Source organism: Carassius carassius, chromosome 21, assembly GCF_963082965.1.
Source record: "Carassius carassius chromosome 21, fCarCar2.1, whole genome shotgun sequence".
Classification (NCBI taxonomy): domain Eukaryota; kingdom Metazoa; phylum Chordata; class Actinopteri; order Cypriniformes; family Cyprinidae; genus Carassius; species Carassius carassius.
Genome location: NC_081775.1, coordinates 18620354 through 18678733, shown reverse-complemented (window position 1 = coordinate 18678733; position 58380 = coordinate 18620354). Strand labels below are relative to the sequence as shown.

Sequence of the window (58380 nt, the reverse complement as noted above, 5' to 3'; positions counted from 1 at the left end):
CAACATACCTGTTGATCAAAAGTGCCTTTAGATTTTTTTTTATGTAGTTTTTTTTGGTTACCCTTTTGACTCACCACTTCTGTGAAAATGTTGTTGTCATAATTTTGACATGCTTTTTGGTAAATGATCAGCCTTGCCTGAACTACATCTACAAGGAAGCCTAATATGTATTCTATATAAGGTGAAGTTACTGAATTCGTTTCAGATGTGGTGTAGGCCTACTTATTTATGCTGTTTACTGTATGTGAAATGTCACAGCTTGCTAAAGTCACACAAGCCACTGCTAAATTATGTCATTTCTTAAACGCCTGGAACAAATTTAGTTAGTTTCATAATTTATCAGCATGCCTGAGGAATAATTATTTTTTAGTTTATTTTGTGTGTGTGTGTGATTTTTAATTCTTCACTTAAGTCTTTGAATGTTACATCACATCTTTCTGTTTTTTTCCAGCATCTCACACTATAAGTATGAAGTGTTTAAATCAAGAATCATTCCCTTTCAGCTGAGTTTGCCATGTCAGTAAATGGCATTTAATATACAGCATTTTGCAAGCCATCATGGCATAATAGACCCCTTAATCGCCTACGTCACTGTGACGTCACCGCTCTAGCTGGAGGCAAAACATAAGGCAAACCTAATTGCAGGTGCGCTAAAAGTTTGAGGTTTTGACTTTAAAATGTCTTCTTGTTGGGTTTTTGGCTGCCAGAATAGAAGGAACAGCACTTTTGTTTCAAAACTAAAGTTTTAACGGATCCCGGCAGACATTCCTTCACAGAAATCAAGAAGACAATTTTGGTTGAATGCAGTACGGCGTACAGACTGGACGGAGATGATCATAGATAATGCTCGTGTTTGCAGTGCACACTTCATATCAGGTAAAATAATATATGCATCTGAACTGGTGTGTTGGTTTTATCTAGTAAATCAGCAAGTTTCTGTTTTATAGGTGAAAAGTCGTCAACCTTAAGCGCACTAGCTAGTTTAAATGTTAAACAAACATGCAGCGATAGATGTGTGTGCCATCATTTGAATGGTCTCTTAAAATAATACATATTGCTAATCATAGTTAGCCCAGCAATAGGTTACATTAGAAAATAAGCCTTGACAAAATTCCCCATACCACCCAAAAGTAATTAATATGGCCGTATCGCATACGGGTCAGGTAGCCTGCTTCCATCCGCGAGAGTTAATAAAAAAAAAAAAAAAAAAGCTGTCACGGTCCCGCAGAGTCAGGGACTGTTCATATTCGGACAGTTCCGAACCTTCTTCTGCATCCACGTTTAATAAACCCCTCCTAAAACGTGCTAGCTTACGCTTGTCAACATTGCGTCCGCGCCTCTTTTTGCCTCCAGCTAAGCCCCGCCCACCCGGAGACGTTGGAATGTTTACAAACTTTTAAGGGGTCTATATGTTCTTTATTTTAGATATGTATTTGATTTTTAACTTATGGTTTATCATGTAAGGTTTATAGCAGGTGTTAACAGTGATTAACAAGCATTAATTGTTAAGGGCAGGGTCGGGTGGGCTATAAACCACTCATAACCACCTCACCCAGTCACTGCCAGTCACACCACACTACACCACATATTAGAATTTATTAAGATTAACCCCTTGAGATGTATCATCTCGTTTTCGAGGGGGTCCTTACAATGAAACACAATTACAACTTAAAGAGCAACAAGATTACAATTAACAAAACATCAACAAACAGGCAAACAATAAATACCACCAAAAACACCGCCCAAAAAAATCAATCACGCTGTAGCGTGCGGTTCCACTGTTAGCATTTAGCTTAGCACCATTCGTTAGGATCTAAACAGGGATGAATTTAGAAGCCACCGAACACTTCCATGTTTTCCCTATTTAAAGACGTTACCTGAGTAAGTATGGTGACCCAGAATAAAACATGGCAATTTTCTAAGCGGATAAAAAAATTATAACTATATATGGTGGAAGAGCTGCACACACACACACACGGCAGAGGCGCTGGTGCTGATGTAAACGTTGACAGTCGCACTTATCACAAGGGCTCAGCAGACAGACGTTATGATTCATGAGTGACAGGTTTTTAGAGTGAGAAGTTATAACATATCTGATTTTGAATGACTGTATATTCAAGTAATTACAATGTCTAATTATAAGTTAAAAAGTGGGAGAGTTGCTCAACTCTCAAAACGTGAATAATTGTGGAGTGAGACAAGAAGGCTATCGCTGCAACTCCAAAATCAGAGCACATCAAAAAGTTAATCAAAAACATACTACATATCTTGGTTTATACGATCCTGTCTTTTATCTTTTAAACGGTCCACATTGATAAATCTTTGAAAACTGTTGGACTTGATAAGTTTTGACTGAGCAAAGTTCTGTATTGTTTTCTACAATATTAACTTAACAAGAGGCTTCCTCTAGTTCTGTGTAAAATTATAGAGCGACACAAAGGTAAGCGCATTATTGATTTTGTTTTAATAGTTGGATTATAGAATGAGTTTTGACTGTTGTTGTGCGTGCATGAACCAATGGGAAATACCTTCTACGTTGCTTTTTCCTATCACTTATATTGGGCACTTTTTGCATTTAAATTGGATTATTCTGACTGACATTAAAAATGAGGCATGTGTTTCGAGGGTATCGGTTAATTTCTTGATTAGATCAGAGCGGGCTTCTGAAAAACACACTGTTTACGTTTCATGATCTTCTTTCAGAGCCTTGTTTGTTGCCCGGCGTTTTTCGTTCGACATTTGCATAAAAGCGAGGAATGCTTAGTCTTTTTGACGCTCTCAGGGTCAAATACACCGCGCGAGCGCTTAAGCTCAACTTCCATATGAATTGAAAACTCGCTCTGCACCAGTGGAAACGCACCGTTACAGTATTCCCAGAATGTACTTAAAGCTGCAGTCCGTAACTTTTGACGCTCTAGCGGTTAATAAACAGAACTGCTTGCGTCTTGCGGAAGAACATTGTAGCCGGACCTACTTCTCTCTGTTTATGTCTATGAAGAATCACAAAGGTACCGGGTTACTCCGCCGCGGTACCCCCGAAGCAATCTAAAATAGTCCCAATATAAACACTTATTATAGATGTACCCTAGTGATTCAGGACAGGCTAAAAACATGGTTTGGAAAATGGATTCATGGTGTACTCGCTTATTATATACAATTTGTAAATCTTGAACACAAAAAAAGTTACGGACAGCAGCTCTGATTGGTTGTTTCTTACCGGGAGCGGTGAATTTCTGCAAATGGCAATAGGACCACTGGGAGGAGCCAGAGGAGATTGATTTTTTCACAGATTATCTGTCTTATATTCTACTGTCAGGACATAATGACAGGTTTCACAAATACATTTTTACAAAAGTTACCTACTTCAGCTTTAATGGGCTAGGTGCACAAGATGGCGCTGGTGAGCTTCAGCGACGCGAGTGTGTCCCAGTGTGCCGGTGTGTGCATAGATACAGACGGTTGGTCTGGGAACGCCCCCGGGAACGCCCCGTCACGTGATGTGAATTTAGCCCGTGGGGGAAAACATTGCCTTGGCGCCAATTGAAATACATGGGACAATCACGCCGAAGAGTTGCTGTGTCGTTTTCTGTACCTCCAATAAACTAACAAATTATGAATTGAAGTTCTACATCCTTCCTAATAAACATACAGAACCGGAAAGGATGACAAAATGGCTACAAGCAATAAGTTGTGAGGATGATCAAGGGAATTTGTGGAATCCCAAGACTAAGCATGTGTATGTGTGCAGTCGGCATTCATCACAGGCAGGCTATATTAACATCGTGTTCATTATTAACGTTATCAAAACTGTGTAAGGTTGTTTCAGAAAGTGGAATGCATATATAATTAGCCTTATCATTCTACCTTAAGCAAAACTATGTAACGTAAGCCTAGTGTCGAACATAAACCCACTTAAAAAAGCGTGTGGACACGTAACAACTTAGTTTTGTGTCAGAACTTTTACACTTTCATTCATAAATTCACCCCGTCTGTGTTTGCGAAGCGATTGAATCGCAGAATCCAGTCAAAAATAGAACTTGCTGTATAAAGCAAGTCTTTGACGTATTTTTCGTTTAATAATGCGCCAAATGTTCTCTATAGGTGAAAGATCTGGACTGCAGGCAGGCCAGGTTAGCACCCGGACTCTTCTACGACAAAGCCATGCTGTTGTTATAGCTGCAGTATGTGGTTTTGCATTGTCCTGCTGAAATAAACAAGGCCTTCCCTGAAATAGACGTTGTTTGGAGGGAAGCATATGTTGCTCTAAAACCTTTATATACCTTTCAGCATTCACAGAGCCTTCCAAAACATGCAAGCTGCCCATACCGTATGCACTTATGCACCCCCATACCATCAGAGATGCTGGCTTTTGAACTGAACGCTGTTAACATGCTGGAAGGTCTCCCTCCTCTTTAGCCCGGAGGACACGGCGTCCGTGATTTCCAACAAGAATGTCAAATTTGGACTCGTCTGACCATTAAACACTATTCCACTTTGAAATAGTCCATTTTAAATGAGCCTTGGCCCACAGGACACGACGGCGCTTCTGGACCATGTTCACATATGGCTTCCTTTTTGCATGATAGAGCTTTAGTTGGCATCTGCTGATGGCACGGCGGATTGTGTTTACCGACAGTGGTTTCTGAAAGTATTCCTGGGCCCATTTAGTAATGTCATTGACACAATCATGCCGATGAGTGATGCAGTGTCATCTGAGAGCCCGAAGACCACGGGCATCCAATAAAGGTCTCCGGCCTTGTCCCTTACGCACAGAGATTTCTCCAGTTTCTCTGAATTTTTTGATGATGTTATGCACTGTAGATGATGAGATTTGCAAAGCCTTTGCAATTTGACGTTGAGGAACATTGTTTTTAAAGTTTTCCACAATTTTTTTACGCATTCTTTCACAGATTGGAGAGCCTCTGCCCATCTTTACTTCTGAGAGACTCTGCTTCTCTAAGACAAAGCTTTTATAGCTAATCATATTACAGACCTGATATCATTTAACTTAATTAATCACTAGATGTTCTCCCAGCTGAATCTTTTCAAAACTGCTTGCTTTTTTAGCCATTTGTTGCCCCCGTGCCAACTTTTTTGAGACCTGTAGCAGGCATTACATTTTAAATGAGCTAATTAAGTGGATAAAAGTGTAAAATTTCTCAGTTTAAACATTTGCTACGTTATCTATGTTCTATTGTGAATAAAATATTGGCTCATGTGATTTGAAATTCCTTTAGTTTTCATTTTATTAAAATTTAAAAAACGTCCCAACTTTTCCGGAATTCGGGTTGTACTATAAGGGAAACTTACATCTGAAATTGGCTAGATGGATATAATTAATGTTTTTCAAATTTAACAGCGAATAGTGGTATATCAAAGACACGAGGAAACATCCTCCCCACATTTTTGCGTACCTCTGTGAGGAAATTCATCAAGATACAACGCGGAGATTGCTTTATTCTTCTGTTGATTATGCGGATCAGCGTCAGCATCAGGTTAATCAGTCCACAGGGATTTTTTCAAACACAAACCACTCAAATATGCTATACTTTACATTTTCGGAGAGCTGATTTTGTTCTGACTGTTATCTATAAGATCATAAGGTTTCTGACTGTCAGACGAGACAGACAAATATTTCTGATAAAGTATGTATGTTTTATTAACTTTATTTGATAACAGTTTATAACTGTGTACAATTTAACGTAATGCTATAATGATAGGTTTGCATTAATTAAAAGATCGCTGTTTGCATTCATGTGTGTTTTTAGCAATGTTTATCTGTTTTGTAAAATATCTGCATCATAAATAATTTTGTCTATAAGAAGCGCATGTATTTTGTTTACGAATTCTTCAGATAAAACAAATATTAAAATTAGTTATGTATTGTTTTATTTTACAGCCATTTTTTTCATTTCAAAATGTTTGATGCAAAGTTGACTGTCAAATAATAAAATAGGTTGTGAAAATGATGATGAAACAAACTAATGTATGTTCACAATTGAGAAATGTGAAGATAAATCACAGCCCATGTCTCACAAGGTGAACATTTCATTAAACAAAAAAATAATAATCAATGTAATACAAACATTTTCGAGAAATAAATAATTTTTACATTTACATAATTGGTAAGGTAAAAATAAATTATGTATCTGTGTGTACACACCATGAGTTAAATTTTCATTTCGTGAACAGTAGGGAACATTATTTAATTCATTCTCCGGACCCAAACATACACAGTTTCAAATGCACTGGCTCAGTTAACATTTATGGAATAGTAATAATAGCAGTGTAAATCTTATTTGCATTTGAAGTGATATTATAAATACTGTAAACATATATAGAAGGTAATATTTGGATTTCTCCGGTTCTCTGCACTGACGTTTAGCACAACCGGAAGTATCAAAGCACACACTCGCAAGATCGGAAAGCCAAGATGGCGGAGATATGCAACTGGCCCATTATGTGCAGGGGGGCAGGGTTTTCATATTTTTTTGAAGCACCCCTGGGCGCCGCCATTGGCTAGCGGACCCCCACCTGCTGTTAGCATTCCATTGACTCCAAAATGTGCTCCTGTTCACGCTCGCCTTCTCTGCAAGATTCGGTGGGTGATTCAGATTTCTCTTGGCACAGCGATTACAAGGCTTACAGGTTGCTCACGTGACATCTACGTCATCAAGCTCAGTTTGAGTCTGCGCAGTACGCCCGACCCCCAGGAAGTGCGTGCTTCTAATTGACTTCATTTTTCTCCGTTGAATCCAGGGGGGCAGGGTTTTATATTTTTTTGAAGCACCCCTGGGCGCCGCCATTGGCTAGCGGACCCCCACCTGCTGTTAGCATTCCATTGACTCCCATTCATTTTGGCGTCACTTTGACAGCGAAATAACTTTACATCTGAGGCGTTTAAAGACTCCATTTGTCCATTAATTATTTCTAAAGAAACACAGAAATGTATAAAAGGCTCCATTACCTTGTATCTTATGTTATGGTCCCGTATAAGCAGTTTTTGTAAAAAATAGGCTAACGATTGCGTCATAACCATAGACTGTATAAAAAATATGGACGTAGTGTCCGTGACGTCACCCGTAGACTACTGAAGAGAGTTTTTGAAGCCTAAAGTGTGTAGAGCGGGCCGTCGCCATCTTGGCAGCGCGTCACCGCGCGACTCTCCCGGACAATCAAAAATGGGCAAAAAGGCGAGAGCTAGTTGGTGTAGCAACGCCCACCTAGCGCGACGGCAGTGTCAGCAGCGCCAATCTCCCTGTCACTCAAGTGGCCACGCCCTTAATTATGCAGAACTTTAAGTCTTAATATAATTTATACGGATGAGTTATAAAAAAATTCACCCCCCTCACAGTTGTCATGAAGGGCAAAATTCGCTATCTAGACCAAAATCATTTTTTGAACCAGGCTGTAAACGTTTTTTTCCTGCTGTAAAGTTGGGCATTTTAACATGGGGAGTCTATGGGACTGACTCCCTTTTGCAGCCAGCCTCAAGCGGCAAGTCGATGAATTGCAGTTTTAGTCACTTCCTTATTGGCCTCACGAGAGAGAGCGGGAGGTTGGCGCTCGGTCATAACCAGCGACTCTCTGTCGCACAGTAGAGAAATTACCGTATGGACAGGAGGAGAAGCTCGCAGGCAATCTTTTACTGTCTATGAGGCTATCGGGGGGACGTTGAGGCATAAAGTCAAGGGAGATAATTAATCAGAATACTTACCAAAATTTGCTCCTGTTCATGCTCGCCTTCTCTGCAAGATTCGGTGGGTGATTCAGATTTCTCTTGGCACAGCGATTAGAAGACTTACAGGTTGCTCACGTGACATCTATGTCATCAAGCTCAGTTTGAGTCTGCGCAGTACGTCCGACCCCCAGGAAGTGCGTGCTTCTAATTGACTTCATTTTTCTCTGTTGAATCCAATGGGGTCAATGTGTCCATTTCTTTTACTGTCTATGGTTGAATCCAATGGGGTCGCTGTGTCCATTTCTTTTACTGTCTATGATTATGTGCTTATGTAGGCTAGTGTAAGAGCTGAGTTTGCCCAGTAGGCGGCAGTAAGTCGACTCGCGCTGTTCGGTCTGCTTCAGTCGAAGAAGAGGGAGATTCAAAAGACAGCTGCTGTGACAGCGATTAAGTTTTCAGCATGTAGGTATCACAGATAAGAACTTATATAAAATAAATCCAAAATAAACTGCATGTGTGTCTTACACGTATTTGAAGGGGAGCTGCTTGCTCTGTTTGTTCGTTTATCTGACCACTTCTTTGTCTTGCGTTGTGTCGTGTCGTGCTCGAGTGTTGCTGCACACACACTAAAGTTAATCTTTAGTAATTCGTTTTATAAAAATGATATGATAGTTCGTAAGCTATTACTATATTAAGAAATGTTGAATTAGACTTTTCAGTACCCGTTAGAGAGTGGCGTGGTCTTTAAAACGAAATAAAATGGCCATTAAATCCAGTAATCCCATGAAGAAGTTAACGTTACATGACGGTGCTCTGAATAGCTTTAAATGTGTCTCTCCATATTAGGGCCTGCAAATATTTATATATCGCAACCTTCTTAAAAACCCACACACTTCCCATCAGCATTTCACACTTGGCTTGGTCAAGTCATGAAAGCGGTTTCCTCTCATCACACATTTTAGAGAACCAGCCTGTCCACACCAAAATAACTGTAATACAAGGGAATGGGCTAAACTGAACCCAGGCCAGTGTTAAATGACGCTTACAAAGAACACTTAAAAGTCTCATGTTTCCTGATTTTGACCCTCAGTTGCATGACACACAATTTTGAAACATTAACTGGCCGTCTGTCTCTGTGAGTGCTTCAGGTGAGGCTGGTCATTTTATTTGCAATTTTGCTACTTTTTTTACTATTTACAATTTGGTAGATTTGTGTTTTTAATTTATAACAGGTTATGGTTTATGTTGGCACACTAAATCTGGGTTTGCATCCTTTAGTCCAGCCATGGTTCTGTGTTTGATTTTTATCAAAGAAACTATCATTATATACTTTTTATGTTTATGCATTTAGCAAATAATTTTATTTAAAATGATTTACAAAAGAGGAAGCCAACAATATTCAGTTACAGGGTTTATTATAAAACTATATTAGAAAGCAAGCTAGAGAAGTGGAGAGATGCATGATATTTTTATACGTGTGGTTCTGTTCATAATTAAAGTGTCTTAACCACTGATAAATCACTATATTGATAACCTTGTCCACTTTGTCAACTACAATTGCTTCCTTTTGTTTACTAATCTTTTATTTTAGCATACTAACCATTGCCCATCTTGCTCTATAGGTGCATACATTATTTTTTTTTTTTTACATATCAGATGAGTACTAGACTTAAATGGATGTTTCAACCAAAAATTACAATTCTGTCATAATTTACATGTGATTCCAAACCTCTGTGACTTTCTTTCTCCTGTGGGACATAAAATAAGATATTTGGCAAAATAGTTTCCCATAGAATGTATACATTGCATACAAAATATGTTCCTTTAAGTTTTACAGAAGTAAAAGACATAAGCTTGAAGCAACATGGGGGTGATTATTTGATGATGGATTTTGTTCATTTTTGTTCGAACTATCTCTTTAAGGTTCCTGCTCCATTCACTTGCATTAACACACACACAGGAAATGCGAAGTAAATGCAAATGTGTTTTAAGCATGTCTAATCTGAACTTGTCTTGTGTATATATATTTTTATATTTGTGTCTTGGGTCACCTTATTTTCTAAAATACATTTCACATCAGCAAGTCCATGTGGTATAGCAGGAATCCCACATTCACACCACAGCTTCCTCTGCTATTAAACTTTAACAGATAAAAAAAAAAGTTTTATATATCATATGTGCTATGAAAAGATAACTACTAGTGAAAGGCTGTTGCTGTATTTTTTGCATGTGTTTGTTGCTTCAGTGGTGTGAATTACAGTTGCAGTCTACTTTTTTTTTTTTATCAAGCTAGGTTTTGCCTGTGAAAATGACGTGGAAGTGATGGTGATGAAAACTGTTAAGTGTTGAAAACAAGTGACAACTGTTGCAGCACATTTTTCAGCAGTAGGCTGACTGTTAAAAGTGTACATTTTTATTAGTCGCTTAAAAGGGAAAATTCTGTCATGATTTACTCACTCACACTTTGTTTCAAACCTGTATAAAGTTTATTCTGTGCAATACAAAAGAAGAACTTTTTTCAGTACAATGAAAGTCACTGGGGTCCAAAACAACATTTTATTATAGTCAAAAAATATCTTCGTTCTTCCACAGAAGTAAAAAATCATACAGGTTTGGAACAATATGAGGGTGAATAAATAATAAACTATCCCAAATGAATGAAGTACGTCACACTAATGACTTCTGAGCTGTTCAGTCATTTACTGCCCCCTGTTGACCCGTGCCATTGGCATGTGTGCAGGTACAATGGGGACATCAGCTGCACAGTCGTTCGAATCGAACCACTTCACGAGCGCTGGGACCTCGTGGAGGTGTGTGCGGAATTACTCAATGCCCAATGGCAGCGCAGCACAGGGGCACGTATCCACTCGCTCCGTCAGTCAAGTCACAGCTATCCGGTGTGTCTCTTGCTGCTGAGTGGAGAGAGGCGGAGTCAGGATGAGAAGCTAATAGGCCACGCCCGCTTGTCCCGTGTTCTGGGAAGCCGTAGTCTGTTTGTGGAATCGGTCGTGGTGTGTAGCACATTACGAGGAAAGGGTAATGGCCGTGTCCTGATGGAGGGGGTTGAACGGTATGCCAAAGGACGGGGCTGCACCCGATTGTGCCTAACCACCCATGATAAACAACACTTCTACGCCCATCTGGGGTTTGTGTTATCCAAACCTGTCCAAAATGTCGGGACGTTAGCCTCTTTCATGCCCATGGAGTTGCTGCACAAGTTCTGTAGAAGCGCAGAGAACGAGGAGGAAGGAAGGAAGAGTGTCAAGTTTAACAATCCTGCACCATCTACACCTTCCATATTACCTCCTCCACCACCTCCTCCTTCACTCTTCGGTCCACCTCCTCCCCTTATTTCTGCTCCTCCACCTCCTCCTTGTCCTCCGTCATCTTTGGCTCCAGTTAATCAGACTCTGGAGCAAACACCGTACACCGACAACAGAGGGCTGCTCGTCTTCTGGATGCACAAGGACATCTGAGACTCATGCTACACTCCTGTCTGCTTTATTCAGGGATACACAAACACAGTGTTTACAGGACAAGAAGAATCTTGTAAACCTGAACTGTACTGACTCAAATACTGTGACAATCTGAATGTGCCTCAATACTAAAGTTTACTTTGTGTTTTAGGTACTGTTTGATTGATTAAAAAAAAAAAGTAAAATCATTAAAAGGTAAATCTTTGTCACCCCAAAGGTTGCTGCTGAGATTATCTGCTGCTTTTAAAGGGTTTTCATCAAAATAAAAACGTTCTAAATCTATTGAAGTGTTGTGCTTATCATTTAATAAGATCAGATTTCAGGTTGGGTATTTATACTGTTTCCATGGACTTTTTCTTTGTATCAGCTTTAGATGTTTCTTACTGGTGTGTATATATATATATATATATACACACACACACACACATACACTGTTCAAACGTCTACTACTGTTGGGGTCAATCATTTTAATGCTTGTGAAAAAAAGTCTCATTCAGCAAGGCATTTCAGTAAACACTTTATAAATATAATATTGTGAAATGTTATACTGAACAAAATTATAAACGCAACACACTTGTTTTTTCCCCCATTTTTCATGAGCTGAACTCAAAGATCTAAGACTTTCTCTATGTATACAGAAGGCCTATTTCTCTCAAATATTGTTCACAAATCGGTCTAAATCTGTGTTAGTGAGCACTTATCCTTTGCCGAGATAATTCATCCACCTCATAGGTGTGGCATATGAAGATGATTAGACAGCATGATTATTGCACAGGTGTGCAGGAATTGTAGACAAATGTCTGCCATTTAACCATGTCTACTGGTATATTGCCTATACTGATCAGGCAACCATAAGTTTATTTCAAACCAGTTTTAGAATGGACATCCTCTCAACTCCCCCAGTATAAACCGAATATTAGGACACTTACATATGAAACTAAAAAGTATACTTATTTCTACATTGTTTTTTTTTTAAATCAAATATGAATGACACTAATTGGTGTGTTTATTTCATAGGAATGCTTCTGAGATCCTCTATTCCCCATCCAATCCTCATCTTATCCCTGTCAGTCATTTTGTCTCCCATCCACCCTGTTCAGAATATGGTTGAGGGGGTGGAGTCTGTTATCGGGAGGCGTGGCTTTTCAGTGATCTGGAATATACCTACAGCTCGGTGTCAGCGTCAATATGGAGTCTCCTTGCCGCTGCGCCAGTTTAACATCATTCATAACTCACAGGAGAGATTTCAGGGTCAAAATATGAGCATTTTTTATCAGCGCCGTCTGGGTCTTTACCCCTACATCAACCGTCAAGGCTCTATGGTCAATGGTGGCCTGCCTCAACAAGGATCCTTGATGGCTCACCTCTCATTGGCTGAGGCGCAGATCAGTGAAGTGTTGAGACACACTTTCAGTGGATTAGCCGTGCTAGATTGGGAAGCATGGCAGCCCATATGGATGTGGAACTTCGGGAAAAGAATTGTATATAGGAAAATGTCCAAAATGCTGGTTAGGTGGAAATATCCACATATGTCAGAGGAGGAAGTGAAATCCAAAGCGAAGGCAGAATTTGAATTGGGAGCAAGAATATTTATGGAAGAGACCCTGCGTCTTGGTGTTCGCCTCCGCCCAGAGGGATTATGGGGGTTTTATGGGTTTCCCAGTTGCTATAACAATAATGGCCAAGGCCAGAGCGGATACACAGGGCAGTGCCACAGTGGAACAGAGATTCTGAACGACAGACTGGCATTTCTATGGCAACACTCTACTGCCTTGTATCCCAGCATTTATTTGTGGCATAAACTGGCCGGACACCCACACGCTCAACTCATGGTGAGACACCGTGTACTCGAGGCCCTCCGAGTGGCATCCCAGCATTCACCTGGCACTGAAAAACTTCCTGTATTTCCCTATGCCAGACTGGCGTTCTCACACACATTGGCATTTCTGAACCAGGTACCCCTTGACAATTTCCACATGGTGTTTTTTACATTGTGTTTGTTCTGAGTTCCAGGCTCATCATGCATTAGTGTGTTTTTCACCTCCGCCCAGAATAGATCTAGAAAGAGGAGGGGTTTAGCTCTGAGCTTGTGCCCAGAACAGTCACTTCATCTTCATCTTTAAGCAGATTATTAAAATACCACTGTTATTTTTAATTATTAGCAAATTTCTATATTTTTATACTGTAAATTAATTAATTTTTAATTTAATTTAATTTTTTAATTTAATTTAAATTATAATGTTCAACATAAATTCAACAGCATAATTTAAAGTAATATTTTTTTTTTAAACAGTGTTATTTATTTAAAATATTTTATAATTTTAATTTTGGACCATTATAATTCTGGTAATCAGCCACAACATTAAAATTATCAGTTATCATTAATGTCAAGAACATAATATCATAGAATCCTTAGTTCTGAACAGTGTTATTTTATGTACTTTTATAGTTTATATTAATATTTTTAATTAGCTCTAATTTCTTTTCTTTTTTTCATTTTAGTTTTAGTTTAATATTTTTTTTTTATAATGTGATCATTTTTATTTAATGTCATGTTTATTGGTTTACATTTCCAAATAAGAGTTTTTACAAAGGTTTAAATCATATTAATTTCATAGTAATTTTTGTACTTCAAATTAAATTTATTTCAGTTAGTTGGCAAGGCATCATTTCTCATTTTTAAGTTTTCATATGATATTCATATTATTTTATTTCCTTTTAATTAAGATAATGTTTTTTAAGTTTTAGTTTTATTTCTGTAATTTTAGTAAACATATTTCACTTAGTTGCCAAGGCAACATTTCAAAAAATTTTTAGTTTAAGTTCTTCATCTAATATTTGTGTTTGATTTTAACAAAAATCAAATATAAATATTAATTTAACAGAATTGTTTACATTTAATCTGACAAAAACAACAGTATGCTGTGACCTTCAGAAACATTCAGTTTCTTTAATTGATTATGTTTCAAGCTTAGAGTGTCTTAATTCAGGCTGATCTGTCTTTTAAAACTACATTCTTCTGTGAAACTGTATCATAATATATGTGTATCTTTTCAGACGGACTTGGAACACACATTGGGTGAGAGTGCTGCTTTAGGGGCCTCTGGAGTCGTGTTATGGGGCGAGCTGAGTTTTGCAAAGTCTAAGGTCAGTAGGCCTAACTGTATGTGAGGATTTATAGTCCGGATTTATCATTGTGTGATAACCTAATGCTCACGATAAGTCTAAACGCTGTCAGTACACAAACTTAAAATGCATAATTTTCAATATTAGATTTAGTTAGCACATATCTTGTTACTCAATGCTGCAGTTATAATATACATTTCTGTCATTCTTCAGCTGCAGTGTGCTCTCTTGCGTGATTACATCAGCTCAGTATTAGGAGAGTATGTCGACGCCCTGCAGGCCGGTGTGAGGACTTGCAGTAAAAGAATGTGTAACAGCCAGGGACGCTGTGCTCGACGGGACCCTCACTCAGGTTACATGATCCCTCTACATGGTACCCATGAAGATCTTCCTTTTAATGACATGAGGTCAAAGTTCAAGTGTGTCTGTTATGAAGGATGGAGAGGAGAACACTGCGGGCAAAGATTGTCCTAAGAACAGATGTGCTTTTCTGATTTACATTCATTTTCACTGTGGGGATTTTTAAAACATCTTTGTTGAAAAAGTTGTAAGCTATTAACCAAACCCACCCCAGCTACTTACTGTGTTGGTTTGGTGAATCACAAGCCTTTGAAAATCGGACAAAGACCATGCTCGAGTGTACAAAATAGAAATTCAAGATTCAAGATTTTATTTGTCAAGTACAAGTTATATGACATACAACAAGTAGTGAAATCTAGGTCTGGCATACAAGAGAGTGTTTCTGGGTAGTGTAAGTGTATGAAGCCTGTTATTTAAGTTGGATTGCTTTATGGGAGTGTATGATCATTAAAGTCCTTTATCATGATTGGCTTTTGATTCTCTGATTGGTGGAGATTTCTTTGCAGAATCGTGAGTAACGTAATTTTCCTGTTGGAAAATGAATAGGAATTTTACTTCCAGAACCAGACTGTTACAATATAACCCCACAGTGGAAAAGGTAAAGTAATTAAAGGAAGCCAGTTGTTGTATTTTTGATGAAAGATTACATATATATATATAGTTTTTTTGTTTTGTTTTTTTAATAGTGTGCACATGTAAATCTTTCACAATAAAACAAAATGGAAGAACATTTTCTTTTATATTTATTTTTTATTCTTATTTTTAAATTATTTTTGTCTTATTAAATATAATAGTCTACATAATTATTTACAATCATTCAGCAATAACTAAAAAAAAAAAGCTCACCTTAGTGAATGTTCTATAGCTCATTCACAATGTTTTAGCAATTCACAATTTGTTGGAGTGATAACAAGGTATTAAAATATAAGTATGATTATTCACATTCTTTCCATATTTCTTAGTGTTGTTTTGTATTGTCATTTGCTTTATTGAAACTAATATATCATGTTGACAAATAGTGTGTGACTATATTAAGTGTACAAAACAATACTGGTGAAAAGTCCATTAATTAATACATTATTTTCCAGTTAAACCGTGAATGTTTTTGAGCAAGATATTAGATTCCACTGAAGCAATAGTAGCCTTTAAGACATAGAATCACACGTTGCTGTGAAGTAATCGGTGCTCTTCTCTCAGTGTTGTCACAATGCAGTAATGTTTCTCCTGTGGGTCTGTGTTATGGTCACTGCTCTGTCAGGTTGATGTGCAGTTTTTGCAGCTCTTGTAAGAGTTGGGAGATTTCTTCAGCTGTTTCCTTTTTTTGTTTCACAATCTCCAAAAGTGTGTTGAGAGCACTGCTCTGCTGGACTGGAGGTTTAATAACAGAAAACAAGTTATTTGATAAAACAACAATTTAGCAGACCCTCCAAATGAATGTTTTGGAATCAATATGTTAGAAAAGCTCAGTTGACCGCATCAGTGGACTAATGATGATTACCACAGCAAGTGGAAACGATCACGTCAACAAGAACTGCAGTTAAAGTAAGGCACACAAATTCATATAAATGTATTCAAGCTTTAAAAACTACAATTTAGACAACCATACGGAGGACCCTCTGTTACTTTTGCGACAAGCATGCAAAGTTTCACGGCAGGACACTTTTGCAAGGGAACTCCAAATTAACACAAAATTTTGTTGGGGGACTGCTTTGCAAAAGAACGTCTGGGAATGTGACATAATTGCAAGAGAAGGCACAAAGATTGAAATCAAGATTATGCCACAAAAAGAGACCATTGACCATGACTTGTATTGAAGCCAAAACATTTCTGTCAGTTTAGCCTTAAAACATTACTTTCATAATTTCAGCTTTAGCAAACAGATGGTCTTGTTGGAGCTCACCTAAAAAACTGAAGATAAGAATGAGAGTAATGAGGAATGCAATAATGGCTGCACATGCCAAAAAATAGTGCCGCCTAGTGGAGGTGCACATGTCATTCAGTCTGCTCACACAGGGCCTTCTCACTGGTTGACCTGTTTGATAGACAACTCCTCGATCTTGCATCTGAAGATTCCCATTGGAGGTAGGAGGAGGTGGACGGGGTGGCTGAACAACTGCTGTGAGAAGTGGGTTTGAGTGCTATAGAAACCAATGAGTTTTAAACATACATATAGTCTCTGACATGATGGAATACCTTTGCTGTGCTGTTCAGAGTGTGTGCGGTGCAGGTCATTGATGGAGTCGACGGAATGGAGCTCAATCTCTGTCAGGTCATGCTCGCTGACACGAACAAACACTGGAGGAGGAGGAGGAGGAGAAGGAGTGGACTTCATGATCACTCCCTCCACTGACAAACAGACAGAGAAAGCAAACCGGAGTCAAAGCTTAAAAAAAAAAAAAATTATATATACAGTACAGACCAAAAGTTTGGAAATATTTATATTTTTAATGTTTTTGAAAGAGATTTCTTCTGCTCATCAAGCCTGCATTTATTTGATAAAAATACAGAAAAAACTGTAATATTGTGAAATATTATTACAACTTAAAATAATAGTTTTCTATTAGAATATACTTAAAATAAATAATTTTTTCCTGTGATGCAAAGCTGAATTTTCAACATCATTACTCCAGCCTTCAGTGTCACATGTAACATCCAGTCTATCACATGATCATTTAGAAATCATTCTAATATTCTGATTTATTATGAGTGTCGGAAACAGTTCTGCTGTCTAATATGATGTCATTTGATGAATAAAAGGTTAAAAAGAACTGCATTTATTCAAAATAAAAATTCTAATAATATATTTTCTAATAATATATTTTCTTTACTATCACTTTTTATCAATTTAACACATCCTTGCTGAATAAAAGTATTGATTTTATTTAAAAAAAATAAAAAAAAATACTGACCCCAAATTACTGACCAGTAGTGTATATTGTTATTACAAAATATTTATATTTTAAAAACATAGCTTCTTTTTTTTCTTTTTCTTTTTTTTTACTTTTTATTCATCAAAGTATCCTAAAAAAGTATCACATGTTCTGAAAAAATATTAAGCATGTGATAATGATCCTAAAAATTCAGCTTTGCATCACAGAAATAAATGATAATTTAAAGTATAATAAATTTTAAAACAATTATTTTAAATTGTAATAATATAATCACAATATTAAATTTTATTTTCTGTATTTTTGATCAAATAAATGCAGGCTTGATGAGCAGAGAAATACAAAAGAAGAAATTTTGCACTTATCTAACTTTTCCATGCAATTGCAATGAATGGAGACCAGAGCATTTAAGCTTAAAAAAATAAACTTATTAAAAGCACCATGAATGTGGTCCATGGTTCAAAAAAAAAAAAAAAAAAAGAGCAAAAGACATTTAGATATGTGATTAATTATTCCCATCTCCATCCCTTAATGACTGGATGCTAAATAAAGGACAAAACCATTGTATTTTACAGTTAAAAGCACAGCTTTATGTTAAATATGTTGCATAATAAGTGTGAGGCTATATTGCTGTTGCTTTTTAACAGCTATATTTATCTCAAGCATTTTGCCAAGTTTGATGCAAGAATGAAAACCAGTTGAAGTCTGGAAACAGCAGTTATGTTAAATGTCCAATGTTTGATATTAAATAAACATGGACATTTGTTTGTTTAGTTGGTTCTGTTCACCACTAAAAACACTTTGTAGCCCCTTACATATCTCAGATGAAGACAGTAAACAGTGCATTTCATGGATCAAACATCTCATCCCATTTAGAAACGGAAAACACAGAAACCATGTGATAAGTCCAAATTTGGCTGAACAGATAGATGTAAAATCAGAAGCAGGTGATCTCATTATCAACTGTTTGATGTCTCTACTATAACCCAAATACACACTAACTTAACTGAAAATGATTTCATTAGCTAACTGTTGATGCCTGTTCCCGTGTATAGGTAACTTACCCTCAGATTGTGCTAGTTATCTAACGCTAGTAGACGTCTTTGCGTCGTTGTGTTGTTGACAATCACCAGAGAAAACGCAGTGAAACCGCTGTGATTTGAATGGTCTTCTCTCACGGTCTGAAGCGACCTGTGTCCGTCTCGTCCGCCTGGCACCTCTCCTCCAAACAGCTCAAAATCCCCAGACCCAGAATAGCTGCTGCCTCATAGACGAGAAGGACTATTATTTATAGATTAGGGGCCAAACAATCATTCAGCTAACGTTACATGCAGTTTATGTGTATATTGTGATACAGGCAAACTTTTATATTTGCTTAATATGCAGCTCAATAGAAGGAATGTGTTCTTATATCCATTAGCTATTTCTTAACTTGTCTTAGGGTAATATAAAAAGTACGACATAAAATGTGCACTTTTTCTTACAAACTAAACGAATTTGTTTTGTAAACTGTAGCTAGCGTTGGGAAATGGGAACAGGTTATTTTTCAGATTATGTGTATGATCGATTTCTGAACGAATGACTCGTATGAATCGGTTCCTTTTGGTGGATTAAAGGTGCAATGTGTAATATTTACAACGATCGGTTTACAGAAATGCAATATAATATACATAACTATGTTTTCAGAGGTGTATAAAGACCTTACTTAATGAGCCGTTATGTTTTTATTACCTTAGATTGAGCAATTTATCTACATACCGCGGGTCCCCTTTCATGGAAGTCGCCACCATCTACAGTAGCCCTAAACAGACAAATTGCTTTACAAAGCGCATTTCGTAACTTTGTTGTTTTTGCGAATAAAACACTGACACCTGTGTCAGTCACCGTAGCTTCTCTAAAGGGAGGGGTTACTGTCTATGGGGGTGAGCCATAGACAGAAAAAGAAATGGACACAGCGACCATTGGAACGCAATTGAGACAAGTGAAGCCCATTTTTAGCGATTTTTAGCACTTCCGTTTCTGACGCGCAGACTCAAACTAAGCTTGATGACGTCAGCAACCTGTCTGACAGATGTAAATCTTCTAAGTGGCTGTGCGTGCAAACTGCCATCGTTAATCTTGCAGAGACGGCGAGCTTGAGTGGGGAGTTCTTTAGCGTGAGTGAGCAGGAGTAAGTATTCTGATTAATTATTTTGTATAGTATTTTAAAATTTAACGCCAGTACGCCATATTAAGTTAATTGCCTGCGAGCTTCTCCTCCTGTCTCTACGGTAATTTCTCTACTGTGCGACAGAGAGTCGAGTGGTTATGACGCAATCGTTAGCCTTTTTTTTTTTTACAAAAAAACTGTTTCTACGGGGCAATAATGTAACATAGAAGGTAATGGAGCCCTTTATACATTGTCGTGTATCTTTAGAAATAAATAACGGACAAATGGAGTCTTTAAACGCCTCAGATGTAAAGTTATTCGCTGTCAAAGTGACGCCAAAATGAATGCAAAGTCAATGGGATGCTAACGCAAGTGAAGTTCTGCTACAAGATGGCAGCTCGCGGCCGACTTCAACTTCCGGTCGACTTCCTTGCCGCCTGGGGTGAGCAGGGGACTGATCCGCTGGTTGCAATTCGGAACCTCACCGCTAGATGCCGCTAAAATTTACACCCTGCACCTTTAAAACTGAAATCCGATTCTCCAGCAAATTAAGGACATTTAAAAATTAGGCTCTTGACAAATCACACCGAAAAATGAACAAAGTGTTACTGTATGTTCATAAAAATTTAATTAGTGTAGGTTATGCTGACCTGATACGTGTTATATTAAATAACTAGTTAAGATTTTAGTTGTTGTGCTTAGTTTTTTCTATGAAATAATTCAAAATATAGTTTTTTTGTTTGTTTAGTTTGTGCTCTATAATATAAGGTCCAAGAATAATTCTACCCAAATATTTGTTTCTCGAAAGTACTAAAACAATTGTTATAGCTTATTCCTAACAAAACGCATCATTAATTTTTCTAATGATACGTTTCTAAAAGGAAAATGTCGTATGCGTCCTCGTTTATCGAACGAGTCATTTGGCTGCAGAGCTGCTCAACAGCATGTGCACGTTAGGAATTTCAACTACATTTCCCAGGATTCCTTGAATTTACTCTCCTTGTTTTGCAGGGAAACCAGAATTACGAGAGTGAGAGTCGAGTCCATCCGAGCTGTCAGTGCCTGCGCTGGGCTTTTTATTTTTTATAACAACTGTTGTGAAACTGATCGAAAGGCAGAATGTTTGCTCGGGCTTTTGCAAACGGACTCTGTAACCGACTTCCAAGAGAAACCTCGCGGACTGTCGGTCTGAGGGCAACGGGGCGGCAGGATAGGCAAGCTTCCACAGAGGTATGCAGGGAACTGGGATCATTAAAACATCATAAGCTGTGCAAACGTTAAACAACTTGAAATAAACCGTCTTTGCAAACCCGTGACAAAAAGCTAAAGATAATTTAAAAAAGTAAAAGTAAACTATTTACTTAGTGCATTTCAGTATAATGCCTTAATTGACTACTGAGATGATTGTGAATCTAGTGTCTGTTATGGTTCAAGGGTGTCGTTCATGCAGAACAAACAAGGGCATCTGCTGCGCTATAGAGTGTCCATCCGTACAGAGCCCTCGCGGCTTTGACTGTGTGTGAAGCACTGAAACACACAAGCAGCGGTCCGATTCATATTGTTCCTACGAGGTGTTCAATCATGCTTCCTAAACACTTGTGTAAAAGTTCACTTCTTCATTCGGAACACCCTGTAACGTCATCAAACATAGGCAACACCCGAGTCGCGCAGATAATGAGTAAATTGGTCAATTAGGTTCAGCAACTTATGACTTTTTCTTTGTTAGTTAATTTTCAATGGTCCCGTGGTGTGACAAATTAAAACTGATTGACAGATTCCATGTAATCTCTCACCTAATATGATAAAAAATGAAATAAATTAAAAGCATAATTATGTCAGTGATAGTGATAACATAATTAGACTCAATCGCTGGTAGTCCCAAGGCATTGACTTTCTAAACACACCAGTCTGAGTGTGTGAAACCTGGTGTAATAAAGATAAAGTCTCAAACACACTCTCTCAGTGGATCAGATCAGTGTTCTAGGCTTTCATTCAGAGTACTTAGTTGACTTTGGACTGGTTTCTAAATTGTAAAATAGCTAATGTGGCCTAATGTGAGGTAAAAGTGGGTGGACTCATAGGGAGGAGCCAGTCAAAGGTCACAGTGCCTTAAGCTAGCACATACAGAATCTTATTTAATGCAGAATCTAATCTTTAAACCCCCAATGATTCTGAACAACATATAAGATACTATAAAATAAAAAAATACAAAACTATACATTTGTACTATACTGTGTTACTATAATGTTTTATTATCATTAACTATGTTATTGACTGTATTACATAGATATTAACTTTATCCAACAGGTTTTATTTGAATTGATTTTTCAATGTATCTAGGTGGTGCTCAAGAAGACCCCGCTGTATGACTTCCACAGGGCTCAGGGTGGTAAGATGGTGGAGTTTGCAGGATGGAGTATGCCTGTGCAGTACAAAGACAGTCACATTAACTCACACATGCACACACGCCAGCACTGCTCCATCTTCGACGTCAGTCACATGCTGCAGGTCAGTGTGTAGACATTGTTGTCCATTTCATATGGTTTGTTTTGACCCAATACATGTTTTAAAAATTAAGTAAAACATCTGCTTAAAATGCCATATTTGACATACAATGTTGGCTGTTCATTGGCAGTATGATAAGTATGTCTAATTAATATTTGCTGTTTTCTCCTCATAGACTAAAGTCTGTGGCAGAGACAGAGTGAAGTTTATAGAGTCTCTAATTGTTGGAGACATAGCTGAACTAAAAGACAACCAGGTAAGACACACCCACACAGAGAGAGTTCTAATAACTGTCAACACTAGTAGAAAAAAACACATCAAAAATAACATTTATTGTTCTAGGGGACGCTCTCCCTCTTCACAAACACTAAAGGAGGCATCATGGATGATCTGATTGTGACCAAGACAGATTGCGGTTACCTGTATGTTGTCTCCAATGCTGGCTGTGCAGACAAAGATTCTGCTCATATGCAGGCCAGTGACAGTTAATGATCATTAAACATATTCATTAACTCTATTCTGACTGATCAGGTATTCAAATATATTTGTGTAATGACTGTGAAAATATTAACCCCTTTAAACACCACAAGGGGGCGACAGAAATTCCATTTTTTATTTTTCATTTTCAGTTTTTGTTAAATACTGTAGTCCTATTTCATATTTCTGGGTTTCTCAGCAGTGGAAGTCATCATAGTTGTTAACTTCGAGAGCAGTGAATAGGAGAGTACCACAAATATATTTTTGTATTCCCATTTGCTCAAATAGCAAAAGAAAAGAGACTTAGGTCTCTGCAGAGCAAAGGTGGGCGTTTATCACCTTGTGGGTGTTTTTAAACTGCTGGGTGTTTCTAAATCATGCAATCTAAATGATCCCCCTTACCCAACCCCACCTCTAAACCTAACGTCACTATGATGTCAACCAATCAGGTATCATGGTGTAAAAACACCCTGATCTGGTAACTCCCATTACTTTCCTGCAGAGACCTATACTTGAAAGAAAAAGATGGTGCATTAGAAACATCCTCACATTAGTGTTAACTAGTTTTTTTTAAATATTTTGATGCAAAGGTGATGTAATAAAAAGTATAGTGTTTAAATGCACATACTTAAAAAAAATCTAAATATAAAAAACTTTTGAGGATCTATGATGGATCTATGACCATTGAAACGCATCATCACAGTCTTGTGAAAAGGGTCCATTGTTTGAAAATCTTTTTTATTTTATTTTTATTTTGTTTTTATGCAGTCAGTCTGTTTATAATTTTAATTAGTATTTATTTATTTGCCTCCACACGTGTTTGCTCAAATGTTTGTATGTTTGTAGGCCAGACTGCAGGAGTTTAAAGCAGCAGGTCATGATGTAGATTTAGAGTTCATGGAAGAAAGCCTTATTGCCCTGCAGGGTAAGTCATGGGTCTGTGGTATACTTGCGTGGTTATACTGCCCACATTCCTGCTGCATATTTTTAGAATACATTGGTGGGTGTTTGTTACTTAAATGCATTATGTAAATTTTTGGGGCATTTGATTTGGCATTGATTATATTTATATTCATGTTGTATGCAGGCCCATCAATGACCCAGGTTCTGCAGACAGGTGTGGGTGATGACCTCAGGAAGCTGACCTTTATGACCAGTGTTTTGACCCCTGTGTTTGGCATCAAGGGCTGCAGGGTCACACGCTGTGGATATACAGGGGAGGATGGAGTTGAGGTGTGTGATCTCCATCTTTGTGACAAGTTACTATACTAAAACAGTTTTTATGAATACTGTTATTTAGCAAGGATGCACTCAATTGGACAAAAGTGTGAGTAAAGAAAGACATTATAATGTTACAAAATATTTCTATTTCAAATAAATGCTGTTTGTTTAAAGTTTATGTTCATCAAAGAAAAAAAATATATCATGGTTTCCACAAAAATATTAAACTCCTATAATATTTTCAACAATGATAATAAAAGTAGATGTTTCTTAAGCCCCAAATCAGTATATTAGATTGATTTCTGAAGGATCGTGTGATACTGAAGACTGGAGTAATAATTGCCATCACAGAAATGAATAGAAAACAATTATTTTAAATTGTAGTAAAAGTTTAAAATTTTACTGTTTTTACTGTACTTTGACCAAATAAATGCAGCCTTTGTGATTTATAAGAGGCTTATTTTAAAAACATTAAAATTCTCACAGACTCCAAACTTTTGTGTCTCATGATCATTATAAAATATTAGAGGAACAAATCTCGTGTTTATACAGTTTAGGAACTGTTAGATATTTACTATAGAAGAGTCTAATATCTAATAATAAAGTGAACTAGCTAGTTTTAAAAACTTTCTTGGGAGATTGGTTTGTGTGTGTGTACCTACCTAACCATATTTTGGGGAAATATTTGTACCCAAAAGTGAGCAAAAATGGACAAAATTGCCAAAAATCTCCATTTTGGGACGTTCTTATTTATAAAACTGGTGTAAAGATATAGTAAACTATTTTATTTTTTTTTTTTTTAAGTGTAAAAATGCAAAAAGTTTTCTGTGAGGGGTAGGGGTGAGTATAGTTTAAAAAGTGTATAACCGTCTGTATATAAAAGCTATGGAAGTCTATTTTAGATAGCTAAGTAAGTGTTTGTGTGTGTGTGTGTTTTGGCATGTCTGTAACATTTATGCTTTTCTATTTACATATGATTTATTCAGATCTCAGTACCAAGTGGAGATGTTGTCTCACTGACTGAAAAGTTGTTAGCCGATAGTGAGGTGAGACTCGCTGGACTCGGTGCCAGAGACAGTCTGAGGCTGGAGGCGGGACTTTGTCTCTACGGCAATGACATCGATGAGACTACCACACCTGTGGAAGCAAGTCTTGTTTGGACTATAGGTGCGCCAAGACTTATTATCACTTCCCATGCATGTATATTGAATGCTAATGTATTTTTGTATGTTAAGGTAAGCGTCGTCGACAGGCACGAGATTTCCCTGGTGCTGACGTCATTGTTCCACAAATAAAGGCAAAGACACAGAGAAAAAGAGTGGGACTGATCTCCACCGGACCACCTGTCAGACAGCACACACCAATCCTGTCATCCGACGGCAGGGTTATAGGTAACAAATGCATTTGTGTTAAACAGAATAATGAAAAAATTATAATTCACCCTCATGTCATTCCAGACTCTCTTGCACCCACTTTATTTTAGGTGAGGTCACCAGTGGATGCCCCTCCCCCTGCCTCAAACAAAATGTTGCCATGGGCTACATGGAAGCTGGCTTCAGTAAAGTGGGCACATCAATCCAGGTGGAAGTGAGGAAGAAAGCAATGCCAGCAGTGGTCAGCAAGATGCCATTCGTGCCCACCAAGTACTACATGGGCCAGTAGACCTACTGATCATAAAATCATCTGTGTTTATGAGAGGGTCTGTGGTAGATCTGTCTGGAAGTATTTAGCAGTGGAGGTCACTGCCACTTGATTCCCGCTGGAATGGAGAACAACATTAGAGATTATGTAAAGCCTGAGAGAGATGTCAATGTTGAGCATTCCATAATGTAAACACAAATGCAAACTTTAAACACAACAATAATTTACTTCCATTTAAATTACGTTCCAGGACATTCTGTTATAATTGCACAACATTTTGGCCACTTCACTAGAAATCCAAATCAAGTGGACTTTCACGATGTGGGAAAAGACCACTTGCTGTTTCTCTGCGTGTGTGTCTAACATAGAGCACTTAAAAAGTTAGTTTGGGTGTGGGAAGGTGACATCTGCTCTAAAGACTACTGACTAAGATTCCTTTAATAAGTTTGCCACATATCTGGTTCATTTTATGCCGATGTTTCAGTGTCATAACTTAATGATGTACGATGGTAAAATAATTAACAACGCTAATCTGAATGAGATAAAAACTACATTAGAAAAGTGCCTAATTTCTCTGGAGCAGATTGTCATGGTGTAGTATTACTAATGTCATTAACTTTAGACCACATCACTGTGAAGTCTTTCTGTCCGAAAGAACAATTCCATTTATGTTTATTTTTGGGATGTTATTAAATAATAAAATTTATTCTATATAATTTTATCAACTTTTACTTGATTGGTTGTTTCACAAAATTAGACGTTTAAAGTATATACTCTTTTACATTAGCAGTCAACAATTTGGTATGGTTTGTGTTTGTACTGTGGGCTATAATTTTAAATAAAGTCTTTAAGCCAAATATAACATTTTAGATTTTGATTATATTTGCAGAGAGTTAATTTGTCTATTATTAATAAGCGTTACAGATTGCGTGTAAAGTTTTATGGTGAGTAGTAATAGTTGATAAATAGTAAAATAGTTATTGTTATAGTGAATAATTAACGTTAAAGTGAATGGGTTTTATGACCGGTGTTGATAAACCTGACGACCACGTGTATCACACCGTCTCACATAACAGGAACATAAAATCATAAAAATCGCGGTATAATGAATGTTCAGTTAAGCATCCTTATTGTTTTAATACAGAAAAGTTTATAAAGCTGTAACTTTTGTTTGCAGACTGCAATCCAAACATTTCTGAATTGCTGATCATTGTGGGAGTTGTAGTTCTCGATTTTACTTCTCTCACAGAGGCCCTCAGACGGAATCATACAGCGAACTACATTACCCATAATTCTCTGCAGCGGTGTGAGCCGTAGAGGAGGAGCATGCCGGGTGTGCAAGCTGTTACCGATGGGAAGATGGTGGAATCTGAAGAAGCAACGTGCACGATACTCCGTCCCAAACATTTCAAAATACATTTACCATCACAACCTGGCATTAGATATCGGTTACCTGGGGACAACCATAGATAATAAATACGAAAACTAAGACTGAATTTGAAGTATTTTGATTTTGGTGCCAGACGCATCTTTCATTGGTAGAGCCTAAAGCGTGGAGCCAAACGGCACAGATCGCAGAATTTTGATACTCTGGAGAGGATTTCTTGGTTGATAAATTGTTGATTGTCTACCGCTCATTGTTCTGTATAATCTGTTTCTTTTGGGCCTGTTTTGGAGCGGCTGTCAGAATGCCACGAAACAAAAAGGGGAAACGCGGCGGGAACAGCTCCAGTAAGGGTGAGTTTAATGCTTCCTGCTGTCACACACTATATAAACATGGTCACACGACAAAATATCGCCAAGCAATAGTTTTGTCTTTTCTTCCAGTTACTTATCCTTAGAACAAGATCGGTGTACTTGCATAATTGCGAATAATTTATTTCATATAATTTATCGTTAACGTTACTTAAAGCTATTTATTAAACCATTGGTAAATTATTATTTTATTATAAGCATAAACCTCACTATATTATGGAATATTTATGCTTAAACCATAAAATAAAGTAACATTTAAATATAAGACTACATGCCATTGTTTGTGTGACACATTTTTGACCAGCTGGCAACTGATTTTTTGATTTAGATTTTTTCCTCTTTTAACTTAACGCTCTATTAACTTATGCGTTATAATTAGATTAACTTATGCGTTATAATGCGTTATAACAGTTATAAGAAATTATGCGTTACAGCTTTGATTTGGTCTTGCTGATGTTGCTGTAACAATTACATCACCATTTACAATTAGCCTAATTTCAAGCGCCAGTCATCTAAAATATTGAATGCATAATAAACAAAATATTTAACAATGATTATTTTAGAAAATGTTTGCCCTTTGCATTATCTGAATAGAAGCAAAATGATTGACTGTCAGGTTTAGTCTGCAGCATAACAGGTGAAGCTCGTGTAGGCTATATTTAGCCCAAGTGTCAGGGAGTCGCGAAAACCGGGCCTTGCCGGACTACTCACGCGAACAGAAAGATTAGTTATTTATTGAACTTTCAACTATTTGTCTCAATACGAAGACTGGATTTGCGTTTAAAAAAGAAAAATGTTTTTGATGAGTTCACGCGCACTGTCAAATCTTCTTTATGAATGTATGTTAATATCATTCTGAAAACAAAACAAACAGAAAAACAATGGTTTGCTGGTCGTAACTGGTTTCAGGTGGTTTCACAACTGCACTAGTGGACATTGATAGTGAGGAGTTGTCATAACGTACAGAGCCCCTCCCCTCGATATCACGGTATCTCGCGGGATCCTCACCCTCTCCGCCATGTTGGCAGGATTGTACCGGCAAAACATGATTGTTTACATGTGTTGTTAACTTGGTAGTATAGGACGTTCTCGCAATTCCACACTGTTTTACCATGCCTTGAAGTCACTGCTGCGTTAAAAACTGCTCCAGTACTTCACACGATACATAGGAACAATGGAATATAGTTTTTTAGGTTACCGAAATGGACACCGCATCAGGGAGAGCAAGTCTCTGACCTGGCGAGGAGACTTTGTCAATTTGTACAAGAAGTGTCTGCTAAATGCAGTGTAATTACAACACACTAAAACGCATGTGAAGAAAGTTATGAGTGAGTGAGTGACGTGACATACGGCCAAGTATGGTGACCCATACTCAGAATTCGTGCTCTGCTTTTAACCCATCCAAAGTGCGCACACAGCAGTGAACACTCACACACTGTGAACACACACCCGGAGCAGTGGGCAGCCATTTATGCTGCGGCGCCCGGGGAGCAGTTGGGGGTTCGATGCCTTGCTCAAGGGCACCTCAGTCGTGGTATTGAAGGTGGAGAAAGCACTCTACATGCACTCCCCCCACCTACAATTCCTGCCGGCCCGAGACTCGAACTCACAACCCTTCGATTGCGAGTCCGACTCTCTAACCATTAGGCCACGACTTCCCAAAAAGCCAGTACAACACTGTTGTACCTTAGTACAACGCTGTTTTCACCACCTGGAGGCTTGTAGATGGCCAAGTCCTGCACCCAGCCATAGCAGAAAGCCTTGTAACTTTCCAAAGACTTGTGGCTTTTAAACTCCTGCATTGTGTAGTAACTTACACCAAAAACAAGATAATTCACAATGTCCATATATGTGCATGGAGGTAAATGGTCCAGGTCTCTGTGCCATTCCGCTACAGGGAGCTCGTATGGGTCGATATTTTGGATGCCTGAGAGCTTCTCCAAATACCGCTGTTTTGTGCTTGGTGTGAGCTTGTTCCTGTATGGTCCCTTTTCTTTCGCCTTATCTTTTTGCATTGCTTTACTTACTTCCTTTTCTTTCTCGTATTCATAGATCAGTCTCTGTCCTGCCAAAATAATAAATGCGCAAAAATTAAAGAGCTCTGGAATGTTTAGTCACGCTTCTGTGAAGTTCTGAAAGCGTTGCCCCTGGCAACCGATAGCGTCTCCTACCGTCATGGCCGACCGGCTCAGTCCCTGCCCAAATCAATCCAAATTGGCACCTGACTCCTCACTCTTTAATATTGAATTCTCATTCTGGCATGTTGAAAAATGGACTGCTCCTGATTAAAAGCAGACCATTGTGTCCCGATTGGGACACCAAAACGCTTTCTTAGCAGGGTTGCATTTTTGAAAGAGTCATTTGATACAACTTGTGCAGAGTGCTTGAGTAGCATTTCGCCTTGTTCTACAGTTAAATGTTTGAATTGTCAGATTGATCTGATACAAGACCTGATTTAATCCATCTCTTCCTCCTGTTCACTGTGAGCAGGCTCACTTCGACAGGAAGTGCTTCAGCTGCAGTTGTCAAAGACAGCCGTATCACGTGCAGGTAGCGTGGCCTAAACTTGATTGTGACCTCATGCCTCTCACCCCCATTAATGTTTAATGAACTGCATGTGAATATCCATTCGTGTGTATTTGTTTTCATCATCTCTCATTTGTCTAATGCCTTTCATGACTTGAGAACCAAAAGGCCCCAGAAGCATCTATCACTTCTGCTTTCTTGTGAAAGCAGACTTCTAGATCAGGGTTTCATAACTTTTTTTTTTTTTGGTCCAAAGTACATTCACAGCCCCATCAGTAAAAGTTCAGCTTTATTGGTAAGAAACCATAAATGTGTTCATTTTAACTCCTTTTATACTGGAAATCATTAATCATTGTCATGATTAGAGGCTGTTATTGTCTCGCCAAGTAGCTTTTCACTAAGGCAGCTGAAGTTGTCTTCATTGTTCTTTGAGCAGTCATACTGGGATGTATAACAAAAGTAGTATTTTGACCTTTTTGTGGTGGAATTTAAATAATAATGTACCCCCTGCTGTTTGGGAATCACATGTGTCCAGTCTGTTGAGTGATGAGCCTTCTGGAAAAGATTGGAACTCAAGTCAAAATATTTTGACTAACTGTTTCTATCCACATTTTGACTCTACAAAGTCTGAGACTACTGTGGATTGTCTCTGATTTGTTTTTCATAAATTCCCGACCATTCCTCACCCCATCCTCCCAATCTCATTCCTGCTGATATGTCTTGTTATGCTGATGCATGTATTGTTACTGCCATTGATGAGCTCTTAGTTTGAGTCCTTTTTAGTTCTATAATGGTCTTCTGACGTTATTCTGAATTAATTTTAGCCTAAATCTGCAGATCAGTGAACCAGTTGATTGAAGCTTTGGAAAAAGGTTTTGAAACTTTAGTCTTTTTTTTGTTGTTGATTTATCAAGGATGTTTTAAATTGATCAAAATCGACAGTGGTGACTTATGTATTTTAAATAGAATTTAAAAAGAATGTGTCATGCTTTCCACAAAAATATTAAGCAACTACTTTTTACAAAATTGGATAATAAAAAAAAAAAGTTTCTTTAACACCAAATTAGTATATTAGAACGATTTCTGGAGGATCATGTGACACAGAAGACTGGAATAATGACTGCTGAAAATTCAGCTTTGCCATCACAGGAATATTAAATAAATAAAAAATTACAACAGAAAACTGACATTTTAAGTTGTTGTAACAATATTTTAGAGTATTGTTGTTTGTACTATATTTGTGATCAAATAAATGTGTGAACATAACAGACATTTAAAAATACAATCCAACTAATCTCAAACTTTTGAACAGCAGTGTATTAGATGTTTTAAGCAGACCAGCTCACAAATCAGTCACATCCTTACAAACTAATCAAGTTAAATCATGATTGAATCAAACTTATATCATTTTAGACAATATTTAGTAAGGCCGTTTGAAATACAAATAAATAATGCATAATAGTTTCAAAATGTTTGATTTGAATCTTTCAAAATGTATGAACTGCTCTTTCACAGAATAACCTGATCACTGAAGAGATCTGGTTCTGTAGATTCATGATCCTGAGTTGGATCAGTGCAGAGAGGATAAAGTCTCAAGAGGATATTTCTACACCTTAATCTGTCTTCCTGGTTTTAATGATTCAAATTGTTTTATTTTTTAAACATGCCATTTACAGATCCTCATGTTTCTATGACTGGCACTTTCATGTTAAACTAAAGGTCTGATGATAGTGGTACCTCAGGGGAAACAGGTGGACCTTTGTGTGTGTGTGTTTGAGAGCGACAGTGAACTTTGACCCAAATCAGAGCTCTGTTTCTGGCTTGAGAAGTGTAGTTATATGTTAGAGTAAATCAGGTTTTCATTAGTTTTTTTCTGCAGTCAGATTGTTCACACTTTAAGTTGAAGTTCAAGTCAATGGGACACTCTTCAGATTTTTAAAAGTACAGACTGGTTTTGCAATCCTACATATGTTTTCGTTTTCTCTGGGCACTGAAGTAAAACTTCTGGCTTTGTACAAGCAAAGGGTTTAGGTTCCGGTACATGAACTCTGTGGACAGTTAAAACACACATGATCACTCTGTGATCATTCCCATCCTTTATTTAATTAAACCATTAAACTAATGTTTTATCTCTTCATAACATCTCTCTCGCTCACTGTTTTAGGGAGAAATGGGATGAGAGGCGAGTCTGGTGTGAGTGATGATGATTTGGCGTCGGAGGTTCTCAGTCACTACAGCAGCGCAAGCGAGAGTGCATCAGTCATAGAGGAAGGCACAGGTACACAGACAATTTATAAAGATCATACATAAAACTTATCACAAATGTATAAAGCATGCAAGTACAAAAAAAAAAAAAACATCCACACACTGACTCTCTGTGCTGTGCAGGTGAGGTAGTAGATGAACAAACTGCTCAGGAAGAAACAGAAGACAAACTGAAGCAGTGCATCGACAATCTGATGGACAAAAGGTATCAATACACTGACATGCAACAGTGAGCAATGCAAGCACACACAGTTACTGAAAACTAAATGAGCTTTGCAGCTGTTTCACTCTTATCTTTTGTGTTTTTCAGTGCTAAGACCCGTCTGGCTGCACTAGAAAGTCTCCGCTTGGCGTTTTCTTCCAGAGTCCTGTATGAGTTTTTGTTAGAGAGACGTTTCACCATCAGTGACTGTCTGGAAAGGAGCTTGAAGAAAGGTGGGAATTAGGACTTCATTTTATTTGTCATGCATGTAAAGTTCAAGATAAAGTCAATGGGCAACTCTTTAGATCATTACAACTAAGGGCTCAGAGACTGGTTTTGCAGTCTTACATGTGTGTTTGTTTTCACTGAACCCTGAAGTGAAACTTCTGGGTTATATATATATTACATTGAACAAAATTATAACACAGCACTTTTGTTTTTGCCCCCCCACAAGACTTTTTCTATGTACACAGAAGGCAGATTTCTCTCAAATATTGTTCACAAATCTGTCTAAATCGGTGTTAGTGAGCACTTCTTCTTAGCCGAGATAATCCATCCACCTCACAGGTGTGGCATATCAAGATGCTGATTAGACAGCATGAGTATTGCACAGGTGTGCCTTAGGCTGGCCACAATAAAAGGCCACTCTAAAATGTGCAGTTTTATCACATAGCACCATGCCACAGATGTTGCAAGTGTTGAGGGAGCGTGAAATTGGCATGCTGACTGTGGGAATGTCCACCAGAGCTGTTGCCCATGAATTGAATGTTCATTTCTCTGCCATAAGCCGTCTCCAAAGGCGTTTTAGAGAATTTGGCAGTAGATCCAACCGCAGACCACGTTTAACCACACCAGCCCAGCACCTTCACATCCAGCATCTTCACCTCCAAGATAGTCTGAGACCAGACACTCGGACAGCTGCTGCAACAATTGGTTTGCATAACCAAAGAATTTCTGCACAAACTGTCAGAAACAGGCAAGCACATCTGCATGCTCGTCGTCCTCATCGGGGTCTCAACCTGACTGCAATTTGTCATCGTAACTGACTTGAGTGGGCAAATGCTCACATTCGATGGTGTCTGGCACTTTGGAGAGGTGTTCTCTTCATGGATGAATCCCGGTTTTCACTGTACAGGGCAGATGGCAGACAGCATGTATGGCATCGTGTGGGTGAGCGGTTTGATGTCAACGTTGTGGATTGAGTGGCCCATGGTGGTGGTGGGATTATGGTATGGGCAGGCATATGTTATGGACAGTGAACACAGGTTCATTTTATTGATGGCATTTTGAATGCACAGAGATACTGTGATGAGATCCTGAGGCTCATTGTTGTGCCATTCATCCACAACCATCACCTCATGTTGCAGCATCATAATGCACTGCCCCATGTTACACAGATCTGTATACAATTCCTGGAACCTGAAAAATCCCTGGTCTTGCATGGCCAGCATACTCACTGGACATGTCACACATTGAGCATGTTTGGGATGCTCTGGATCAGAGTATACGACAGTGTGTTCCAGTTCCTGCCAATATCCAGCAACTTTTCACAACCATTGAAGAGGAGTGGACCAACATTCCACAGGCCACAATCAACAACCTGATCAACTCTATGCGAAGGAGGTGTGTGAGGCAAATGGTGGTCACACCAGATATTGACTGGTTTTCAGGTTTCAGGTCACTTCAATGCTCTATATATATATATATATATATATATATATATATATATATATAATGGGCAAGTTAACACATTATCATGTTAACACATTAATTGATTAGTGCCAACAATTATTTTATCGCACGTTAATGCAGTTTTTTATTATTCTGAAAGTCCGTTGCTCTCTGAATACACATACAGACAAATCATGGGTCACAGGAGGGATGCTCCGGATCAAATTATTTAGGCTAAGCATCAACATTCACAGACCACTGTTATTTTTTTAACAGAAAATAATGCAACAAGCTCGTAATCATGACTTTATGAGTTGGAAATAGGACGTTTTCTAATAGCACATGAAGACAGCAGAGAAGCACTCCTCAACACAGTGGAGTGAATCGTTTTGTTAACTTGGTGGTTTATTATTTTGAGTCGTATGGGAAGCGGTAACACGCGTCTCACTATATATTGCTTTACAGATCAGAAATATTCACGCAATCATATAGCAAGTATCAGAAGATCTGCACTCCAACGAGGTTAGCGCTCACACTCACTTATCTATATATAATTGAACCGCGCTCTTGCCAACCTCTTCAAGCCGAACCAGGGACTGCTAAATGGAGCGATCACACTAGTCAAATGACCCAGGCTTTGGGGGTCAAACACACTGGCACGGTTAAGATTGCCTAGTGTGAGCACACTCTAATTATTCTCCCACATCCTTCACACATGAGTCTCTACCCTCCCATCAAGTGTTGTCCCACGCTGCACTCTGCTGCGATGGGTCCCGCAATCATGCAGGTCTCTACTCGGAAGATGTCTGTTATAATGTTATGATCGAGACTCTGGACTCTGAGCATAACTTGTTTTTCTATAACAAACTATAAAATATTTTCTATAAAAATGTCCTGGCAGTGACAAATAGCTTGTTTCATAATTAATATATTAACATTATAAACATAATATTAACATAATAAATTAACATTAATGTTATAAGTTGAGATTTATATTATATTTAGTTTGTAGCCTAATAAATATTTTAAGTGCTACTATGTAAAAGGAACACCGCTGTAAAAAGCACCTTTGCAAACCAAATGTTATTACACTTTTTTTTTCATATAGCAGTAGGTCTACTTTTAAATGAAAAAAAGAAGTGCACAATACACTTTGAATCTAGTTTTTTGAATGTATTAGTCATTAAATAAAATGTTACTCTGCACTAATATATATATATATATATATTAGGGGTGTAATGATACATGTATTCTTATTGAACCGTTCGGTATGAGGCTTTTGGTTCCGTACATGTTACAAACCGAACAATTCGATTCGTTGGACAAATCCTATTACATTTGGAAAATAAAACAACTTAAAGTGTGTGAAATATAATGTTCTCAGTGCCACTGTGCTCAACAAGGCAGCCCAAATGACGTTACAGACAATGTGCTGTATACCCAGTGGCATAATGTTAGCAGATGGGCACGCTCTGCGAAAGGCCCAGCGATAACTTCCTCTTCATGGGGTTCATCGAAAGACGAAGATCTAGTATCAACAATATCCAGAGATAGTCAATAACGTCAATTGATGGCAATATTAAGATACTTGGCATTTCGAATTAACGTAGGCCTGTTACATTCTTAGATTTATTAGGCCTGTTATTTTTACAATTTATTTTTCCTGCAATAATTACCAAATAACTGACTTACTGCGAAGATAACAAAAGATTAAGCTAAGTATGTAGTACTCCTCAAATAATGTTTTTAAAAAAGGTATTTTAAAATTAGTCTATTATACAATGAATTATAGGCTTATGTTTAAAATATTAACACTTCAGTCATCAATAAAAAGATTCTTTCATGCACCAGCTTTAAAAAAAAAACTTTTTAACAGAATGTTTATATTATTTATTTTATATTATTATATGAATGTAATATTAGAAATATTAAGGGAATAAATGAAAACCGTTAGATTAATACCGTTATCAGCATATGTTGCAGTAGATTCGTCTCTTGTCGCCTCTGAGAGAATATGCGCCATCAAATGCCGAAAGTGCCATCATAACTCCGTCATTTTGTTTTTACTTTCACTTTCTGCAGTGAATTGATTAATTGAGATTTACTTTCTGGCAGTGGACAAAGTAAATGTTGAATTATATCCAGTTACTTTATATTGAAATGTGTATATATATATATAAAAAAAAAAAATTTAATTACATGAAAATTCAAGGCTGTGGTTTCTCTTACTTTGCTGGGTTTACTGACTCGATAAAGTGGTGTTCTCTTTAGGTGGAGGAGAGGAGCAGGCCGCTGCTGCTACAGTGTGTGCTCTCTTGTGCGTGCAGCTTGGGGGAGGAGTTGAAGGCGAGGAGGGCTTTAAGATGCTCCGCCCCATCCTCAGCTCCATTTTGATTGACAGCTGTGCCAGCCTGTCAGCTCGACAGAGTGTGAGTTAATGCCTCAATATATGTCCATAAACCTTTATTTGTTTGATTCCATTAATACTTAAAATGGGATTTTTTACTTCCCTTATGTCAGTGCGCTCGAGCTCTGGGTATGTGCTGCTACGTGTCTGCCTCAGAAGATGCAGAGGTATGGTCAGACCTTTAAAAAACATATGAATATTTATAGATATGCATGTTTGTAGAAGTCTTTTTCCTTCTGTCTTTTTCAGGATCTGCTAAAATCTATTGGTCATTTGGAGAGTGTGTTTGTGGGTGCATATCCCCTGGGTGATGGCAGTCTGCCATCTGTCAAAGCCGGGATCCCTGCGCTCCACAGCGCCGCCCTTCAGTCTTGGGCTTTGCTCTGCACCCTTTGCCCTGCATCACGCATCAACACCATTCTGAACCAGTGAGTTTGAATCGCAAAAGAAAAACCTTCTTTGCACATTTAGTGATAAAATAGGGCACAAAAGTGATAAGGGTCAACGAAAAAGCAAATGCGAGATAAACAAAAATTTACTGAGGAATTGCAAACGTTTCTGCTACAGTGCTTGTTTTGATTATGTTTGGACCAACAAATCTACCCATATCTCCTTGCTAAACATCAGTAAACAAAGATCTTTAAAAAACACTACTTTTTCTATGCTCACTATTTCTTATATCCCTCCTTGTTCTAGCTTGTACTCTTATACTATAACTTTATATTGCTAGCACCTCTCATGTTATTGCTTCCTTAAGATGAATTGCTTTTTGTATTCCTCTTTTATAAGCCACTTTGGATGATTGTCTGCTAAATGAATAAATGTAAATTTGACCTGCCCTTTAGTAATTAGGCATTGAATGTGGTCTTGTTATGATCAAAATGGTTGACATTCCTCTGTGAAGCTGTGGTTATTAGTTCACGTTTTCTTTTTTTCTTGTATTTTCACCTTTATGGTAATCTTGTCAAAAGACCCGGTACTTCGGTACAAAGTCAGTACTAAAAAAAGGAAATGTTATGGTACCAGGTTTCTTTAAGTTAAGTTTTTTAACCTGGTTCTTGATGCATACAGCTTTATGATTTCCGCGAAGCAGAAAACGCAGACGGAAACTCAAAATCCAGTCATGAAAATGAAACTTACATTTTAATATGGACAGTCACGGAATTTGTCAAAGTTAGCATAAATTAATCAAATCAAATTTCCAAATGGACCAGTATCTGTAAATGTTAAGCCACAAAAGTTGGTTGAAATATGAATCCTGCATGTTCTGCGCATGTTCATGTTCTCTGTGTGAATGAATGAATGGCAGAGACTTGCGGGTTTGTTTACTACATAGACTGAAGCGTGTGACGCTTACAGTAATTTCAGGATCTGCCTTCTTGATGAGGATATAAATACATCACTTCACAAGCAATTTACCATTTCATTGGAGTAAAACCAGTGTCAATTTAAAGATATTCACGTCAACCCGTCAAAATAAGTTCATTTTTACATAAAGGCATTGTGCTAGAAATATTACTATTATTTAGTAGAATGTATGTGATACTGCTACTACTGCTGAAGAAATTAATAAAACTTTATTTTTTAAAGAAATAAATCACACAATATTTCTTGCATGTTTTAATTTTAATAGCAAATCCTCTTTTATTTACCAAAAAATAAAATGTTTAAATTTAATTAATTAAAAGACACATAAAATTTGGGTGAAACTTGTTTACTGTTTTTCATAATTGTATTACTTGTAAACACAATTGTAAATAAGTATGGTTTTATTTTTAGTGATAAAGTTTTTTTTTTATTTTATTTTTTTTAATTAGCATATTTTTGTGTTTTGCTTTGGTACCGAAATTGGTACCGAGAACCATGGATTTTCACTGGTATCGGTACCGAATACTGAAATTTTGGTACTGTGACAACACTATAGTGTATGGGCCTTTTTGTTGTTACAAATCCATGATCTAAAATGGTTTTGATATCTAAACCACAGTGAATACAAAATACATAATTTTTCATGTAATGCTTTGATCAGGGTGAGAAAAAAGCCATGTGATAACACCCCGATTGAATAGACAGACTTATTTGTCTGTAATATGATCTATCTCTTTGTCTGTCTTTTAGCCACATGCCACGTCTACACGCGTGTTTAGAAAGCAGTGAGGTGAACTTCAGGATTGCTGTGGGAGAGACCATTGCTCTGCTGTATGAACTGGGACGGGACATCGATCAGGTGTGTGTTGTGTAATGCTGAATAGGTTTGAGTGTCAGGATGATGGCAGTGTAAGTAATGTGTGTGGTGTTTCAGGAGTTTGAGTATGAGGACTGCGATGCATTGTGTGACAGTCTAAAGAACCTGGCAACTGATGGAAACAAACATCGTGCTAAAAATGACCGCAGGAAACAACGCTCAATCTTCAGAGAGGTGCTGCACTACATCGAGGTGAAAGGAGACCCACAACTCATGCCTTTTGTTTTTAAATAACATGTCAGTTACATCCAAATATTTAATGGCAAATTTGCATGCAGGGCTAATAAACCGAGTTGATCGAGGATGATTATGGTTTAAAAATTGACTGACATCAGAACAAACATTCCCTCCTATTTTCAGAATGAAGATTTCACAGAGGAGAAGATCCAGTTTGGGATTGAGGCCATCTACATTGATGGCTGGATGCGCCACAGGATTTATGATGCCTTTAAGGAAGTGCTTGAGTCTGGAGTCAGACACCACCTACAGGTGAGGAGGACCAATTGCAGCTCATCGCTGGCATAACACTGTGTAGAACTAGAGAAAGTTTTTTTTTTTTAATAATTCACAAATCAAATAATTAATATATGAATCTATACATGAGTAATGCACTGTAGAAATTGAAACATGCTTGTTCATGTTTAAATTAACATACAGATGCATCTCAATAAATTAGAATGTCATGGAAAAGTTCATTTATTTCGGTAATTCAACTCAAATTGTGAAACTTGTGTTTTGAATAAATTCAATGCACACATACTGAAGTAGTTTAAGTCTTAGGTTCTTTTAATTGAGATGATTTTGGGTCACATTTAACAAAAACCCACCAATTCACAATCTCAACAAATTAGAATATGGTGACATGCTAATCAACTCGACTGCTGATCTGACAGTTGTCAAGAAGACAATCATTGACCCCGTTCACAAGAAGGGTAAGCCACAAACATTCATTGCCAAAGAAGCTGGCGGTTCAGGAAGTGCTGTATCCAAGCATGTTAACAGAGAGTTGAGTGGAAGGAAAAGGTTTGGGTACAACCAACCGAGAGAACTGTAGCCTTATTGTCAAGCAAAATTGATTCAAGAATTTGAGTGACCTTCACAAGGAATGGACTGAGGTTAAGGCATCAAGAGCCACCACACACAGACGTGTCAAAGAATTTGCTGAACCACAGACAACGTCAGAAAAAAAACTGGACTGTTGCCCAGTGGTCCAAAGTCCTCTTTTCAGATGAGCAAGTTTTGCATTTCATTTGGAAACCAATGTCCTAGAGTCTGGAGTAAGGGTGGAGAAGCTCATAGCCCAAGTTATTTGAAGTCCAGTGTTAAGTTTCCAAGTCTGTGATGATTTGGGGAGCATTGTCATCTGCTGGTGTTGGTCCATTGTGTTTTTTTGAAAACCAAAATGCCAAAAGCACCAAAAGTTGCTTAAATGAACATGGTGTTGGTGTGCTTGACTGGCCAGCAAACTCACCAGACTTGGTGAACAATTCACTATTTTTTTATGAAGTATTCTAATTTGTTGAGACGGGTTTTTGTTACATGTGAGCCAAAATCATCACAATTAAAATAACCAAAGATTTAAACTATTTCAGTCTGTGTGCATTGAATTTATTTAATACACGAGTTTCACAATTTGAGCTGAATTACTGAAATCAACTTTTCCACAAAATTCTAATTTGAGATGCACCTGTATTTCTAAAAGTATCTATATTTAATTAAATCAAAATGCATATGCAAGCTTCTGGTTCCAATTAAAACAGATCATAAAATAATTTTTTTTGCTCTCAATTTCTACTCTAACACATTTTATATCTTGTCATTACTAGAAAAATGTATACTCTTTATAAAATACCTGTGGTATTTGAAGATTCTGTTAATTTACTTGACATTTCTAGTGATAGAAATCACATTTATTCATAATTATGCTACCTCATATATTTACTTTTTTTGTGGAACATTTGTAGAATTGCTAGTTATTGTTCCTTATTTTAATGCTTTTTTTGGGCTGTTTTATATAATTTTTAATTTATATCAAGTCATCTCGAGTCTCCGGCCTCATGTTTGAGAACCACTGTTCTGCAGTGTTTGTTTTAATGAGTTTTTGTGTCTTTTTTTTTTATAGTTTAATCCTTTGTTGAGGGATATTTTTGGACTTGGACCTCCTCTCATCCTGGATGCGTCTGTCAAAGCCAGCAGGATCTCCCGCACGGAGAGGGTAATCTAGAACCTTTCACTTATTAATGTAATAAATAACAAAAAGTGACACTGACATGAGGAGAAGTCTTATTTTGCAGCGTGAAGTCAGATTCAACTGATTTTGTAAACTATCTGCCACAAAAATGCTAATTAAATAAGCACTGTGTATATATATATAAATTTAGTTTGTCTCTTCACAGCATTTGTTTAACTCTGCTGCATTCAAAGCCCGGACTAAATTAAGGAACAAAGTGAGGGACAAACGTGCCGACGTAATGTGAGGATGAAGGCGACAGAGAGAAACACTACATCCTTAAAATCCCCACGGCTCACTTGAAATTATAGTTTTTGACATACTGCCAAGCCAGTGACTTGACAATGGACATGCGTGCGTGACAGTCTGTCTTGAGTGTGTGTGAGTGTGAAAGGCTGGATGTGTGTATGCGGTGTTGTGTTTTTATTTAACATCACAGTGTGAAAGCTAGGAATCCTTAAGTTAAACCAACATAAAATAAAGCAACCTCTTGTAAGGCTGAATTCAGCTTTTCTGTTGAAACCTGTTTTACCTCCGCAAGTGTTTTTGGGAAAAAAAAGAGAATTTTTATCAAAACTTAAAAAACTTTTTACAGCTCTGCAGCAAACAAAGAGGCCAAGAAAAATTTATTCTTTGTAGATTTTCTATATGCATTTTATAAGTAGACTATGCTGATGCACCAATGATCTGATGATGAACAAATGAAAATACATATCTGACTGCAGTTTACCAGAGTTAGTGTAGACCATTTTGTTAAACCTCTCTCACCACCACTAAATCAACCATGTTTCACGTCTTAATTCTACTCCGCTTTTGAAAAGGTTTTTGTTTTAGTTTTTACACTATTGTACCTTCACCCAAGCTCATGTATGCCCATTTAGATCATGCTTTTAACATTTCTTTTGAATTTCTTTCAAAAAAATCAAAAACCACCATGTCACAGATTTTCTTTGAAGCAAATGTACTGTATGCAGCAGAATAAATTATGTAACTATCATTTACTGAGTTGGAAGTCTTCTTGACAGCCATAATTGTATTTGTAGCAAAACATGGCTTTTATTAAAACAAATTATGAAAGTAAGTGTGTGATTACTAGAACTGCACTACAAATCTCATCCTGGATATTGATATTGATTTTATATTAAAATGTGTTTGCTACAGTCAGTTTAAACGTGTACATTTATCGTTCATTTGCCATTATATTTCATTTTAAGTATCATTAGGGTGATGCACGTTTTAACTCTTATTTTGAAAAGCTTATTACACGTCTCCTTTTATGGGTACTCTCGCGAGATTTTAGACCAAACGGACTCTTAACAAGTTTGGCTAAAATGTTCAGCCATACAAGTCAACATACACAGGTAAATTGCAACATTTATGCATACTTAACAATAAGGGAGGATCTATCAACTCACGTTGTGTCGCGAATGAATAAGCAAGTTTACCAAAATACAGAGCTTATAACGCTACAGGTGAGTGACTGATGTAACGTTAAGACGTGAGCAGCTGCAGGCCTGAAAATCGGCCCGTGGCTGGAGGAGTCCGTCGATGGATCAGCTGTCATTTCAGAGCGTTTGTGTTGTAAAGTAATGATTGATTGTCCCTCCCCCGTATTATATTTTGGGCCTGGCCCAACACTGACATTAATTTCGTTTTAAATTACATTGTAAGATTTTGACATCGAAATTCCTTTTTTAGAATGCAGATTCAGATAGATTTGGTGTCGACAAATGTAATTTTTTCATACTTTATCATAATGTCATAATTTATTACTTTTTTTTAAATCACACAATGAGGCAAGAAGTAAGATTTTCATGTACAAAGCACTTGTCTGAAATGCCTTTCATCAGGAGACACATTAAGGTGTTTTACAATGTTGACATTTACATCCTTTGTATTTCATAGCTACACAAAACTATTTTGCGAGGAGAGGAGCAGCCAACTCTTGTGAGATGTGAGGACTGCTGTTCCTTGTACCACTGTCCTTTCTGTGGGCCTGACATGTTCAAACCCACCATCCAAAGCAAATGTTTAAAACATTTGCAAGGTCACAGAAGAAGAGCGATACGGCACAAGGGCAAGTATTAAATAATAGACATTTCAAGCTTTTAGATGTATATATTTAACCTGAAAGTGTCCCAGGTAATGAAAGTCACAGGAATGAACGATTATTCTGTTCCATCGAGTATTAAAATTTACTAAAGCATAGAATTTTATAGAAGCATAACAAAATCTTAGTATTAAATAGATATCTAACATAATGACTTTTTTCATTTTTACTCTTTTTTTTTTTTTCTTCTTCTTTTTTCCTTCTTCTTCCACCAGAGTTCTTCATTTTTAAATGTCATTTAAAGTGCCGAACTGCTCCACACTTTCACTGCATTAGCTGCACATCCACTTTTATGAGGAAAGATGGTTTTCTAAAACACCTTGCCATGTGCGAGAGCAAAAAACCCAAAGTAACAGTTGTCGAGTTGAAATCAGACGAGAGTTTACCTGCACCAGATCTTCATCTGACAACATGTGAGTCTGGCAGTACTCAGGAGATGCCTGTCAGTGAAGGACACAAGAATCTGATCTCTGAAGATGCTCTGAAAATCAGGAGAAGTAAAGCATACTTTGAGCAACACTTGTGCCCTAAAAGGGTAAGTTTCTTTTTTTCTTTTTTCTTTTTTATGTATTTATATCTCTATTCACCCTGTGCTGTTGCAGGCTGTAAGTGAGGAGACAGTGAGCCAGAGGCTCAGTGATTCAGAGATGGCAGACCAAAACTCCAGAGGTGAGTCTCATTAAACAGAAAATATTCTGCATAATGCAATTGGCTTGACTTGACCTTTCATTTCCAGTGTGACAAATGACCTAAGTACTATCAAGCACAGATTTATATCAACCAAAAATGGTTGAAAAATGATGAATTAGTTTAGACTGTCATTCCATCCAGTCACAGGATTCAAATCTTGTTTGATAATTTGAGTCGATTTTAGAGAGCAGTGTTTTCAATTTTCATGCATGTTTCATTTGTTGCATTCACAGCGGCTTGAAAGTCTGGTCATTTGTGATCCTCAGTGGTTTATTGTATGATGTCCAGTTATTCTATGTAAACATACCAAGAATGTTGTTTTATAATCTGTTCAGAAATCTAAAAGCCATGCAGTGTGTTCCAGCCAAAAGTCGGATTCTCTGTCAGTCTGGCAGGCTGACAACAAGACTTTGAAATGCAGTCTTGTGCATATCCATGTCCTCTGATCAGAGTGTTTGATAGTCTTACTCTCTTTAATCTCAGGTGAAGGAGGGATTATGGAGGAGCATCTGAGAACAGATGACCCAACTATGTCCCCAGTGGATGAAGGAGATCCTTCAGTGGTAGATCTCTCTGTAGTGGATCATAATGTCACAGAGACCACTGTCTCAAATGCTGCTGCCAATCTTCATCCTATAGAGGCTGATGTAGCCATACAGACTTTGGTAAATGAGATGTTCTCTGGACACACATCTGTTGAAAGCACCATCCCCAAAAAAAGATCCAGATCTGATGTACAAGATCTGTGTCCGTTCTGTGGTTTAATGCTGCACAGGAAGAATCTGCAGGTGCATTTAAGAAGGAAGCACCCAGATCATGTGTCAAACCAGGAGAAATCTGCCTCTGCTCAGGTGAAAAACGCCAAACAACAGAGACTTGCTTTGCGACAACAACAGAAGGTGAGAGAAGTTCATCGTTTTAATCTTTAGAGCATTGAGATTTTTAGTTAAATTAAAACAAATACATATAAATTAAAGATAAAAATAAAAAAAACTTTTTTTTTTTTTTTTTTACCTACATTTCATGTGACCAGGCAGATACTGACATCAGAGGACTGGGAATGTGCAAATGTATTGTTAAATTATCAAGGGGTTTGTTTCACAGAAAGTTTCAGGAACCCCTGCTTTAATATACAGCCTTAAACTGACAGTTCACCCAAAATGAAAATTCTGTCATCATTTATTTTCTCTCATGTTATTCCAAACTGCATGACTATTTTATTCTGAAGAACACGAAAGCTGATATTTTGAAGAAAAGATTATACAGGACATTGTTAAAAGTTGTAATAATAATAATAATAATAATAAATAATTAAAGAAGCAACATAATAATAATTTCAATCTAAAGATAAATAGTAACCAACGTTGCAGACATTCTTTATACAGCACAAACGGAATCACAATATCTTAAAACTGACGGGAAACCAAAATACATTTTTACCTGATTTTACATGCAGCAAAACCCAATACTTTGTAATTGATACTATGTATTATATTATTATGCGTAAACACAAGATTACTTTAATGCTGGCGCAGGAAAAATAATGTTCATAGTGTCGAAAGTGTGCTGAATAAACCGAACCCCCCCCCCCCCCCCCCATCAGAGGACAGAATGGATGCGTCCGCAGCGAAAGCGCTTTGTCCGCGGTCGAAACATCGGCTCTCACTGTCACTCCAGCGATTTTCCGCGATCTCACTCTTCTGTCACGACTGTCCACTTCAATTCATTGGACCGTTGTGGATTATTGTTGGTGAAATGCGTTGCGGTGGCGTATGTGTTGTTGTTGTTTTAGCCAGATTTCGCTTGCGCCCAGCTGACCCACATCTATTTTAAGGTGCAAACGTAAACGGTGCTACTTTTTAACGTTTGGCCACTCTCTTTTATTAACGTGTTGCTTTATTATTGAAAGAATACATCTTTTTAATGAGATCACTGGAAGCGTAATATCGTTATCAAAGCGTTAAACACCAGTGAAATAAAAATAGGTTATTTTATATCGCAAAATGTTGGTTAAATGTGTAACTATAGCTATTTGTTAATTAGTTGCGTTGCATACACAAATAGTAAGTTTGAATCCTGCTGAGCATTATAGTAGGTGAGATAGAATGTACTTCAGTAGTTGATATGATTCATATGAGTGAGTGGACTCTAAAGTGACAAAAATTGGCTGTTTTACAGTGTGAGCCCACAAGAAAAGCAGGTTTATGTTTGTTTTCTGTTTATGATGACTCATAGTTTATATGTTTGTGGTCTCAGATTGCAATGGAGAGTGAAATCAGAGCTGTGTTCAGACACTGTATCAGCTTTCCAGTGCCCACTTCTGCCTCTGTGGTCGCTGATGAGCTGGTGGACACTGCCAGTGAAAAGCGTTGTGTCACCATATTGACCTGTAAGTACATTGGAGAGTTCTGTCATGTGGTTTTATTTATTTTCTCTATTTAATTAGTTATATGACTTCATGATGCTTGCATTTTTAACTGTTTTTTTGTTTTGTTTTTCTTCTGCAGGTTTGAGTCAGTGTGATTTGGAGAGAGGGGTGAAACTGCGTTTCTCTCAGAGATGGACTCTACTGTGTAAACATGACACAATCGAGCATGTGCTGCCGTCAGGAACAAGCTCACACCTAGAGAAGGAGTAGGAGATACATACATTATATTCAGATATTAATTTATATCAAGAGATATAAAGAAGGTCTACAAGTAAACAACACACTTAAACAACACATCATCAAAATGCATCGCTCACTTTCAGGTTGCTCAGCTGCCATTCTCCTTCTGGGACTCTTCAAGCTGTCATCCGGGAGGATGCAGGACATCAGTACCTGGAGGTAATGGCTATCTTTGATATTAAGATATTGAATTGTTAAAGGATGATTCTTAATCTTCTTTTTTTCATTTGGTAGGTTTGGGGGCAAAATGGTCTGGAGAAAAGTTTGGACCTTACAGCTCTAAATAAACATGGAAAAGTATATGAAGATGGTAAGAAACACTTGGTTGTCCATGTTATACACCAGGGCTTTCAAATCACCAACTGTCTTATAGAAATGAACCAAGAACTTGTACTGACTCTGAGCTCTACTTAAAGTTAATGGGACAAGGATTTATCAATAAAGTCATATATAATTTAACAAAAGATTTTTATTTCAAATAAATTCTGTTCTTTAGAACTTTATATTAATCCCAAAATCTTGAACAAATGTGTCACAGTTTACACAAGTATTAAGCAGATCAATTGTTTTCAAAATTGATAACAATAAGAAATGCTTCTAGAGCACCAGATCAGCATACAGTATTACAATGTTTTCTGAAATACACTGACACTGATGACTCTTGCTTTTTGGCATAGGCTGCTAAAAATTCAGCATTGCCATCACAAAATAACTTACATTTTGAAATTGAAAACCGTTATTTAAAATGGAAATAATGTTTCACAATATTATTGTTTTACTGTATATTTTATCAAATAAATGCAGCACTGTTACAGATCATAAACTTTTGAATGGTTGTGTAGTTGAAGATACACATTTATGCCTGTACTGTTTCTTTGTGTGTCATTAGCTCAGTTTGCATGTCTGGTCTGGTCACCATGTGAAAAAAAGTTGCTATATGTGGCTGAAAAAAAGAGGGTGGAGCCATCAGCGCATTCATCAGTTGCATCATCCAATGAGGATGGTGGGCTAGTGTTGCTTGAGGAACAGGTGAAAGGTCTTCTCCCATATATACTTTCATACAATAACCGTTATGGCTAGACATTTGAAGACATGCGTTCAAGGTTTTTGAAGAAGTCATGTGTGCATTTCTCAGGACAAGAACATCTATGTTGAAGACTGGGGTGAAGGTCTGGTGGGTAAGAGCTGTCCTGTCTTGTGTGTGGCTGATCTCAACAAAGGGGCAGTTATCGTATACGCTGGTGTCCCTCCACATATATCACCAGGACAAGTGAGTCAGATGTACATTACAATTTTCATTTGTCTAATTGATAATCAATTATGTTATGCCATACACAGAAAAAGTTATATCAGCAATCTCAGATTCAGTTGTTGTAAATGCTAACCAGAGGTGGGTAGTAACGAGTTACATTTACTTCGTTACATTTACTTGAGTAATTTTTTGGGGTAACTAATACTTTTCGGAGTATATTTAAAGATGGGTACTTTATACTCTTACTTGAGTAAATTTTTGGGGAAAAATCTGTACTTTTACTTCGTTACTTTGGGCGACGCTCCTCTCGTTACTTTATCTTAATGCAATAAATGTTATAATGCTTCAGTTTATTCCAAACGTGCCGTCTACATTTCTCTGGGCAATGAGCGATGCCCATTCGCGAATGATTCATTCTTTTGAGTCAATTCTGTTCAAAGGCTTGATCAAACCAATTAGCAAACGAGTGAATTGGTTCATGAATCAGTTTGAATGGTTCGTTCAGTTTCCTGCCGCACGCGCTGAGTGAGCGTCTCTGAGGCGGTTCACTCGGAGTTGTAACGTTTAACATCAGCAGCGTTGAAAACGTGGCTATGGAACTGCACTTAATTGAAAGCAAATCTGGAAAGGCTATTATTTGCTTGCGATGGAGATCCTTTTTAGATGAACACCGCGTGTGCTGTCTACTGTTTAACAGGTAATAACTTGGGCTACATTCGATTACAGTACACGATACCACTGTGACATTAGTTTGTTGTATGTGTGTGGCTTATAACAGGGGGGAGTAAAGTTGAATGCAGCTTCCAAAAGACAAAAAATAGCCGATTAAGATTTTATTAATTTTAATACAATCACACCGGTGCCAGTACGTTCAGCAAGTCATATCATCAGCTGCTAAATTCAGATCTGTGATCGCTTGCTGGCGCTGAGCCAGAGATAAATGTGTTTTTACAGCACTGCGCATTATAACCAATCACACATGATTCTTTTGAGCTTATTAAAGCATTGGCCAATCAGAGGTGTTCCGATGAGTCATCGCTAAAATGCCGGTGCTTCCTTCACTCGCTCACTGACTGAATACCTCTTTCTGGCGAATTCTCTCGCAGAAACAACAAAGTGCAGATGTGTGTACGAATCTTTAATTAAGATATTGATTTCACAGTGTTAACAGTTTCAGTGATTTTAATAGGAGTTTCTGAGAGTGATTGAAATCTAGACTGTAAGTGAAAATGATCTTTAATAATGTAAATGTTATTTGCTCTCTTTCTGAACAATGAAAGATTAGTAGCAATATTTATATCACATTAACTTTCAATGTTAAATTGAAACATTTGATATAAAGTCAGTCATATTAAAAATGTCATGGCATGACACCTATATCTGTTACTTAAGTAAACAGACAGGGGTTTATAATAAATGACATAAATTGGAGTAAAGGCTGATGAAATATATACATTTATACACGCACACATACATTACATACATTTTATCTATATTTCTAAATAAAAATAGGCTCAGTATATATGACCCAAAGTAACTAGTAACTAACTACTTGAGTAGATTTTTTATCCGATACTCTTTTACTCTTACTCAAGTAACTATTCAAGACTAGTAATTTTACTTTTACTTGAGTAAATATTTCTAGAAGTACTTTTACTTTTACTTGAGTACAGTTTTTGGGTACTCTACCCACCTCGGATGCTAACTGAATTATGAAATACTCCTTGTTCTCTCTTAAGGCTCTGTGGGCACCTAATGGAAGGGGCGTGGTGTTTGTGGGCCAATGGAATGAGCCATTCAGACTGGGCCTGAAATTCTGCTCTAATCGAAGGTGAGGGCTGAGTTAAAGATAGCTTCAACAGCTATCATTTTCCCTTAGAAATATTGATCCAGTAATAATCCCTCAAGTGCTAGTATTTATTAAGATGCTTATATGCTTTTTCCAGATCAGCTCTCTACTACCTGGATATGAAAGGAAACTGTGGTAAGTATCTTTATAGGAAGGTTTATGTGTAAGCACCTTTTTAAGTGCCTTTTCTTCACTCTTTGGGCTTTGACTTGTATACAAGTTTGTGAAATTAAAACTCTTGGTCTTGTAACTTCTGTTTGTCCAATATGACCTGTCTCTGCCAGAGTGCTTGTCAGCTGAAAGTGTGTCCGTTTCAAGCCCTCGAATGAGTCCAGACTCTTGCTGGATCGTATACTTGCAGGGACAGGTGTTTGGACCACATCGTCAGTGCCTGAGAATGATGCTGGTGAGAACTTTCAGTTCAATATACCATACATGAATTGCTTTATAATAAATGCTGTTCTTTTGAACTCTTTATTCATTAAGAATCTAGAAAAAAATGTAGCCTGGTTTTCCCCCAAGAATATTAAGAAGCACAACTTTTTTCAAAAGGGATAGTAATAAGAAATAGTATCAAGTATCTTGAGCACCAAATCAGCATGATTAAAATGATTTCTGAAGGACCATCGTTACACTAAAGATGGCCACTGAAAGTTTAGCTTTGCCATCACAGGAAAAAAAGAAATTTTGTTACTGTATTTTCCTTGGTTAACACAAGACACTCTGAATAAGATTATTCTTATTTAAATAAAATTAATTTTACTGACCCCAAATCAGACTCTTTTTTTTATGTCTTTTAGTATGATATGAAGAGCATAAGCACTTCAGTTTTAGTAGATGTGGTGAGGAGAGCAGAAAAAGGTACTTCAAAGAAAACGCATGCACACACATTTGAAAAGTGACAAAGTCAGTTTCATTTAAATAGTGCTTTCACAATGGACATAAGTGCGATATCATGTCCTTTCACAGGTCAGTTTGCTGGAATATATGAATCATTGCCATCTCAATGCTGGTCTGCAGACAATGAGAGAATCTTCTTTAGCAGTTCCTGTGAAAACAATAAGGTAAATAAAACAAATACACACACACAAAAAAATACCAGTACTTGACCTAAATAGTGAAGAAAAAAATTAGGGATGCACCGAATTTTCGGCCACCGAAACTTTTCGGCCGAAAATGGCATTTTCGGTTTTCGGCCGATAGACTTTTATCACCGAAACAACACGGCCGAAATGTTGTGATGACGCAAACAGAAACCATGACCTGCACGTGCACCTGCATAGCGCAGACCACGAGCTCCCCGCGACATTCACTTCACACCAGTGAGAACATTCTCTCTCTTCTTATTCCTTTATTCGCAGCACAATCTGACTTTGCTGCAGCCTGGAATTGAACTACTGGTTTCGTCTGGTCAGAGGAGAACTGGCCCCCCAACTGAGCCTGGTTTCTCCCAAGGTTTTTTTCTCCATTCTGTCACCGATGGAGTTTCGGTTCCTTGCCGCTGTCGCCTCTGGCTTGCTTAGTTGGGGACACTTCATCTACAGCGATATCGTTGAATTGATTGCAAATAAATGCACAGACACTATTTAACTGAACAGAGATGACATAACTGAATCCAATGATGAACTGCCTTTAACTCTCATTTTTGCATTATTGACACTGTTTTCCTAATGAATGTTGTTCAGTTGCTTTGACGCAATGTATTTTGTTTAAAGCGCTATATAAATAAAGGTGACATTGACATTGACTAAAGCGTCTCCTAACAAAGAGATTGAGACGGACCACAAAGTGAAAACAAAGAAAAGTACAGTCTTATAGAGTCTGTTAGCACACGTCTCACTGAGATCTTTTCGGATCCTCTGCACTTCATCGCGAATGTGCTTGATCCACGTTATAAAGACCATTACTTGGATGCGGAAATAAGGCAGCGCGCATGAGAAATGATCCAGGCAGTGCTGAACCCGTGTGGAGACGGAGAAGCGCCAAGCGCAGGAGACTGAGATCAGAGAGCAGGAAAAAAAGACTCGTGTCTGTACCAGATGAGGGGCATGCACCCTCGGTGTCTGATATGTTCAGTGAAATTCTGCAAGAAAGTGCCTCAAATAATAATAATATGTTGGCTATTTTGTTCTTAGGCTACTATATATGTGACATTATATATATATATATATATATATATATATATATATATATATATACACACACACACACACACACACACACACAATATCAGATTGTAGCCATTTTTCTGCTAGATTTTCTGCTAGATTTCTGCTTTAATTTGATAAAATATTTTATTTATGCCCTGGCCCAATTTAAATACACTATCTCAAATATTTCTCAAATGTCAGGCAGATGACAAGCTCAACTGCTCAACAGCTAGATGGTTATCTGTCTGAAGTCCCCATCCCCAGAAGTGATAACCCTCTTGCCTATACTGGAGAAGTAATGCACTTTCTAGTCCTAGAGAAAAAAAATTCAAATGCACTTCACCTAAATGCACTTTGATTTTATGAGAGAACAGTTCATTTTAAAACCTTTTTGCAGGCCAGTAGGCCTGTACATTATTATTTAATATACACATGAGTGGGATAAATTTTTAGTTTGAATTTTATTTTAATACTGTGCATTGTTGCAATGTGCTTAATAAATATTTGCATAATTTGTAATTATGTATTTTTATGTATTTTTTTAAATAATTTTTGTAATTGTAATTATCTTTGAAACTTTAATTTATGCAATTGCAATGTCTTAATTTTAGTAAAGTTAGTACACGGTCATAGCAATAAATGCAATGGTACTAATAATTGGCATAATTTCTTTCGGCGTTTCGGTTTTCGGCCTTGGTTTTCTCTTTTTCGGTTTTCGGTTTCGGCCAAGAATTTTCATTTCGGTGCATCCCTAAAAAAAATTGGCACACTGTTAAATACCTTGCATAGAAAACCTGTGTGTCTCCCATTTCTGCACTGTGTGGATTGTGAGTTTCTTTGTGATTTGCACCACCTGTTCTTCTAGGCGGTGTTCTCAGTTGACAGAACCACAGGAAGAGTCACACAAGTGTGCGGACTTAATGCGCTAAGACTAGGTAGTGTAAATATGGAGTGATGTCATGACTCCATAAGAACGAAAGATATTCTAAGTCATTAATTCTGTGTGTGTGTGTGTTTGGTAGATGATTTTGGCAGTGTGCAGCTTTTGACAATACAAAAAGACCTGATGGTGATGAGCTGCTCATCTCCAAATCAACCTCCCTGTCTGGTACAACCATACACACATGCACACACTTTTCTATAATAGTCATCTTTCACTGAAGAAACTGCGTAACTTGTAACTCTGTGTGTTTTCTGTAGAAAGCTGGCTTCCTCTCATCAGTGGATCAGGCTGAGGACATGCAACTTTGTAATGTGGGCGGAGCAGATGTGTATGAGGGATTTGATTGGCAGCCCATGTTGATCACACCCCCTTCTCAAGAGGAGAACCATCAGTTCTGTGAGGAAGATAGATGTATCATCAGATTTACAGCTGCTATCAGCAATATTTCTTTGTGATTTTACTCTTTCCTCCTCTCTATATAGCTGGACTGAATTTTGGAGCAATTTTGTTGAAGCCATACAATCTTCCAGAGAGAAGGAAAAGTCCTCTAGTGGTGAATATACATGGTAAGGCTGACAATTGTTTGTACATGACGTCATTATTTCACAGACGTAAGTGATCAGTGAAGTATTTGTCTGTACAGGTGGTCCTCATGCTCATTTTGCTGCTGACTGGAACGCCACGGCCGCTGCTTTAACCAAACTGGGATTTGCTGTTCTGATGGGTAGGGTGTGTATGTAGCATTCTAGTTCCTGTCACAACAAAAAATAGAGAATGAGCACTGATTTAAAGTATGACTTTGTGTGTCTCAGTGAACTACAGGGGCTCCACTGGTTTCGGTCAAGATGGCATAGAGTCTTTGCTTGGAAACGTCGGCAGTCAGGATGTCAAAGATGTTCATGTGTGTATATGTACATATAATGTGTGCATATTGAGGAAAAATGTGCTAATTTGTCATATTTTGTGTCCAGAGGGCAGTGTTATGCACTCTGCAGAATGAGACGACCCTTGATCCAGATAGGGTGGCAGTGATGGGCGGCTCTCATGGTGGTTTTCTGGCCTGCCATCTGGTTGGTCAGTATCCAGATTTCTACAGAGCTTGTGCAGCAAGAAACCCTGTGATCAACGCAGCCACACTGCTTGGAACCAGTGATATTGTAGACTGGTAACACATTCACGTTTACATTCGTTAATAACCCTGTAAATAAAGATGAAAAGTGTTTGCTGTGGCTGAAGGTGACTGTAATGGTGTTATGTGCTTATGCTGCTCCTACAGGAGATATTCCTCTGTGGGGATTCAGTATGCTTTTGACCAGCTGCCCACATCACAGTCCCTCATTTCAATGCTGGAAAAGTCACCCATAATACACGCTGCACAGGTACACACACACACACACACACACACACACACACACACACACACACACACATTTACTAACATAATCTAAATGTGTATATAGACTTGTGTTTATATATAGCTATTTATCAATGCTGAACCCTTACAGAAAGCCTTGTACTTTTTTACATGAAAAAATATATTATTTTAACTTAATATTTTCCCCCAAAATATGGTCAGATAGGTGCACACTCACTCATACTCACACACACACAATAAAGAAAAGTGATTAATATATAGTATTTTTGGGATAGCAAAAGCTTAATATCTAAATAGGAGATCCTAATATGGTTTGTGTAAATGTGTGTTTAGATCCGTGCTCCTGTGTTGTTGATGTTGGGTGGGAGAGACAGGAGAGTATCCCCTCACCAGGGTCTGGAGCTCTACAGAGCACTCAAGAGCAGGAATACACCTGTCAGGTACACTTTTTTTTTTACTTTTTTATTTTTATGTTATTTTTTATGAAGTCGATTGTGCTCACCAAGGCATTTATTTGATCAAAATACAGTTATTTTTACAAAATGAAATGGTTTGTCATGCACATTTAGTCTGTAAAGACTGTTCTGTGATTAGCAGTTAATCTCCATCACCTGCTCTCAGGTGGAGCAGCATTTACTACACAGAGCCGTAGTTCTCTGACAAGCTATGCAAAATCGCATTCATAATCGCAGACGACATAATTGTAGGATTATGAAATCGACTTAATCGTTCGCGATAATGACAGCGGTTGCGTAGCTTCTCAGTGAACTATGGCTCTGTGTAGTAAATGCTGCTCCATCTGAGAGCATGTGAAAATACCACATTTAATAACTTGTTTTAACTCCAAATTCACTTCACAACATCAGTCGAGTGTTTAAAATAAATCCTTCTGTGAGATGATGTGGCTTATAATAATTAAGGCACATATATTTTATTGTGTTCTAAGCAGTGATAAAGACTATGTCGGTTAGCATTTTATTATAGATATACTTTATTATGATGAAAATGATACTAATTAGAGTGCCAATAAACCATATATTGCTGTAGTCGTGTGTTTATTAGTCACGTTAAATCAATGAAAGCAGTTAAATCTGTTTATTCATCACCAGTGATTTCCTAAGTTTCTTCTTTGGGGCATATATGGGTTTTCCCCTGACCTTCAGATGGAGATTTACTGCTGATCACAGAACCTTGCATCTCGCAGCTTCTGCCTAATCGCGATTTAATTTCGATTAATTGTGCAGCCCTAAATTAAAACGACTGTTCTATTTGAATATATTGTAAAATATTTAAGAATTTTTAGGACTATTGATGAATAAAGTTTAAAAGAACAGCATTTGTTTGAAATCAAAATCTTTTGGAACATTTTAAATATCTGATTATCAAAGTAATGCATTACTTAAAAAACAATAAATCTTTCTAACCCAAAACCTACGAAACTGTATGTTGTTTTAGTACATTTTCAGTTAAATAAATATTGGCCTCATTCGGCAATGTTTGCCCCTGGCTTGTGAAAAACCCACTGCAGTCAAACACTAATCACTATTTTGAAGTGTTCAGCCTTCTCTTTCTTTTTTCCTGTCTTTATCACACAAATTCTCTTTCTCTCTCTCTTTGTCTATCCCTCAGGTTATTGTGGTACAGTGGTGAGGGTCATTCGCTGTCTAAAGTCAACACTCAGTCTGACTGCTTCTTCAACATCGTTCTGTGGTTTAAAGAGCATTTAAACTGAAGCAACATTTCTCAGAAACGTATATGAAAATATATATTAATCGAATGCTTTTTTTTTTTTTTGTCTGCACATATTGTGTTTGACATTCTTGCCAAAACTGTAGATGTTCATGAATGTTGCACTGAGGCTGAAGTTAAAGGTTATACAGGTCTCTGTCCAATAGGGGACAGACCAGTCCATGTTAAATTAGCACTGCTAAAATAAGGGGTCAAATGCCAAAGGATGAAGTAATTATGTTTAGAAATCAGAGCTCATGTACTGTGATACTGAACTTCTCTTTTTGGAGTTAATATCTAAACATTCACTGTCTTTTGTGAGATGTTTACTCTTGGCTATGTTTTTAATGGACATTAATGATCTTGCCAATATTTTTAGATCAAATCTGTTTGACTTTAAATACAAATATATGGTGATCGTTTGTAGATTTAAATGAGTTTGATTATGAAAAAATTACATCTAGGATGGAAACCATAAGAGAAGAACAAAAAAGCAATTTTCTAGTTTCTAAAATGTATCTATAGAGATCGTCAACATTCCATATTTATAAACATGATATGAGACAGAAATGTGTGATATTTATTTTGGCCAGTGTTTATTCCCATAGATCCAGGTGTGCATGCTTGCTCTGGTGGAAGCTGTACAAGCTCACATGTCTAAGACTCTCGTGTCCATTTCACTTGCAGCCCCTTAAGAAAGGTATTTCCCTCAAAGATTTCTTTGTTTCATAGTCTGGCAATATTTTTGTCCTTTGAACACTTAATCTCCAAATCCTCTTTGACATATTCATTCAGCTCTTGTGTTTCTATCATGAACTTTGTTTAAAATGCTTTTTATATTGTTATATTAGGTTATATATTTCATTTATTAGGTATTCTGGTTTGCCATTTGTGGCACGTTTTATGTTACAGTGTTTTATGGCCAATTGTAGCATGTGGATTTTCAATATTCTGGCAGTCTCAGGGGGCAGATTGCTTTATACCCTGTTAAGATTGCATTGCTAATGACCCATAGAGAAAGAAGTAGAACACAACAGGTCACCCGAGACCATTGCCACAGCCACTGTGTAAGAGAGAGGGAGAGAGAGAAAGGTCTGTATTATTCCCCCTTTGATCGGGTTTGGTGTAGGTGTCTGGGTCTTAGGCAGGTCAAATATCATTAAAAGTCTTTCCTCTCTGTCTCAGTCTGCCTAGATGCTGAACGACATGCTCATAAAGGAAGATTAAAGAGCAAGGCAGAATTTGAGAATAAACACAAACACCCAAAAAGCAGAAAATCGTTGCCAGGGGGTGAAAAGCTGATGAAAAGCAGAAGCAGATTAGAGGAAGTAGGTTTAAGGTCACATTGGGGTAAAATGAGCCACAGCTTAGTTGGTGCTCTCATGAGCTGTGATGTGACAGCTAAACCAAAACATGAAAGTTATCTGATGGCTCAAGCTTTTTATCCCCCCAGAATGCTTGGAGTTGGGTAAGATCCAGTAGGCCTGGGGTACGTTGAATCAACGGCCATAAATATGACTCAGCTTGAAGCAGTGAATCTATTTAAGTTGGCAAAGTAATACAGCATAAATGAAATCCTTCAGACATCTTTTTTATACTTTGGTTCATGTTTCTTCAGTTGCTTTTGGACATTGCAAGTCTTATATAAGTTGTTTTATTTTATCTCAAAGTAGATCTTCAAGCGAATAACAGCTCTGCTCTGTTGTTTTCACCTATTAATTAGTAAAAGGAAATGACAGAAACTGGCTCACCTTATCACAAGCCCAAAGTAAAGGTGTGCTAAACCGGGGTGTTGCTGTGAGTAGTGGTCAGTGTCCATCCAAATGGGTGCCTACCAAAAGAAAACTAATCAAATGTTATTTTTAGCATAGATCTTTTACTTGTTTTTTATTGATTTATTAGCTGTTAGATCATTTATTGGACTATAATATGTGCTTGCCTCTACATTGTTTCAATAGGATGTCTGTCATTGCCCATCATATATAAACTAGTTCCTAGGTCATTTCAATGCCAGTTTTAGTCAACATAGGTAACAATGACATTGTTTCAAAATTGTTAACACAAGTTTCAACTGAATACTGGATAAATATTGAAAAGGAAAACCTATATGGATTGAAAAGGAAAACCTATATGGTTTATAAATACATCAATTAATATTTATATTTCATTTCAACTACCGGAAAAAGACAATCTTACTTTAGTCTCACTAAATTCCCTGCAGTCTCGGTCCCCAGGTCTCTGTTGACATAACAATGTGGAGAATTGAGCAGAAGGGTAAAAAGACTGTAAAAGAGTCCAATCCAGAGAAAGAGAGAATTGACCGGTCAGACCAATTAATGATAGAGTATACAAGTAGTGGAGCTGCTCGTGTGTGGTTATCAGTGTGTTTAGACAGAAGGCTCTGGATGGGATTAGAGTGAGTAGAGGACATTAAACAAGAGCATTTCCACCTGCTTGTGATTAAGTGTGTTGGATAGGAAATGCGATACTACTTGGTGTGAGGGATGTGAGTGATTTGTTGTGTGAGTTTGGCAATCCTGAAAACATTACTAAACTCTCATAGGGTGTGAAGAGTGTGTTTGTGTTATGTGTTCAGGGGGCCGGAGGCTAATAGACTTTTGGGGTAATTAGCAAGCTGCTGAAAACCATTTAATTTATCTCACCTTTCCTCCCCCATGCTTCCATTTCTGGGCCGGTCCGCAGTGCTCTGCTCAGTTGTCACTGTAATGGATGAGTCCATTAGCTGCCCCTGGCAGGGGAGGAGATCGGTCAGAGAGTAAACTGGGTAAA

The 58380-nt window shown here is 37.5% G+C and overlaps 6 protein-coding genes across 9 annotated transcripts; 5 read left to right on the top strand and 1 right to left on the bottom strand.

The window, feature by feature from the left end:
• Positions 1 to 2271: 2271 nt before the first annotated feature.
• hyal3 (hyaluronidase 3) lies at positions 2272 to 15007 on the top strand. Of its 2 annotated transcripts, none has more exons than XM_059503582.1 (4): positions 2272 to 2440; positions 12175 to 13112; positions 14215 to 14304; positions 14497 to 15007. In XM_059503582.1, exons 2-4 carry the CDS (start codon positions 12177 to 12179, stop codon positions 14755 to 14757), a joined length of 1287 nt encoding a protein of 428 aa, XP_059359565.1. In that variant the 5' UTR covers positions 2272 to 2440; positions 12175 to 12176; the 3' UTR covers positions 14758 to 15007. The 2 variants fall into 2 exon arrangements, with proteins under 2 accessions (XP_059359565.1, XP_059359564.1); XM_059503581.1 differs by lacking the exon at positions 2272 to 2440 and adding an exon at positions 8165 to 8829.
• Positions 8047 to 11439, top strand: LOC132097702 (N-alpha-acetyltransferase 80). Its single transcript, XM_059503583.1, has 2 exons — positions 8047 to 8143; positions 10422 to 11439. Coding segments are annotated over exons 1-2 (738 nt in total). The 5' UTR covers positions 8047 to 8141; the 3' UTR covers positions 11158 to 11439.
• Positions 15008 to 15366: 359 nt separating the features above from the next.
• si:dkey-20d21.12 (uncharacterized protein LOC556245 homolog) lies at positions 15367 to 19008 on the bottom strand. Of its 2 annotated transcripts, none has more exons than XM_059502791.1 (4): positions 18592 to 19008; positions 16837 to 16984; positions 16544 to 16756; positions 15367 to 16011 (listed from the first exon to the last, which is right to left on the bottom strand). In XM_059502791.1, exons 2-4 carry the CDS (start codon positions 16973 to 16975, stop codon positions 15887 to 15889), a joined length of 477 nt encoding a protein of 158 aa, XP_059358774.1. In that variant the 5' UTR covers positions 16976 to 16984; positions 18592 to 19008; the 3' UTR covers positions 15367 to 15886. The 2 variants fall into 2 exon arrangements, with proteins under 2 accessions (XP_059358774.1, XP_059358773.1); XM_059502790.1 differs by having other exon boundaries at positions 16544 to 16759; positions 18592 to 18982.
• Positions 19009 to 20625: 1617 nt separating this feature from the next.
• Positions 20626 to 26244, top strand: amt (aminomethyltransferase). The gene is made up of 9 exons (XM_059503579.1): positions 20626 to 20910; positions 22021 to 22188; positions 22361 to 22441; positions 22528 to 22659; positions 23509 to 23587; positions 23750 to 23895; positions 24870 to 25050; positions 25119 to 25274; positions 25367 to 26244. Exons 1-9 carry the CDS (start codon positions 20800 to 20802, stop codon positions 25543 to 25545), a joined length of 1233 nt encoding a protein of 410 aa, XP_059359562.1. The 5' UTR covers positions 20626 to 20799; the 3' UTR covers positions 25546 to 26244.
• Positions 26245 to 26835: 591 nt separating this feature from the next.
• Positions 26836 to 41822, top strand: ifrd2 (interferon-related developmental regulator 2). 2 transcript variants are annotated; one of them, XM_059503577.1, is made up of 13 exons: positions 26836 to 27261; positions 29770 to 29829; positions 31970 to 32083; positions 32194 to 32275; positions 32381 to 32505; positions 36215 to 36372; positions 36464 to 36517; positions 36600 to 36778; positions 38469 to 38577; positions 38653 to 38787; positions 38956 to 39084; positions 40718 to 40810; positions 40992 to 41822. In XM_059503577.1, the coding sequence occupies exons 1-13, from the start codon at positions 27213 to 27215 to the stop codon at positions 41070 to 41072; spliced, it is 1368 nt and encodes a 455-aa protein (XP_059359560.1). In that variant the 5' UTR covers positions 26836 to 27212; the 3' UTR covers positions 41073 to 41822. The 2 variants fall into 2 exon arrangements, with proteins under 2 accessions (XP_059359560.1, XP_059359561.1); XM_059503578.1 differs by lacking the exon at positions 29770 to 29829 and having other exon boundaries at positions 26837 to 27261.
• Positions 41823 to 42121: 299 nt separating this feature from the next.
• zgc:136971 (S9 family peptidase) lies at positions 42122 to 56160 on the top strand. The gene is made up of 26 exons (XM_059503576.1): positions 42122 to 42186; positions 42731 to 42902; positions 43151 to 43470; positions 43538 to 43604; positions 44109 to 44524; positions 45882 to 46014; positions 46133 to 46259; positions 46377 to 46452; positions 46528 to 46603; positions 47183 to 47322; positions 47429 to 47563; positions 49285 to 49376; positions 49492 to 49529; positions 49679 to 49800; positions 50195 to 50255; positions 50364 to 50458; positions 52410 to 52479; positions 52567 to 52652; positions 52745 to 52883; positions 52970 to 53053; positions 53131 to 53211; positions 53300 to 53388; positions 53459 to 53652; positions 53764 to 53866; positions 54196 to 54302; positions 55492 to 56160. Exons 1-26 carry the CDS (start codon positions 42157 to 42159, stop codon positions 55592 to 55594), a joined length of 3156 nt encoding a protein of 1051 aa, XP_059359559.1. The 5' UTR covers positions 42122 to 42156; the 3' UTR covers positions 55595 to 56160.
• Positions 56161 to 58380: the final 2220 nt, after the last annotated feature.

Excerpts from the sequence above, each read along its gene's own strand:
- hyal3 (XM_059503582.1), top strand. The coding sequence starts at position 12,177 with ATGCTTCTGAGATCCTCTATTCCCCATCCAATCCTCATCTTATCCCTG. Across the intron at positions 13,113-14,214 it reads CATTGGCATTTCTGAACCAG|ACGGACTTGGAACACACATT; the intron begins GTACCCCTTGAC and ends GTATCTTTTCAG. Across the intron at positions 14,305-14,496 it reads TGAGTTTTGCAAAGTCTAAG|CTGCAGTGTGCTCTCTTGCG; the intron begins GTCAGTAGGCCT and ends GTCATTCTTCAG.
- zgc:136971 (XM_059503576.1), top strand. The coding sequence starts at position 42,157 with ATGTTCAGCCATACAAGTCAACATACACAG. Across the intron at positions 46,260-46,376 it reads AGCTCACACCTAGAGAAGGA|GTTGCTCAGCTGCCATTCTC; the intron begins GTAGGAGATACA and ends GCTCACTTTCAG. Across the intron at positions 50,256-50,363 it reads GGTGAGGAGAGCAGAAAAAG|GTCAGTTTGCTGGAATATAT; the intron begins GTACTTCAAAGA and ends GTCCTTTCACAG.
- si:dkey-20d21.12 (XM_059502790.1), bottom strand. The coding sequence starts at position 16,975 with ATGAAGTCCACTCCTTCTCCTCCTCCTCCTCCTCCAGTGTTTGTTCGT. Across the intron at positions 16,760-16,836 it reads CTCTGAACAGCACAGCAAAG|CAGTTGTTCAGCCACCCCGT; the intron begins GTATTCCATCAT and ends CACTTCTCACAG. Across the intron at positions 16,012-16,543 it reads TCTTATCTTCAGTTTTTTAG|TCCAGCAGAGCAGTGCTCTC; the intron begins GTGAGCTCCAAC and ends TTAAACCTCCAG.
- amt (XM_059503579.1), top strand. The coding sequence starts at position 20,800 with ATGTTTGCTCGGGCTTTTGCAAACGGACTCTGTAACCGACTTCCAAGA. Across the intron at positions 20,911-22,020 it reads ATAGGCAAGCTTCCACAGAG|GTGGTGCTCAAGAAGACCCC; the intron begins GTATGCAGGGAA and ends CAATGTATCTAG. Across the intron at positions 22,189-22,360 it reads ACGTCAGTCACATGCTGCAG|ACTAAAGTCTGTGGCAGAGA; the intron begins GTCAGTGTGTAG and ends TTCTCCTCATAG.
- ifrd2 (XM_059503577.1), top strand. The coding sequence starts at position 27,213 with ATGCCACGAAACAAAAAGGGGAAACGCGGCGGGAACAGCTCCAGTAAG. Across the intron at positions 36,518-36,599 it reads CTGCCTCAGAAGATGCAGAG|GATCTGCTAAAATCTATTGG; the intron begins GTATGGTCAGAC and ends TGTCTTTTTCAG. Across the intron at positions 39,085-40,717 it reads GAGTCAGACACCACCTACAG|TTTAATCCTTTGTTGAGGGA; the intron begins GTGAGGAGGACC and ends TTTTTTTTATAG.